We start from the raw sequence: 71,156 nt of genomic DNA on the forward strand, positions 1-71,156 counted from the left end.
CCTCTTGCTATGGATCTTCTCTTATGAGACCGCGTAGACTGAAGATGTAGCTCAGTTGGTAGAGAGTGTGCTGAGCATGTGCAAGGCCCTGGGTTCCATCCGCAGCAGCCCCCACCTCCCTGCAAAAAGATCCCAATTAATGACACCTTGCAATACTCCAGCACCATACTCAATGACTTCAGGCAATACAGCAGCTCAGGACTTCACCTGTCACAGTGTTGGGGATGAAACCCAGGGCCTCATGCTTGCTAGGCGAGCACTCTACTGCTAAGCTACACCCCCAGCCCTTTCTTAATCTTATTCTGTTTCGAAACAGCTCTTGCTAAGTTGCTGAGGCTGGCCTCGAGCTTGCCATCCTCCTGCCTCAGCCTCCTGAGTTGCTGAGATTCCAGGCATGCACCACCGTGCCTGACTCTGAGCTCACTTTACAATGACACTGCCTCTTGTCGGGCTGTAATCCTGGAGGTTCAAGGGTAGGGTGGATGCAGTTAGTAAAGAGGGAGGGACATTTGGGTGGGGACAAATTTCATGTGGTCAGTTCATTACTGAATACTTCTGTAATAGGACTACTAACCACGTAACTACAGCCACCCAGAGAGCAAATGTTTAAAGAATAATAAGAAAGCCCAGCACCTAGACAGCCCAGGGCATTCTAAAATACCCCAATGTGTACACCCCAGTTCCAGCTGCATCTCAGAGAAAGAGAAGACCAGAAGTTTCCCGAGCAGCAGCTACAGTTCCACGACCCTGAAGTCTTTCTAAATCGCAGGTGGCATTGTGTCCTTTGTTCTGCTATTTTTCTTTGCGGGCCTGACTCCAGAGGTGGAGCATTACCAGTGCTGAGTCCTACACCCACAAAGCCACGTTTATGTAATCATTCCAAAACTCACAACTCTTGAAAACTTTGAGCAATGTTATTAGGCCCTGTAGGCCAGAAGGGCCGTTTCCAGGGTAACAGCAATCCACACTAAGGAAGCCAGGCCTTCCCCTCCCCACCATTCCTCTAGGAGTCCCAAGCCTGGGGGACATTTCTTGTGGCCCTTCCCCAACAAGCCCAGTGCCAACGGTGTGGACACACCACTGGCCCCTGTCACTGGAGGGCCACACCTCCAGCCTCAAGTACCCCCTTGCTGATGGCCTGCCATAAATCCACCCAGGCCTACCCGTCAGCAAGTCCCAATCTGTGGTCTGGAAAAGTCGGCAGAGATGTGAGAGGCGTTTGTTTTTCCATGGGGTAGCCTGGGGCCTACTGGCTGGCTTTTGTTTTGAAAGAGGTGGAAATGGAAACTGTCTCTAAAGGACAGAATGCTCTTTCCAGGTGCTGGGGGAGCGGGTGACTGCAGGCCCAGAGAACCCCCCTGTGGCCCCTTCGCCTGGGCTCCCATGCTTCTCGCCCCGTTTGATAAGTAGACTTGGAACTGAGGCGGGAGGCCGGCAGGGGAACCGTCTGGAAGAGCTGTCCACTCGAGCCTTTCTCATGTAAGTGCTTTGACCTGTGTTGGTCCAGCCTGGCTTTGGCAAGACCACAGAAGGGGAGCCTGGGTGACGGTCCCTCTATGGCACTCAAGACATTTCATCGAAATCCAAGAATGGGGCTAAAAAGCTTCTGGGGTCAAAGCAGGTGGTGGCCATGAGGTCTTTCTACCTGTTCCCCCATCTCAGGGTGCCCCCTCACCCCTACTCCTATGGACACAAAAGCCTGACGTCTATTTGCAAGTTGTATAAGCCATGGCTGGGAAAAAAAGAGAAAGAAAAAGAAAAACGCTGCTTCTCCCAATGACATTGGCCTTCCCTGGTTTATACGGAGTCAGACCTTCGGATTCCCCTCGGGTATGGAAAAAGTGACTAACAGGAAGCCCTTGGGATTTGGGGATTTACCCTTGAGAATGGGAGAGTCCAGTGGAGAGAGAAAATGAACCATGTATCACTATTGAAGTTCATTCAGGATTTGGAGAGGTAAGCTCTCCTCTCAGGTGGGCTGACTTGGGGTGGAGGTGGGGGCTGGGCTAAATCTTTTGGGGGGTCCCAGAGATGGAGCCCAGGGGCACTCAACCACTGAGCCCCATCCCCAGCCCTATTTTGTATATTATTTAGAGACAGGGTCTCTCTGAGTTGCTTAGGGCCTCACTAAGTTCCTGAGGCTGGCTTTGAACTCATGATCCTCCTGCCTTGGCCTCCTGAGTCACTGGGATTAAGGTGTGCGCCACAGTGCGGTGCCGTCTATAGGGCTAGATCTTGAAGGAAGTCGATTTCCTGGCCTCAGAGCCAAAGCACAGAGGAGGAGACATTCGAGCAGAGAGAACAATCCACGGAAAACAGGTTTGCTCAGTTCATTTAGAAGATCTTCTAAGACAGATTTGAGTTGTTTACCATCTCCAGGTCACCGACCTTGGGGTCACTGCTATGGGCCAGGCACCATGTTGGAACCTACAGAGGATCCGAGGCTGGTTCAGCCGGACAAAGGACCAGAACAGAGTGACCTGTGGGTGTAAGTTTAGGCCCCACCAGAAGCAGACCCTGAGATAAGAGTCTGAGTGTCAATATTGATCTGGGAGGAGGCAGGACAGGAAACGCAGCTTGTGAGCAGGTGACTGCCATGGGTAACGGGGCTCAGTCCCACTGGGGACCTCTGAGAGTTGACACAGAACAATCACTCCAGAGTATTCCATCCACAGGGCGAGAGATCTGGGGTATTCTCCACCAGCTCCTCATCAATCCTTGCTTGAAGCTGCTCCCAGGGAGCACGAATCCTCGGCAGGGTCTGCCTGCTCATGAGGGCAGAGAGGGCTCAAGCCATCCAGGGGGAGCCCCCAGGCACAGAGACACAGGTGCTGGCAGCTGTGGGCCCAGAAATGCTAAACACACGGGGACCCAGATGAGGGAGGCATCCGTGGCATGTACTCCACCTGTGGCTATATGGGGGCAAAGAGGATGTGGATTTGTGGCCTCAGGGAAGACACCAGGACAAGTTGAGCTCCCAAACAGTCCTTGGGAAGGCCTACAGGCCTTAAAAGAGCTAGGGACGGGACGGGATGCAACACAGCGTTTCAAGTTGAACTGAGAACTTGAACCAAGAGCAAAGGTCTGGGGGAAGTGGAAAGGTGTGACAGAACTGGGGGACAGTGGCTAGGAAGGTCTGGGCCATATAGTGGAAACCTCAAATACCAGGCAACAGGCAATAGGGAGCCACTGCGGTTGTGTGAGCAGGGCGAGTAGTATTCTGGAAACGTCTGCTGGCCAAAAAGCAAGGGTGTCACTTGAAGGTCAAAGAGCCAGGTGAACATTTGTTAGCCGCGGTGGAGATTATTCTGCAGGCAGGAAGACCAAGGGAGCTCCCGTAGCTCTGGCCCCAAGAGAAAGGCCCCTGAAAGGAACAGCGTGGGAGCGGCTAAAAGGGGGACCAGCCCCTCAGCTGCCTGGCCCGATTGTTCCTTCCGGCAAAGATGTGGGCCCACTCATTTCTCTCCTATTTTCTTTCTTCCAAAACTGCTTTTGGCCTCTGGTTTCCGAAAGCTTTGCTCAGTGAGTTTAAACAGCATCTCACAGCATGGCCGGGCAATAACAAATGGCGCCTGGTGGCTCTCCTGCTGGTGGCTTAAAAAACAATTGATGACTTTTAATCAGCTGAATGAGCATGGGACAAATGACAGCATGGCCTGAATGCAGCTCAGACGTCATCGGCTGACATCAGCGGGGAGGAGGGAGGTGCCCTTCTGGAAAGCCTGGGAACAAACCGGAGCAGTTCCTGGCTGCTCTGGGCTCCAGGAGGCAGCTCTGGCCACACCCCAAAACCGCTGCCTTCTTCATACCGTCTGGGGAGGCTGGGAACACTGGCTGCAGAATCAGCAAGGCTAAATCCCCGGGAAGTTCAGAAACCGGCACATGTTGTTGTGAGATCTGCTAGAGCAAGGCTGGGGCACCACAAAACCAGGGTTCAGGGTCTCCAGTTGTCGCTTGGTAAATGTGGACAAGTCAGTTCCCCTTCTGACCTCAGTGTCTCCATCTGGGAAATGGACACTCTGAACAGTAAGCTGGCTTCTTCTGTTAGGCTGCTGCCTGTGAAATTAACTTTAGGACAGGGCTGAAGCTCTAGAGGACCCAGTCCACCTCTTTCTATGCACTAGCCCATCATCCCCCAGGGTTAAGGAATTCGCTCATCATTGTAGCCGTGGTGTCAGCCAAGGGAACCTGGCCTCCAAGTGCTTATTTTTTCTCACTTCCAGCTCAAAACAGACCACAGCAACAACGTGAGGAAATAAGAGGCCTGGGGGAAATGCAGGCCCATTTGCTGAGAAATAGCAATTAAATTAAGAAACGCCAGACCAGGCAGCTGAAAGTAATGCTTCCGGGCCACGTTCCTGTCCTAACTGTAGGAATGCAAGACCTTTGTGTGAGGAATCTTCCCTGAGCACAAAAAGAAGGGATGAAGGATCTGCTTCCCAGAATTCTCTTGGTTTGCATCCTGGGCCAGGCCTCCAAGAAGAGATGCTCCCTCCTGGCCTGCTTGTCTACCTTCCATGTCCATCTTCAGGCTGTTTGTCTCCCAGGAGAAGAACTGTCCCTCCCACCCCACCCCCGCTTCTGTCATGTTGCCTGGGAGATGGCTTCTGAGATGGAGACCAGTGCTTGATCCGGGCACTCTCAGGAATAACAACTGTGTGGGAGGCAGGCGACAGGATGGGACAGAGGGAGAAGCAGAACTACCGGGCAGTTGCAACAGAGGGCTCAGCTGACCCCACAGAAAGTTCCAGAATTGGATGGTCCTTCAGAGATGTCTGACTTGAGTGGGGGAGGGGAATGACTCCTTGTATGCCTCCCCACCCCCACCATAGAACAGTCACTGAGTATGAGTTGCCAGCCAGAAAGTGGAGGGGTAGGGCACTACTTTGGGCAAGGCGGCTCAGCCCCCATCAGCCAAGGGCAATTCCACCCTGAAGAAGGGATCCGAGGTGGTACACTGCCACATCCTCCTCCCTGCAAACGAAACTCCTCCTCCTCCTGTCATGGGCAACTCAAGCCTGACCTACCCTTTTGGGACTCCTAGCCACTCCCCTGGGCGCCTCAAGTTCACCGCTGTCTCCATCTGTAGTGACAGCCTTGCTTTGGAAATGTGCCGTAACTCTTTACCCCCATCTCTAGAGAGCAGTGGTCAGGCACCTTCACCGCCCGAGCCCAGAACCTGTTCCAGACCCACAGAAGTCTCTCCTGCAGTGCTGAGTAGATGGATGTTGCCCGAGAGGCACCGGCGGGCCCATGGGAACGTCCCAGCTTCCACGATTTCCTCCCTGTCAGTGCCTCCAAGTGTCTACGTGGCTCATGCCGACGACACGCAAGCACAGAGAAAACTTGCAGCTACAGCCAACCTGGCAACGTCTCCTGGGTTCAGGCCAAGAAAGTCCTGTCCTTGTTCCCTTCCCTGTCCAGCGTTGTGCTGCAAGTTCATTTCCTAGCTAAGAGGGCCAAGTGCATTTAGAGACCTCCGTGCCAGGGAAAGCCCAATGTCATTGCCAACCACACTACATCGCCGTTCTTCTGAAGGAAATTACTATTGATCCCACGGCTCTCCTCCCCATGCTGTTTGCTGGGGACAGCCAAGGATCCCCGTGCCAGCTGGGCTCCCACACGGCTCGACTGTTCCTGCACCAGATGGCCAGACCAACACCCTCTGGCTGCCTCACGCTCCCTGGGAGACAAGGCTCTGACGTCTATCAGCCTGGCTTTTTATGCACAAAGATGAGGACAGCAGGGTCAGGGATTCCAGGGCCATCACGGTACACTCAAAACCTCTGCAGAACGAAAAGATGTCCAAATCCCAGGGGCGAGCCGAGGAACAAACAAGGCCGGAAACTTGTCGTGTAGCCTTAACTTTCACTGCTCATTTGACAAGTATCCCTGCAGGCCTCCTTGGCCTAAGGGACGCCACAGTAAATAAGCGAGTGTCTTGCCCTCAAGCAGGTTACACTCTACCAGCAGGTAGACTGGGTGAGTCTATCACTTATTGATCACACCAGGACACTTTTGAGACATTAAAAAAAGATGCCCTTCAGAGTTAAGCCAGGACACTGAGCACAAACAAAGTCTCTTTCCAAGCAAACCTGGATGTTTGGTCACCCCGATAGTTACCCCTTGACCAAAGTGGGGGACTTAGGATGGCAGGGGGTGTGGTGCTGTTAGGTAGTGCCACAAGGTGGCGCAATTGAAAGCTTTTCTTTGTTTTTGTTTTCAATCTTTGACAAAAATTCATTTTTCTTTCTATCGCCACCCAGCCAACAGAACTCTAAGGCCGTGGCAGAACTCTAGAGCTGAAGAGCCCTGGTTTGTGAGAACTTCTCAGGAATTTTGTGTTAACTTTTCAGGAATTTTTCAAGCTGGTTGTTACACCCAACTGTTACCAAACAGTGAAATAAATTAGATTAAAATAATTGAAATTTAAAATGGGATAAACTATATTTAAAAACAAACGCAATGGATACTCCCAATCCATGCCTTCCCAATTAATTGGCACAGTCTGCCATTACCTCTGTCTCTGAGGTCATCCGGTCTCTCCTGTCTGTGAGGTGGAAATTCAAGGCCACCATGATGGGCATGTCTCTTCCCAGCTCCAAGTGTGGAGCCTGTGACTGGCTGTGGTGGGAATATTTCCATCATGGAAATCAGCAGAGGCTAAAAAGGAGGGCTGGGGGGGCGGAGCAGAGAGCCGGTTGATAAGCATTGACCAGCCCAGCACTGAAACCATCGTTTCAGTTTCGTAATTTATGAGACTAACTTCATGTACTTTGTTGGGTAGTTTCTATCACATTCCCCCAAATGTCAGAGTCCTCCCTCCCTCCCCATCAAAAATCAAAACAAAAACAAAAAAACAACAACAAACTGCAGGAGGCAGAGGTTACATTGCTCCCATTACCTCATGTGGACACTCCGAAAAGGGGAGTCCACACGGATAAGCCAGTTAGGGTTAATGGCTTGGCAGGGGTGAGTCAAGGAGTCCAACCAGGCTCTAGACTGGGGTGGGGAGCTTACCTCAAGTGATGGACACCTTGCATTTGCATATTCAAATTGGCCAATGGGGGAATTCAAGATATCTTGTCTGTGATTGGTGGGATGACTTTGGACCTAACCAAGGGCATCACTCCTATTGTCTGCATGAGTAGGGTCCTAGTGGGAATGGTGGCACACTCATCAGTTGAAGAGTATGGCGAAGGAACTGGAGGATGATGCTAGAAATCAAGAGAAATAGGGAAGTACCCCAAAACTAGCAAGATGAGAAGCTGCTACTACCCCTGGGGCCAGGTGGGGAAATAAATACTCCACCTGTGGGCCTCCTGCCACCTGCCTGATGGCCTGTCAATGCCTCCCTTGGCCAAGCCCACCTGGAAGCCAGAGGCCAAGGCAGCCCATGTGAACTGGTCCACAGGATCAAGGATCAGCGTCCTGGACACAGAAAACAGATGGGGTAAAAAATGATCTGCCCAACCAATATGGCGCTGCCCTGACTGGTCTGGAGGCTACAAGGGGACATGCCTGTGACCACTCACCTACTCACTCGCATCAGCCCTGGCTTGGCCTAGCAGAACAAACCACACTTTGACTGTGAACCCAGAGGCAAGCAGGCCATGGCCAGGAAGTGTTTTATACTGAAGAGTCCAAGGAGAGGAGTCCAAGACTCTGCACTTGACCCACACATGGATGTGTACAGCTGCACACGTGCCTATACTGAAGCCTCTGCACAGATAGAGATTTTACCTTGGTGTAATAAAGCTCAAAGTTCAAGGCTTGCATAGAATGCTTCTAAGGCCCCTGGTAGGGCACTAGAAGTAGTAATTTGTATCTCTGAACTACTTTTATTTTGGTACTGGGAATTGAACTCAGGAGCACTCCACCACTGAGCCCCATCACCAGCCCTATTTTGTATTTTATTTAGAGACAGGGTCTCCCTGGGTTGCTTAGCACCTCATCATTGCTGAGGCTGGCTTTGAACTCATAATCCTCCTGCCTCAGCCTCCCAAGCCACTGGGATTACAGGTATGCACCACCGCACTCAGCCTGAACTATTTTTCTTAAAAGCCCCAAACCCTGTGTGAGTTTTAGGCCCCCAAACTTGGATCTGACCCTGCAACTCTGACAAGACTGGGCTAGTTCTCTGGATTCTTCTCCCAGGAGAGAAGTCAGGCCACAGGACAGGGACTCTGTCTCCACTAAGAGGGGTTTCCATTCCCTTCTGCTTGCTTGGAGAAACATTCTCCAAGCCTCCACCTCTGTTGGGAGAAAGGGTTAATAGATAAAGATGTAGGCGGAGGGCTTTTGTGGCCAAACACTTCTGGAAAGATGGGCACACCCCCTGGAAGATACACTGTGTACATTAGCATAGTAAAGGCCCCAGATAAAGGAAACGTTGGGCTTTGTTTACCGTGGGGGTTGCCCATACTTCCTGGAGCTTAGGCTGAAAGGGAAAGGATGCGTAGGAGTTAGATAAGAGAATGCTTTAAGCTTGGGGCACAGTCCAAGCAAAGGTCCCCCCAAAGCCCTGAAACCTAGGAGAAGCTGCTTACAGCTGGCAGGAAGAGGTAGGGGAGGTGGAGCAGAGAGCAATAGCTAGAGGAGGCCCAAGGGCACCAGGTGACAACACACCAGAGCTCACCCACCTGCCCACCTGCCTGCCTGCCCAGAATCAGAGAGCCTGGCTCTCCTCCTCCTTCTCTGAGGGGCGGGGAGGACAGCCTGCCCATTGCAGGGTGAGCAGATCCTCCAAGAGCTTCTCCCCCATAGTCTCTGGCTCTCCTCACCCCCGAGATGGCAGAGCCGTGCTGTCCAGGAGCATCCTGAACAGCAGATAACCCAACTGGCCCTTCAGAGGAAGCCTCAAGCTGGTCCTAGGAGCTGAAAAGAGCTTGTAGATCCCCAAGATCCCCCAGGACCAAAGATGCCACCCCCCACACTCCTGTCCAGGGAGCCCGCAAGTGAAGTTTGACTCTGGGGGGAAAAAATAGCCTAAGGAAGGGCCACCGTGGGCTCTGGCCTCAGTCCCATGAGCCTTCAGAGCTGCCAGTGGGTAGTGAGACTTCACAGATGCCTCCGCTCTGGAAAAGGTAAGGGGATGGACTATGCATCAGACCTCCCTGCCACTCACTCACCCCCTAGCCAAGGGCCTGTCCTTTGTCCCCAGGGAATAGTATCTGTGATTCCATCTCCCAGGCCAAGGAGCAAGGCGACCAGGCTACCAGGCCTTGATTTCCAGCATCAAATAACTGCCCTCATGATGTCAAAGATGACACATTGCCTTAGCTAATGACCTTTGCCCCCACCTTAAAAAAAAAAAAAACAGCCCTCTGTTTCATCGTCCAGACGGGGGCTCTAGCTGGGCCTTTTGCATTTTCTCTTGTCGCCCCCTCACACACACCCCCTCACCCCCCGCTCCGCTTTCTATCCAATTTGGTGATTTGGCAGCGCTGTGAATGACATAGGGAGCTGGGTTCCCAGCCTCCTCGCCCACCCCACCTCCTGCGTCTTTGGAAGCCAGTCTGGGGAGGCTTGGATTCAACGTCCAGATGAGCAGGGCTGGCTCTGGGCTCTCAGATTCCTGCTCCGAGTGTCTGCATAGAAAGAGTCCCACAATGAGGTCTGGCCTCTGCGCTGATTGTCCAGAGCAACAGGGCAAGCTGGCGAGTGGCACCAGCCTTTTGGACAACAGGGTCCCAGGGCAGAGATAAGCCCTACTCTACCCAGAAGCAACTTGAAGAATAAAAACAAATCACATACAACATGCCACCCAGCCCCACAGGGCTTAGAGCATCTAGAGCCTGGAACCTTCTGGAATGGTGCAAAGGAGTGGCAGAAAGTAGCACCACTCTGCTCTCTGAGGGCTCCTGAGCACACAAAGGTTCTACTGCAAATGGAGGAAGCCATGCCAAGTATTGGTTCCTGTCAAAGTCTAGGTCCTCCAGTTAGAGGACAACACGATGGAATTGGAAGTATAAGAGATGTACTGGGGAAGGTGCCTGTAAAGAATAAAGAGGAGGAGTAGACGCAGTACAGACCTGTAATCCCGGCAACTCAGGAGACTGAGGCAGGAGGATCATGAGTTCGAGGCCAGCCTTAGCAACTTAGACAACCTGTCTCAAAAGAAACGATAAAAAAGGACTAGGGATGTAGCTCTGTGCTAAAGCCTCCTGGGTTCAATTGCCAGCACCCAAATAAAGAGGGAGGAAGCAGGAGATGGGGGGGGGAGGTGATACCAAGGAGCAGGTCTGACCCCTGTGGAAGGGGAGGGGGAAAGAAGGAGGGGTGGGAGACAAAAGTCCCCCATATGGCAGCACAGCTCTGAGAAAGGATGGGGCACCCAGAGGTCCCATCAGAGAGGTCCTGAGTCAGGCAAGAGGGGCCCAGTTCTAGTCGCCTACACTGTGCCCAACTCAGTGAGAACAATCTGGAGCGAAAGTGGCCTCAGCAGGAACGCTACAGAGGATCCCAGAATAGTCTCCTCTGAAGCAAGCTCTGGGTAGCTCCGTCCCATGGAGACCACAGTTCTTTAGCAATGACGTGAAGGGGTACACCAGGGAGGGGCACTGGCTCTAATCCTGGCCCCAAGACCTCAGCCAAGTTTTCCAGCTTCGTTTCTTAGTGTTCGGATGGAGAGAATGAGCTGTCACCTCTCCAGGGGACCTTACCACCCTGGATTCTGGTTATTTGGGGATAATAATAATCTTTGAGTTCCTGGAATATAGATGTCCATCAGAAAAGATGAGGACTAAGGCTGGGAAAGTTCTGGAATCCTTTTCTATCTTCAAGTAGAGAAGAGATAGGGAGCTAGATGGCCACTGCTCAGCCACCTAGTCATTGATTTGATGATTGGACAAAGATGTGCTACGCACCTACTCTGTGCAGATGACTACTACGTTCACAAGCAAGGCTGGAGAAGAGCCTGTTGCCCACTCCCTCGCCCACCCACCCACCCAAGCTTCTCACCTCTCAAAGAGAAGGGATAACATCCCAGATCAATCCCACTTGGTGCAGAGGTAGAGAAATGAGGAGGTTCAAGACAGAGGCACCCCAAGAAAGGAGAATATAATCCTAACGATCCTCGCACCTACTTCCCCTGCACCCCCCACTCACAAATACATGCTCGTTCACACACAGTCATTTTGGGCATCATTAATAATTCATCTCTGTAGACGCCCGTGTGGTTTGCAAATATTAAAGCATTATCTCATTGTTTTCATGAGAGCAACTGCTTTGGGATATTCTTATTCTTACCGATAATGAAGCTAGGCCCAGCAATCAGACCTGCACAAGGTCAAAGAGCTGGTAGGGGGTTCTTAGCCTTTGGGGCTGTCTCATATCCTTTTAAGAATCTCCACTTCAGAAAAAAAAATGCAGAGCTACTCAGAAATGTACCCACATTTTCTGGGGCTTTCCGTTCCGTCTCCAAGCCCTGGTAGGGCTCCTCCATCACCCTCTGCCCTTGGCCTGGGATAGTTGGCCAGACTAAAGTTTAGGCATCAGGGTGCTGAGGTGGACGGGGCAGCCCTAAGATGCAATCCAGAGAGGATTCTGGGGGATAGGACAGCACTCTTAAGAATAAATCTCGCAGAGCAGGATGGGCACAGAATGGGTTAAAGGGTGTTGGGTTTTCTTTTTCACCACTGAGGACTGTTATGGGTCATTAAGAATACACAAGGCCCAGGGAGCATTCCATTCGCTGGGCCTGCCTCCAGCTTCCCCTCTGCTTCCCCACAAGATAAGTCCTGCGCAGGAAGGCAATCTCGCTGCCCAGAGAGGCAGATGGGAAACCGCCCCAGATAAGGCAGTTGCCTGGAGGGTCCGTGTCACACAGGGCCTTCCTGCTGCAAGAACCGCACCACCAAGAGAGGCTGCGTTTCTTGCCTGCTAAGGAGGGAAAGCTTTTGGAGAAGTCCCATAACCCCTTGCTGTTGAGGCAGCTCTGGAAGGAGAGATACCTCCCCCCACCCACCGTGCAGGGCCAAGCCGGCTTCCTCCAGGTGGTGGAGAGACCTCTGTGTTCGCGTGGTTTGGGGACAGGCCCCAGGGATGCCTCGGCCACCTCCTGCTAGGCCCTCATAGAGTGCATTACAGACACACCTCATCGGGGCCATCGGGCACCCCCTGCTTTCATGCACCACCCAGGTGGTACCTGTGCCCGCGCAGGTGAGGAAAAAGGCCTCTGGAAAACACCATTACTGATAAGTAACAGCTCCTTTCAGGTTTAATGACACGTTGCATCCATCCTAAAGCTCTCAAAAAAAAAAAAAAAAAAAAAAAGATGAAGGGGAAAAAAAAAAAGCCCTCTCAAGGGACGGCGCCTCGCGCCTGTAAATAGGAACGACAGGCCGGGGCGCGCGGGGGAGGGCGCGCGGCGCAGCGCGGGTGTGTAAATTAACTGGGGGCAGCAGAGTAAATACATTACACACGGTATTTATTATGCGTCCGGACCTCGGAGGGCTTCTCCGGCTCCCAGACGTGGCAAATCTTGGTCCCGAGCGCCGCAGGCCGCGCTGCCCAGGCCGATCGCGAGGGGGGTCGGGGGCGGAGGGCTTCTGGTCCAGTGACAGGAGCCCCCACCCCACCCCAGGCAGCCTCCGTCCAGAGCTGGAGAGGGGCAGGGCGAGGGCGAGGGCGAGGGCGAGGGGAGCCGTGGCCCCCGGGCGCCGCTCGGGCGAGGGGCCGGCCCGGGAGGGTGGCAGGGTAGCGGGTGGGGACGGGCGGCGCGCCCGGCCCCTTAGCATTCCGCCGGCGCGCCCGCCATCGCCGCGTGCGCCCCCGCGCCCCGCTGTAATTACCCCGATTACCAAATGAATCTCGCGCTTTTGTGCTCGCCGGGCGGTGGGTGCGGGGAGGCAGTTCTAATAGTTGTCATTAGGGCCGGGGGAGGCGGGGCGCCGGGGGCTGGGGGTGGGGAGCGGGGGCGGGGAGCCCGCGTTCCCCGGCTGGCTCGCTCGCTCGCAGGCGGTCCCGGGCGGCGCGCAGGCCGCTGCTGGCTGCTGAGTAATGATTTTTTTTCTAATTGGAGGCGAACAGCGGCCCTAATGGATGGAGCTGCTCTCGGCGCGCTCACTGCGCCCGCCCCTCGATCAATACGGCTTGCTAAGCCCGCCGGGCCGCGCTCCCCGGCCTTTTGTGGTCAGAGATGCTTCAGGGACCCCAATCTCCGCCGCCCCCACCACCGCGCTCGGAGAGACCCCTTTCCCAGACACCCCCCTCCGGCCCTCCCTGCAAATTCCACCCCCGCACCCCTTCGGGGACCCCTAAATCCGCGCTCCCCTCTCTTGACACCATTCGGTCCCTCCCGCGTCCCCCACTTTCCTGGGCCCGGCATCCGCTCCTGTCTTCACACTACTCCCCGCAGCCTGGACCCCGCGGCTTTCCAGCCAGTGCGGGTTAGCAGGGAGGTGGAGGGAGAGGACGGCCCTGGATGGCCACCTCACCCTCCCTCCGTAACCGCTCTGCTGCCGAGTGCCCTAGACGCGGAGGAGAGCCTGGCACCCGCGGCCGCCTCCGCCTCCGAGGGTTGCGCAGGCTGGTCCTGGAAGGGTTGGCTGAGTCCAGTTATATCCCCCACGTACTTTCCTTCCCTGTCCCTTTGCAGCTTAGACCCGTTCCAACACGGACCCTTCAGCTTTCAGAAGGAACAGAACCCTGCGTGCGCACACCCGGGGGCACCTTCTCCTATAAGCCCCCCGCAGTGTTTTGCTAGGAGACTGGATAGGCTGGAGGAGTCCTTGGGCGTGAAGGCTACAACGTGGCCCCTTGTTTTGCAGGCCCTGTTTCTGCATTGCTGCTAACTAGCTGGTGACCTTGGGCAAGGACTCAGAGCCTGAGTCCCTCCCCCACACACCCTGCAGAAGTTTATCCAGCCGCAGGAGCTAGGCGTCTAGGACACACTCAAGGGAATGGCTAAACCTTCCCACTCCTTATGGTTCCTTCCCACCAAGAAACTCCTGGATCCTGGAAGGCACTGGCTGTTCCACTCTCTACCATCCTTCCTTCATCTGATCATTTTCTGTGCCGTCATTTATACATAGCATTTAGTGTTACCTGATATTTTATTATTTATTGTCAATCTTCTCTCACTGCCACATCATCTACATAAGAACTGGGGTTTTTGTCCATCTTTTATCCCCCCCTGCACCTAAAACAACCTGGAACATAGTAAGTGTTCAATAAATATTAGTTGCATCAACAAATTGAAGGAATTTGAACTTGGTCCAACTTCTTTCCTCTCCTGGAAGGGAAGACCTTGGCTTCTCACTCCTTGGGCTCTGTGGTACATTGTGTTGTCCAAAAATGGTCACACATCCTCTTCCAGAACCATGCCACTATCCTCCTTCTAGAAGAGGGATCTAGGGCTGGGGTTGTGGCTCAGTGGTAGAGCGCTTGCCTAGCATGTGTGAGACACTGGGTTCAATTCTCAGCAACTCATAATAAATAATTGAATAAAGGTCCATCAACATCTTTAAAAAATTAAAAGAAAAAGAAGAAGAAGAATCATCTATTTCCCTTCTACCTGAACTTGGGGTGGCCAGGGTTAGGGGTGAAAAACAAAGGACTAGTTCTGGGGATCCACTGGGTAGGGCATTCATATAGCAGGGGTTGTCAGCGGTCACCCCACAGTACTGGACTCTATTGTGTCAGAAGGGAATTCTATAAATATGTGTAAGTTTAGAAGGGACCATGACGGCCTTGGAGACACATTGCTCAGATAGCCCTTCCAGAGAGAACTTCCCATGAGAAGTGCAATTAGTTGTCAGGTGTGGTGGCACCCGCCTGTAATCCCAGCAGCTTGGGAGGCTGAGGCAGGAGGATCACAAGTTCAAAGCCAGCCTCAGCAATTTAACAAGGCTGTATGCAACTTAGTAGATCTTGTCTCTAAATAAAAACTAAAAAGGACTGAGGGTGTGGCTCAGTGGTTAAGCACCCCTGGGTTCAATCCCCAGTACGAAAAAAAAAATGCAATTAGTTGACACCCTTCAGTTGTGGGTGCCTTTGGGCTCTGCCTCAGCTCTCAGGTCAAGGTTGTGCACCTCCAGGGAGTGAGCATGGCTATTTCTGGCTGGCACAGGACTTTGCTCTGGGTCATCTTTCCACTGGCACTCCCATCTGCATGGCTGAGGTTTTCCACAGAGCTATAGGGCCATCTGGGACTCTCCCTACCCACCCTTCCTTCCTTTTGCTCCCCTGGTCTGCAGACTTCCCTATCTCCTCCTTCCCACCCACTTCAACTTCCGCAAGCATGGCTCCAATAAACCCCTTGCACCTCCAGTTCCATCTGGACATTTGCCTCCTGGAGGAGGCAGCTGACATGGGAGAAGAACTGGCACTAGTGCTTTCCTTTTCGTGAGCCCCATGGTCAGGTTCCCCGCCCCCCGGTCTCATTTGTCCTCCCAGCATCTCAGAAGGTGGGTACGATGATGGTATCTTTACTTGACAGATGAGGATAGGGGCTCAGAGAGCTCAAACGATGTGCACAAAGTCGCACAGCTAGGGCTTGATAGAATCCCAAATTAGGCCTGGGTGTGTCTGACTCTCGGTGACTATATACTGGTGACTCGTTATGAACTGATTAAGATGAAGGTGTCCTAGATAGTGGCCAAGTAGATGAAGGAAACTGGACCAGGCTGTGCCCAGGTCTCACTTTTCTCATCTTTGGGGAACCTGTACGCAGGAGAGAGCGTGCATGCACGCGCGCACACACACACACACACACACACACAGCCAAGATCTACCTGTTCCAGGGAACCTACCTGTCATACTGAGGTCACATATACATTAGGACATTAGACATTAGGGGCAAAGAGATTATGATGCCAGTTTGAGGGTTTTGGTCACCAGCTGAATGACCTTAGGCAAATGACTTGGTTTCCCCAGGAACCTTAAGTTTCCACAACTGTGACCACCTGATTCTTTTGATGATCTTTGTTGTGTCTCTCTGCTAAAGCCTGACTTCCTGTCCATGGAATGTCTATTCCAGGTGCCCAAGGCAGGTTTTGTCCCTCTGTCTTTCAAGGTGACCTGTGCTCTTGGTTCAAGAGTGCCGCAGTCTGGCTGGGCACAAATCACCGAGCCGCCACACAGCACTTGTATGTTCAAACAGGAAACTTTATTGCCCGAACTCCACCAGCACTCCACGCACACACCCCAGGAACTCTCTCAGCTCTCCCCCGGGCTCCACACCTACCCCACTCGGACCCCACGAGAACTCAACGGGAACTCCAAAGTAGCCGGCGCCCAAGGCAGCAGGAACCACCCTATTCCCGGAGCTGCCCTATTCCCTAGCCGCCCTATTGCGGGACAGCAGGGGTCCATATACAACAGCTTAACATAACCATCATCATCTCAATGGCTCGCTGGCATCACCTCTCAACCACTCCCTTCTGGCAGAATGCCATGGGTCATTCCTACTCGGCTGTGGCCCTCAACACAAGAGACTGAAAGATATGTTTGTAGCCAGAGGTTGGAATACCTGAGGACAGCTGAAGTAAACAGTCCTATCAGGCTGTTTCTGGATGACAAGCTAAGGGCAGTAAGGGGCCCATCCGAGTCCTACTAGAGTCTGTACTTAGCCCTGCAACACGTACACAACAAAGACACACCCGGACCCCTTGGGGAAAGGGTGTAGTTGCTGGCGATGCCCCTCTCAGCTGCCTGCCGTGGGTTTTAACCAATGGTGTGCTGGTACATGTTAAACAACCGTCTCTCTGGGGGGAAAATCCTAATTTCTAGCATTTGCCAATTTGCATAGGGCAAATCTTTTTTTTTTTTTTTTTTGGCAAATCTTCTTACAATAGCCAATTCCAAGTTACAGTCTTGTGGTGGCTGAACACAGAGGTGGGAGCAGATGTGCACAGCTGGTTCGGCTCTCGTGAGCAAGCAGAAGACAGTTCCAACACACCCTTCACTGGGACTAGCCCCGTGGCTGGATGAGGAGCAGCTTCCCATGGATGGCGGGACACTCTTGAGTACAGAGAACCGAGTTGGAGAGCAGAAGAATTCAAAGGAAGGGCCAGGGGTGAGGGTCTTGAACAGGCTGGGCTGAAGGTCTAGGAGGGTCATGTCACTGTGGATGCCAGATCACAGCCCAGGGTGTCACTGCACCGGCTGGCCCAGCATTTGCTCCTGTCGTTGCTGTGTCTCCTTCTGATGACACTCTAGAACTCAGGCCTTAGATCCGGCAGATGCTCACCATATTTCCAGAGGAGAAGCATGTGTGTGCTCAGATCCAGGCCTGAGACAATAGGGACACCCTGCCCGGGGAAGCTGTTTATAAAGACCTGGAGAAGGGCCAAGGCTGCAGGGTCAGACCAGGAGGAGGGGGGCTCAGAGAAAACAAGGGCCCTACTGGGTTGGGATGAGAGGTTCAGAAACCCAAGGTGGTCACAGGGGCTGTGTCTCTCTGGGCCCCGGAAGATGAAGGCCAATCCCCAGCTGCCTGCCCTCAGATGACCTTCCCACACCCACCCCTTTCCCTGACTGATCCACGATCCTTTTACTTTCTTTTTTTTTTTTTTTGTACAAAAGGGTGCCCCCCCCTCCTGCTCAAACCTGCTACTCTCCAGGAATTTGCTAAAAATGAGACTGAAGGACGCCAGGAACGCAGCCCAGGCAGGGCTGGCTCCCAAAGCTGCACATGGGCACCTCCAACCACCACCTCTGTGGCCTTTCCTCATGGCCACAGCTCATTGGGGTTTCTGGGGCCAGGCCCTTCCGACTGCACGAGAGAGAGCGAGCTAGCGAGGGGGCGAGTCACGCTGAGCTAGAGCCGTGCCTGACAAGTGACACTTTGACAGAGACGCGATGACGAGTCCCTGGGGAGGCTGTGGAGTCTGGTTCCTGCAGACAGTGTCTCCCCTGAGGCAGTCTCCATGCTTGAGTGCTGAATCTGTGCGTGCGTGTGCGTGTGTGTGTGTGTGTGTGTGTGTGCACGCACATCTTGCTGCTTCCATGGAAGATTCTCTGAGCTCCGCAGCAAGCTTGACAGAGGATCCCAGAACGCTCGCTCGCTCGTGGGACCCACAAACATCAAGAAGCCGCATGACAACCAGCCACTGGTTACAGAGTGGGAACTGCAGCTCCCGAGATGGCCAGGGAGGGAAGACTGGCCCCCGGGTGTGTCACTTGGCCTGATTCATCCAAACCCTTGCATCACGCCTGACCATCCGCCCTGTGCTAGGCCCTGGCCCAGACAGAAATCCACAAAGCAGGGTTCTTCTTTTCAGAGAGCTTATGATCCAGGCACTAGAGATTATGGTAAGCATCATATGTTCCAAAGAGGCCAAGGTCACGTGAAAAACTTTCTGAAGGGGAATGTGAAGGCCTGTGGATGTGGAAAATATCCACAAAAGTCCACTGAGGTGGAATAGGAAGGAAGAACGCTTCTGTCTTCCTGTAGAGGCTTGTGGTCGGTGTTGAGAACTGCCTTTGGAAGAACTGGGAGCGGTCGTGCCCACCTGTAATCCCAGCAGCTCAGGAGGCTGAGGCAGGAGGACTACAAGTTCAAGGCCAGCCTCAGCAATTTACTAAGGACCTAAGCAACTTAGCAAGATGCTGTCTCAAATTTAAAAAAAGGGGGGGGCTGGGGATGTGGCTCAGTGGTTAGGCACCCCTGGGTTTGATCCCGGGTACCAACAAACAAACAAACAAAAACCAAGAGTTGCCTTTGGGGGAAGTGCATGGAAGGAATGTAGACAGGAAGAAGGAATTAAAGCAGAGTGCGGGAGTGTGGTCAGCCATGTGGTCCCCCAGCTCCCCTTCTGGAAACCAACGAGTAGCCTCCATCTTTTCCTTCACACTCTGAAATGATGGCACCAAGGTTACATGTGGGACTCTTCTTCTCCTTCTCCTTCTCCATCTCCTTCTCCTTCTCCTTCTTCTTCATTTTTTTGGTACTAGGGGTTGAACTCAGGAGCACTGACTATGGTGCTGCTATTCTGGTCCACTCCGTCTCTCTTTCTCCATTGGTACAGCCTGGGCTTTCTGTATGGCAGTTCTATTCAAGAGAACAAAAGTCTAGTAGGCTGAGGGTGTTGCTCAGTGATAGAGCACTTGCTAAGCATGCATGAATCCCTGGGTTCCATTGCCAGCACAGTTAAAAAAATAAATAAAAAGAGAGACAGAGGGCCGCCGGGAGGCTGAAGCAGGAGGATCGTGAGTTGAAGTCCAGCCTCAGCAACTTAGTGAGGCCCTAAGCAACTCAGTGAGACCCTGTCTCTAAATAAAATACAAAATAGGGCTCAAGATGTGGCTCAGTGGTTGAATGCCCCTGGGTTCTAATCCCCTCCCCCCCAAAAAAAGTCTAACTAGGCTAGGGGTGCAGCTCAGTGGTACAGCACTTGCCTAGTAGGCATGAGGCCCTGGATTCCGTTCCCAGTACTGTAAAGAAAAGAGGCCAAAAGTCTCTTAAGACCTAGAAGTCACATGGTAACACTTCCACTGCATGCTGTTGACCAAACCAAGTCACAGGGCCAGCCAGATTCAAAGGCAGGGGAAAGAGACTGTGGTTTCCCTGTGATGGGTGGAAGCCTAGGCATGCATAGGTCTGCCACGAAGTCCTGGCAGCCAGTTTTACAGATGGTCTGCCGGAAACAGTGACAGTCACACTCCTCTATGGGAATTCTCCAGGCTTACAGAGTCCGCATCCCCCCAGAAGCTCCCAACAGGTCGGAGAACTTTCTCGAAAATCATCCCTTAGGGATCTCTTAGGGCTGCTGCAAAGCCTCTTCGGGTGCCCCATGGGAAATAGCACGACATGGAATATTGCGAGCTTTCAAGGAAAATTGGGAAGGTGGGCTGAGGCCAGAGCAGGCTGTGCGCTCTAAGGCTGCCGCCCAAATGTCTGGGACACAGGAGGGGCGAGGGAGAGGGGCCTCCTGATCCAGGCTACTCAGAGCCCCCCTTGTCCAAAAAGCCCTTAGGAGAGAGCTTCCTGATTGTGAAGACTAGAAACCCTGCCACAGCACGGAACCTGGTATTCTTTAAAAATCCCTAGGCTCTCCATGCCCCAGCCAGTCACTTGGGGCAAGCTCTGTGACGTCCCTCATATTGTCCCCAGTTGTTATTTATCTTTGGCTGTGTTTAGGCTGCCAGGCGCTGGATAGAGCCCTGAGGACTGGCCCAGATCTACCTTCTTGGTGGCTAGAGTCTCTCTCCTCACAGTCTCTCTCTCTTTCTCAACTTTAATTTGTTCTTTATATTCTCCTGTATTTTATTTTATTTTTGGTAAAGTGAGTATATTTTACTTTCACAACAAGAAAAAAAATGTTAGAAACAAATTAACAGAGCACCCTATAAAGATGTTCCTTGCAGTATTATTTACATTCACAAACACCTGAGAACAGCATCAATGTCCACAATAAGAATAAGTTATGATGAATCCAAGGGATCCCAAACTCTGAAGCCATTTTGAAGAAGGTTCTGTAAGAGTTTTTAATGATACAAGAAAATGCTCATGGGAAAATACTCACTGGGTAAGAAAAGAAACTGAATTCAAATTTTTTAAGGAGTCTGGTCTAAATGGGGATATATGGAAATACCTGAATAGCTAGTGTTCATTGAGCATTTACTATGTGCTGGCACTTACTTACAGAAATAATCTCTCATTCAATTCTTGTACTATCCCCATAAAGCACATGTCATTCATATCCCCATTCTACAGATGAGAAACTTGAGGCACAGAGAGGTTAAATAACTTTTCTAAAATGACACAGCTAGGAGTTGGGGAGCTAGCTCAGCAGTGCTTGCCTAGCATATGCAAGACCCTGGGTTGGATCTCTGGACTACAAAGGGAAAAAAACAACATAAAATGACATAACTAATGTTACAGGGCACAGATTTTAACCCAGAATGCCAGATCCTAGTCCTACGCTTTTAACTTCTATGCTATGTATGGTTTTATTACAGGATAGAAAGAAATGTGTCAAAATGTTCAGGGCAGTGTCTCTAATAAGGGATTATAGGCAGTTTCCAGTGTCTTTGTTACACTTTTCTGTCTAGTCCAACTTTTGCATAATAGGGCATGATCTGCTTTGATTACTGGGAAGAAATAATAGTTATTTTTCAAGAAGTATAAAAACAAATGGGACCCTGCCTGGCACAGTGGCACATGCCTGTTATACACAGTGGCTGGGGAGGCTGAGGCAGGAGGATTGGGAGTTCAAAGCCAGTCTCAGCAACAGCGAGGCGCTAAGCAACTCAGTGACAGCGTGTCTCTAAATAAAATACAAAATAGGGCTGGGGATGGGCTCAGTGATGAGTGCCCCTGAGTTCCATCCGTGATACCCCACCCACCCCCCACAAATGGGATCCCTGACCAGCAAACCTTCTTCCACTGAACTTAAGGTATGAAGAATTTGCTACTCAAACGGGCCTCAACCGGGCTGCCTCTGGACCTCTTGGCTCTTCTCAAGAAGCAGAGGGAGCACCCTTATTGGCAACTTGTCATCATATTTGACCAAACTAGGCTGTACTGCCTCCCCGTGCACAGCGCCCCGCCCTCGCTCCCAACCAGGAACCGCCCTGGCTTGGCTGCCCGGCATCTGGCATCCACGTGTGTCTTATCCCCAATGAAATCATGCACTGCTCTTGGCGCAAACTGTGACTTGCATACATCCTGCCAGCACCCACGTCACCCACAGAGCCCGTTGTCTCCACACAAACAACAGCGTCTGAGAGCACATCTACCGTGGGCTGCTCCACACGTGGGAGCCCAGACACAGCGCGACAGCTCCCGGCTCGGTGGGGGGAGTCCCATGCCAGACCCGGGTGTCCCACCGGGGGTGGGTGAGCGGAGGGAGGGGGTACAGCGAGTTTCAGACCAGAACCAGCAGAGCAGCCAGTTCAAAGCTCTTTAAAAAGAAGCAAAATGGGGCTGGGGTGGTGGCTCAGTGGTAGAGCCCTTGCCTAGCATGTGTGAGGCCCTGGGTTCGATTCTCGGCTCTGCATGTAAAATAAATAAAGGTCTCGTTGACAACTAAAAAACTGTTCAAAATTAAAGCTAACGGAGCACCAGGACTCAGTTCAAGTGGTAGAAAGTGGCTCGGTGACATTTAGCCTAAGACCCAAGGAATGTCCATATTTATCAGTCAATTAACATATTTACTGAGCCCAGGGCAGCAAATGACAAGGAACCTGGGTTAGGACAGGGGTTCGTGGTAGAGACTGGGGAGGGACAGTGAGCCCCTCGTCTGTCTTCCCTGAGCCCCTTGTCTTTCCCACTCACTCTGCGATCACATGCATAGGCGCATGCGCACACACATTTTAGAATTTACGGGCTTAAGAGATTTTTTTCTTTTGGGCGGGATACCAGGAATTGAACTCAGGGGCACCTAATCACTCAGTCACGTCCCCAGCCCTATTTTGTACGTAATTTAAAGACAGGGTTTCACTGAGTTGCTTGTAGCCTCACTAACTTGCTGACACTGGCTTTGAACTTGAGATCCTCTTGCTTCAGCCATCCCAGCTGCTGGGATTACAGGCGTGTGCCACTGTACTGGGCAGAAGATTTATTCTCATGGACTTAGTAGAGTGTATTGTTTTGTTTTGTTCTTTTGGAAGTGCTGGGGATTAAACCCAGGGCCTTGAGCACGCTAAGCAAGTGCTCTACCACTGAGCTACCCCAAGCCCTAGAATAGTCTTTTATTTTTTCTTCTAGTAGCTCTTAATGGCTTGCAAGCTATTGGACAGAGTGGGATATAGATCATGGGTCTCCAATTCCCCACCCCCACCTCCTTGGAATTATTCACCCATATCCCTTTATATGTGACCTTGCAGTTTCACTCACTAGAACTAGAGTACATCCCTCCACCCCTGGACTTTGGCCTTGATCCTGTGCCAGCAGGTGGGTAGCAAGCAGAGCATCACAAGGTGCTTGTGAGATTAGGCTAACCCTCATGGGAAGAATGGGGCCCACCATTCTTCAGCTCACCAGCAGGTACAAGTTCAAAGCTCTTTAAAAAGAAGCAAAACAGGGCTGGGATGGTGCCTCAGACATCTCTCCATGGACCGTCTCTTACCTCTATCTGGATTCCTGCTTGTAACATGGAAGGTACCAGACTGAGCACTCTAATGTCCACCATCTCACCCAACCCACTCAACAGCTCTGCAGGATCCATTCCACTTGACCAGGGTCACAGAGCCAGTGAACACCAAGTGACGATATGACCTCAGCTGTCTGGCTCCAGAATCTTCAATGTGATGAGCCACCTTGGCAATTTTTTTTGGGGGGGGTGGGGGGTGCTGAGGATTGAGCCCAGGGGAGCTTAACCACTGAGCCTCATCCCCACCCCTTTTTATATTTTAAATTGAGACAGGGTCTCGCTGAGCTGCTTAGGACCTCCCTAAATTGCTGAGGCTGGCTTTGAACTTGTGATCCTCCTGCCTCAATCTTCTGAGCTGCTGGGATTACAGGTATGCTCCGACACTCCCAGCTACAAATAGTTTTTTTTAGCACTCTCTCTTGACTCCTGAAAACCTCACCAACCAGTAGGGTCTGGGCTCCAGGCCAAGGGGAACGTTCCTCATTTGCGGCAACCCGATAACCGTGTCTCATCTCAACCCCTGGCTGGCAAAGATTCTAGACTGTTCCTGCCCACTATCACTATCAGCACCACACTCACCTGCCTCAGGAGCTGCCATGAAATCCCCAGGGAGGTACCTGGGGTCAACCTCCTCATTCTCCCATGCTAGAATTTGAAACATGGGGTAAAGAATAAGATGCAAATTTTCCCGGTCTCCTGCCAGGGCCGTGGGCCATTACAGAGCAGGCCCTGGGCCTCTAGCTACAAATCTCCAGGTTCATGGCAGGATTCTCAGAATAAGGTTCCCACAGCACAAAACCACCCCAAACCCTGAGCGTGAATAAGAGAGGTCCCTCTTTGATCTATTGCCCCTGACATGTCCCTACATTTTGGGGGCACATGGTGGCTTGTGCAAATATGTACACAGATGTCACGTTAATTTAGGCCTTAAGGTCTTCAGGGGCAGGGCAAGAATTGTCCATTACTATCATAAAAGAAGATTTTGTTTGTGTGCGTGCGATGTTGGGGATGAATCTCCATGGGCCTTATGCATGCTAAGTACGTGCTCTACCTCCCGCCCTTGGTTCATTTTTTATTTACAATAATTTCAGCTTCCAATGGGTTTATCAGGAGATAACCTCATCATAAGCCAAAGAGCATCTGTACTTAAAAAAGGTTAAAATGATAATTTTTATATTATTTGTATTTTACCACAATTTTAAAAAAACAAACAGTGGCTTCAAACAGCAACCATTTATCAACCCATGATTTTGGGGGTTTGCAATTTGGACTGCACTGTGGGGGCAGTTCTGTGCACCCAGTGGACTCGCTCATGTCACTATGGCCAGCTGGCAGGTCATCTGGGGACCGATGGGGCTAGGATAGCCTCACGCATGTCTGGTGGTTGGTGCTGGGTGGCAGCTGAGTGGCAGCAGTGACTGAGCCATTTGCCTCCACCTGCTTCTACTAGGCACATTTACTTGTTGGTAGGGTTCCAAGAACAGCATGTTCTATGGTTTGAATGTGTCCCCCAAGAGTTGGAAACTTAATCCCCAAAGTCATATGTCGATGGTATTCCCAGGTGAGGCCTTTGAGAGGTAATTAGGATTAGATGAGGTCATGAGGGTGGGGCCCCCATGATGGCATCAGTGGCTTCAGAAGAAGCCAGCACACTTGCTGTGTCTTGCCATGTGATGCCTCTGCCATGTCATGACGCATCAGGGAGACCCTTGCCAGAGGCTGAGCATATGCTTCTGGACTTCCCAGCCTCTACAACCATGAGCGACAGAAACTTCTATTCTTCATAAATTACCCAGTCTCAAGTATTTTGTTATAGCAACAGAAAATGGACCAAAGCAAAATGAGAAGGCAAGTCCCAATGCACAAGGACTATTTTCTTAAATTTTTTTTTAATTTATTTTCTTAATTTTTAAATTTTTTTAAGTTTGTTTATTCTAATTATGTAGATATGACAGCAGAATGCATGTTCATTCATTGCACACAATTGCAGTGAAACTTTTCTTTTCTCTGGTTGTATACGAAGTAGGGTTACACCATATGTGCAGTCATATGTGTACCCTGGGTAATGATGTCCATCTCATTCCACCATCTTTCCTGCCCCCATGCCCCTCCCCTCTCCTCCTTCTCCTTTGCCCAATTAAAGTTCCTCCATTTTTCTCATGCCCCCCCCCCCCATTATGGATCAGCATCCACTTATCAGAGAGAACATTCGGCTTTGGGTTTTGGGGACTGGCTAACCTCACTTAGCATGATATTCTCCAACTCCATCCATTTACCTGCAAATGCCATCATTTTCTTCTCTTTTAATGCTGAGTAATATTCCATGCACAAGGACTTTTTAAACCTGTACTAATCATGTTTGATAGTGTCCTATGGCCAAAACAAGTCGCCCAGCCAAACCCAGGGACAGTGTGGGAGGGAACTACCCCAGTGAGTGAATATCAGGAAGTGTGAACAAGTGGAGGGCAACTATTACCACACTGCTTGTCCACAAATTACTGTTGCAGCTACAAAGGACATGTGTAGCACGTGGCATTAATTTTCAAAACAGGAAAGCAAGCTGGTTGTTCAAACCAGCAGGTGCTGTTGCCACTGAAGGCACAGGATGCTCCAGGTAGGAGTGTGGTTTTCAAAAATGAAGACCAGGCCAGGCATTGTGGCACATGCCTGTAACCCAGCAGCTAGGGAGGCTGAAGCAGGAGGATCACGAGTTTGAGGCCAGCCTCAGCGACTTAGCAAGACCCTGTCTCAAAATAAAAAAAAACAAAACAAAAAGGGCTGGGGATGTGGCTCAGTGATAGAGCACCCCTGGGTTTAATCCCTGGTACAAAAACAACAACAGCAGCAACAAAATTGAAGACCAAAAGGACGGAACATTTCCGGCATGAAGTCCTCCTATGGAGACCCAGAACAGAGCCCATATTTCCAGCTCCTGGGGAGTTTTGCAAAGTCTAGTCACCCCTGTGTGACCTTGAGCAGGTTACTGAACATCACCCAGCCATTTCCACATAGAGATAGATGTGCCCTTCCTGGAAGGACTCCCGAGGCTCCTATGTCCTGACTGTTCAGAGCACACAGAAGATGCTAACAGTCATGGCTTGTCTTTCAAAGTGGCTGTCCTTCCCAAGCCACAAGGAAAGAAGACATCTATGATCTACACCAGAGTGACAGGGCACTGACACCACTTTCAGTCCTATGTCTTGGCAGCAAAACCTGCCCTGCCTTCATTTGGAGGGTCTGATCATGACAACATACCCCCAACCTCCTGGGCCTGCCTCTGCTCTCCCAGAAGCCACCCAAAGTCTCTGCCTATCATTGTGCTGACCCTACTTCACTGGCCAGACACGGAGGAGTTATCACCTCGGGTGGGAGCAAAAGGTCACACGTCTCTTTCAGGGTACCTCCCTGCAGGCTGCAGGAAGCAGGCCAAGCCTTGGCCCCAGCCACTACCTCCCAGCATGTGGGAGTCGTACTATTGAAAAATTTTTGATATTTTTCTTTCCTGGATCTCTATCTCACCTGACCCTTCAAATACTGGTCAGGGGGAAGGATTCCAGGAACAAGGATTCCCTCTTTTTTTTTTCCCCCTTTGGCACTGAGGATTGAACCCAGGGGCACTTCTGAGCCACATCCCGAGGCCTTTTTGATTTTGAGACAGGGTCTCCCTAAATTCCCTGGGCTGGCCTCCAACTTTCGATCCTCCTGCCTCAGTCTCCTGAGTGGCTGGGATTACAAGCGTGCTCCACCTTGCCTGGCTATGAAGGATTCTTAATGACTTCATGTGCTAGCCACAGTCCCCCAGGGGGATCCTTAGGAAAACAACTACACCTCTTTCAACCCTAGTCTATGACACAAACTCCCTAAAACATCACCACCTGATTTCACAGCCCCTTGGGTATGCCAGATTTTACCACTCAGCAAGCTCAGGTGTCCCCAGCTGACCTGCAGCACCCACCTGATTAGCAGGTGCCAGTGCCCAGATTCATTTTATGCTGACCCAGTGAGCGCTGTCCCTACCGGGTTCTGCTGCTTTAATGCAAGTTCATTGGTCTCCCCTCCCCCATTCCATCAATCCGTTCTTTCTTTCTATATGTCACCTCAGTTATGTTTTCCCCTGGGTTCATGATATAACAAAACATCCCTGACTCCTGAATCTTACTTACATGGGGCTGGAGAAACAGAGACCATAGTGAGAACCTAGAAGTCTGCATGTCACCTGGCACCTGGGGACACTTGGAGGCTCCCTTCCTTGGGTTCTGCCACAGAGGCTGCAAAGCACGCCAAGCTACCTCTTCTCTGTCCAGCTGGGAAGGCTGCCGGCCTCCTGCTGCTCCCCGTGGGCTCCCTGCCTCCCCAGGACCAGGAGAATATTGCCTTTGGTAAATTGGGGGAGGGGCACCCAGGCACAGGGCCAGGAGCTGGGAAAGGACATTGCAAAATTCATCGTGGCTTTGAAGCTCCAAATGGGAGCCTGCCCTCCTGACCTCCTTTCCTGACCTGGGCAAACAGCTGCCCCTCCCAGGGCCGGGCCAGGGCCCAGATCTGGCTGGAGGGAGGTAAGAGCTGGCTGCAGGGAGGGGCGCGGTGACGCCGCCACTTCTGCCGCAGCCCCCTGAGTATAAAACTCCCTTTGTATGCAGGTCGCCGGCTGCTCCCCAATGCCAGGTGCAGCTGCCAGGATTCTCAATGCGGTTTGAACACAATTTGCCAGTGTTGGTTCAGCCCCGCTGGCTTCCAGTTGGGGGGCCATATGCTGCTTTTAATCTGCCTCTGCGATTCTCACCCATGTCAATAGGCGCGGGTGGGCGGGTGGCTCAAATGGCCTGAGAGCCGAGGCTGGGCTGGTGCCCTCACCGCTGCCAGGCGGTCCGGCTCTCCGCGCCACCAAGGGCCACCTCGCGGGGGGGCTGCGGCCCCGGGCAGCAGGGGCAGGCAGGGCCCAGCGGCTGGCAGCGACCCTCTGTTTGGCGATGGCGCAGGAGAGCCTCGGGTTGGGCCCTGCCCCTGGCCATCGCTGGGCCTTCCCGTGGGCAGAGAGCCCTGCCAAGGAGTCGCCCGGGAGGTGCCAGCGCTCAGGCCAGAGTTTGCATTTCTCTCATTGTTTCTTTAATTGGATTTTTGGTCCTGCTGGGCCAAATAAGCTCTCCACTGGCAAAGCGCGCCTGCCTCCCCCGAGCACAGGGTGGTGCCCAGCGGCTCTGGGCAGAAGGTCGCCTCCCTCGCCCACCAAAGCATTCATTCCCTTTCTCCAGGGACGCCAGACACACGTGTGGACAAGCGCACACCACGCACATGCTTGATCTTGAGGACTCTGACAACAGTCCCTGTCACTTCCCACGGCAAGATCCCTCTTGGAATGGCCCCAGTGTGCACTGTGGTCTGAGCTGGGGCTGCAGGGACCAGGCTCTGGCCCGCTGTCAGCTGTACCCTCCTGGGCTAGGTCACTCCACCCTGTAGGGACAGCCTCCTTCCCTGAGGTCCAAAAGGCCTAGTTTGGTCACTTAGCCACCGACTAGAGGACCAGGAAGCCCTCTCTGGCCCTTCCTAGACAGCCGGGCAAGCAAGCTGAGGCCTGCCCGTGTGTGTGTGTGTGTGTTCTGGGGGTGGGGGATGTTGAGGGGGTGCTGGAGGAGAAAGCAGCAAGCAAGCTGGAGACTGACAGAGAATGTCATTCAGAGAAGTGGCATTTTACTAGCACCACTCAACATAAGATATTGGAACACTCTTAAATCCTGGACTGAGCATTAGGGAAGAAAGAGAAGGGGGAAGGGAGAGAAAGGGAAGAGGGGGAGGGAAGGGAGGGGGAGAAGAGGGAGGGAAGAAAATGGGAGGGGGAGGGAGGGGAGGAAGAGGAGGAGGAAAGGGGGAGGGGAGAGGAAGGTAGAGGGGAGGGGGAGGGGAGGAATCTGAAAGGAGCAGAGGAAAGAGAAGGAGAGGGGAGGGGGTGGCAGAGGAGGGTCACAGAAAGAGGGGAGAAGAGGGGAAGGAAAAAGGAAGAACAGAAAGAGGAGGATGTAGAGGCCTGGCCCCGCCCCCCGCCTGGAGGACTCTTCATTCCCCTGAGCCATCAGGCCCTGGCTGGGGGAGCCCAGCAGGCCCGTGTCCTCGGCTCAGGGCTCCTGAGGCCCTTCCCACGCAGGAGTGCCTGGGGTTCTGGACTCAGGACCACCAGGAGCAGCCCCAGCCCCGGGTTGTTAAGGTGCCTATTAAACTACACCCGCTCGGCCCCACCAGCAGGCCGGAAAGCTGCTGATGGTCACATACATCACAATATTTCCGAGTCCCTGTTAACAAGCACCCGTTAAAATGTGACAACCAGGTAGGAGCGCAGAAAGCGCTGGTTTTGAAAAAACTCAAGGGCTTCCTGCTGCTTCAGCAAGACAAGGCTGTGTCCCCTGTCCCTTGCATGTTGAGCCGGGAGCACGAGGCCTTCACATCTGGGTGCTGCCTGGTTAAATGGAATGCTGGGTGTTTATTTGCCAGGCCACATCTGAACCCGGCTTGTTAATGTCACTCAGCCTTTTTTTAATCAAAAGATAAAACGGTCGGTTATCAAGGATTAATGACTCTTCCCGCATCCATATGAGGCTCATATTTATCTTTTAAAAGAAAATGGAAGGAAGAAAAATGATCAGATTTTGTTTCGGTAAGCAGTTTAAATCTGCCCTGGTAAGTTGAATTCATTCATTCATTAATTCAGTCCTGTGTGGGAGAAGCCAGCAGGAGCCCCTTCCATCATAAGAACTTCTGACTGTGAAATAAACCCCTAGTAACCAGATTAACTATGAAGTATGTCTCCGGCGGGTTTTAGGCATCCGTTCAAGGGTAGTTTCTGTGCGTTCCGCCTTATTGTAGCAAGTCGCCAATTTCTGGGTTCCCAGGCAAGACCATCTCTGTGTCCCCTCTCCGGCTTCCAAACAGAGCTCTGTGTGTGCAATGTCATTATTGCAGAGTGTTGATTTAACTGAGAATATCAATATTTTAAATAGATTCCCATATGATTCATATAGTTTTGCATAGCACAGAGTGTGTAAATATCTCTCCACCTCTGAACACACAGAGGCCTGTGGGCACGCAGGGGCAGGCACACACACGGAGGTGGACACACACAGAGAAGTCCCCCATCATGTACGCACACAGAGCGGGCAGCAATCCTCATAGTCATTTGTAATTGTTTGGGGGTTCTATTTACAGCAGATAGCATTACACAAGGATCTGTTATTCAACAATGCCACATAGAGTCGGGCCATTAACACGCACGCATGCACACAATTGGCCTCACTCTCACCCAAATTGGGCCCTGCCTGTTTTTTTTTTTTCCCCCTGAGTGTCTATATGCTCGGGGAATGAGAGCCAGTACTATTACATGAGGACACTTGAAATCACAACCAGAAATGTCAAGGTGCTCCTTTCCACATCAGCAACAATGGCACACACTCAGGTGACAATGCCAGCCATCTTGGAAATGAAGTGATGTTTACAACACTGCAGGAGCGCAGCCTTCTATGGCTTCAAAGAAAGGGAGATACTGATTCTGGAGGGGGATGGGAAGACCACAAACAAATGCAGAATGCCTCCGTGTGGCTTAATATCTTCCTCCTCAACTATAACATGGTGACATTAACACCTGATGGGGGGGACAAGGAAGAGGGGACAACAGGAGTTACAGGAAAAACCCCACAGGGGCGGGACAGGGGTGGGGGGGCACGTTTCCAGTTCAGCTCCCATAGGGAGGGTGTCACCTGGGGCATCAGAACGCCTACTGTGGTGCCAATATTGATGTCCTGACCTTTGATTAGGAAGAGAGGCTTTGGGAGTGGGAGTATGGAGGAGTCCTGGCAAAACATTCCAGAAGCCCCTTTCCTAGAAGAGCTTCAGGTGAATTTCATAGAGAGGGAGTTGGAAATGCACGCAAGGTTCCTTCTGCCTGCTCGTGCCAGCCATTTCTTGTAGAAACCGAAGCCCTCAAAACACTGAAGAGCTTTGCCCACGTCAGAACTCTGAATCACAAAACAAAGAGCCGCCCCGTTACATTGAAGAAAGCTAGCATACATCACCTTTACCCCCTGATGAAGTCAACAAAATGCTGTCACTTACTGCCTAAGATGCACTAAGGGGTCAGAGCATCACTTTTACAGTATTCTTTCCAAGCACGCCCAACTTGACCCAAAACACGAGGAAAGGTGGAGCAAATGAGAGCTGAGAGACATTTTGCAAAATAAAAAACTTGTGTGCTTTAAAAATATCAAAGTAAACCTGGTGCGGTGGCGCACACCTGTAGTCCCAGCAACTTGGGAGGCTGAGACAGGAGGATTGCAAATTTGAGGCCAGCCTCAGCAACTTAGCAAGGCACTAAGCAACTTAGTGAGACCCTGCCTCAAAATAAAAAATAAAGCTGGGTGCAGTGGTGCAGGCCTGTAATCCCAGCGATTGGGGAGGCTGAGGCACGAGGATCACAAGTTCAAAGCCAGCCTCAGAAATGGCGAAACACTTAGCAACTCAGTGAGACACTGTCTCTAAACAAAATACAAAATAGGGCTGGGGAAGTGACTCAGTGGTCAAGTGCCCTTGAGTTCAATCCCTGGTACCAAAACAAACAAACAAGACATCAAAGTAGCCAGGACAGGTGGGACACACCTACACTCCCACCACTCCAGGAGGCTTGCTTGAGCCCAGGAATTCAAGGTCAGCCTGGGCGACACAAGGAGACCCTGTGTCATAAAAAAGGAAGGGAGGGAGGGAGGGAGGGAGGAAGGAAGGAAGGAAGGAAGGAAGGAAGGAAGGAAGGAAGGAAGGAAGGAAGGAAGGATCAACAACACAAAAACCCACAAAGACCAATTTGTTAACAACCACATTTCAGGGGCTGAAAGTGTAGCTCGGTGGTAGAACATTTGCTTAGCATGAGCAAGGCCCTGAGTTCCATCCCCAGCAACACACACACACACACACACACACACACACACATAATCATGAAACTCCACTCAAAACTAAGAAACTGTTTCAGATTAAAGGTAACTAAAGAGACACAAATATAAAATACAATATCTGATCCTGTTTGGATCTTGGGCCGGAAAATCTTTTTCTTTCTTCTTCTGCTATATAAGGATAATAGTGGGGGCAGTTGAAGAAATGTGGATGTCTGTGGATTAGGTAATGGCATTATAGTACTGTTAATTTCCTGACCTGGACCTTTGACTGTAGCTGTGTTAAGAGAATGGCCTTGTTCCTTAAGAGACCCATGTCAGATGTTAAGGGTTAGCATCTCTGCAACTTACTCCTAAGGAATTCATATATAAATATATATATATATACACACACACACACACACACACACACACATACACACACATACACATGCAGACATGTGGGTGTGCGGCCCACATGCATGCAGCCACACAGGGAGAAGAAAGGAAATTGGCAAAAATAGTAACATTTGGAGAATCTGGGTGGAGAGTGTATCAGAATTAGTCACACTGTTTTTGCAACTTTCCTGTGAGTCTTAAATTTGTTTGAGGGGGGGGTGCTGATTACTGGGGATTGAACGCGGGGGTGATTTATCACTGAGCCACATCCCCAGCCCTTTTTATTTTTTGAGACAGGGTCTCGCTAAATTGCTTAAAGCCTCGCTAAGTTGCTGGGGCTGGCCTCAAACTTGTGATCCTCCTGTGTCAGCCTCCTGCAACGCTGGGATTATAGGCATCAAGTTCTTTTTTTAAGCTGGAGATGAACGAGTATACAAAGAACTTTGAATTTCTTTTTGGAGTGGCAAGGAACGACGGCACACTGCAGTTGACATGGAAAGAATGAGAATTCCCAGGGGTCATTAGATGGGGGGGGTGGCCATGACCCAGTGGAGAGGAGACAGGACAGGGCCCAGCAGCAGTGCTGTTTTCAGCCATCGGTAGGTGGTCAGCACATCTTCTGGCTGAGGGAGGGAGGAGGGAGGGAGGGAGGGAAAGAACACACGCCCCTCCCCCACCACCCAGGTCTGAGCCGGGCTCCCCGGGAGGTTCGCGCCTTCTTGCCGGCCCCAGCTGGGGAGAAGCCTGGAGCGGCTCCCTGCCTTCATCTGAATGCTTATGCGAGATTCATTATTTCAGCCGCCGCCGCAGCCCCCAAATAAACACGTGCCTGCAGCCTGCAGCAGGAGCGCGATTAAACACACAGCAGCCCAGGGCTCGGCCGCGCCGCTGCGTGCAATTTCCAGGCAGCTCACTATTCTTTTGTTACCGCCTTTTTTATTGGTTTTCTCAAAGTGGTTACAATGCTGTTATTGTAAAACCCTCACACCAGAAGAGCGAGAGAGGCCCCGCGACGGGATGAAGCAATTTCTGCCAAGAGAGCCTGCAGACCCGGTGGGGGGACTACCTGGCACGAGTGGGGGGGAGACTTTTCTTTGGCCCAGGTCATCTGGACCAGGTAGCTCATGCCCGGGCAGCCAGGGCGGCTTTGAATTCCCTGGAGGGCAAGTGGCATTGGGGACTTTTGCCCCTTTGAAGTCCCCTTCGAAGATTCTAGAAGCCCCCCCCCCCACCCCTGCCTGCCAGCTTCTTCTCAGTCTCTCAGGGGCTTTGGAGGCAGAGCCGAGGCCTGGCCTGCCTTGGAGGACAGAAACCATGCCCTTGGGGGACAGAAGCCACTTCTCAACCTGTAGAAAGGACTCTTTTTCTCATTCCACCGGGTTATATGTATTGAGGTCTGTAATTTATGTGCAGCGAAAGATGCAAATTTCAGGTGTAGCCTCAATGACCTTTTTATAAGGCCCAGCCCAAGAAATAGAGCCCCCCTTGTCCCATACAACTCTGCAAAGCTGGAAATGGAACCGCTCTCTATGTGTCATATGTGGCTATTGAGCACTTGAAATGTGGCTAGTGCGGCTAAGAAGCTAAATTTTTAATTATGTTTCATTTTAATTTAAATAGCCATGTGTGGCTAACGGCAGCTATATTAGGCATTGCAAATATAGAACATTTCCATCATTCCAGAAAGTTCCCTTGTGCCCCTTCCAGTCAGCACTCCTTAAGAGATAACCTCTTTTCTGACTCCTGTCCCCACAGACCAGGGTTCTCTGCCTTGCTGCTATTCAGCTTTGGGGTGGGACCTTTTTTTTTGTTGTGGGGGACCGTCCTGTGCACTGTAGGATATTTCATAGCCTTAACCCAGTAGATGCCAGCAGCACCCGCTCACCCGGCTTTGGTAACTAAAAATGGCTCCACACATTGCCAAAGCTGCCCTAATGGAAGGGGGGTTGAACCCAGATTGAGATCCCATGCCCCTAAATGAGTGGCCTTCTTGTAAGTTTCATATGACTGGAATCACACAGGGCGTTCTTTAGCTTCTTTTGCTCAACAGAATGTGGTTCATCCATGTTGTTATGAGTATCTGTAACTAATTCCTTTTTACTGCTGTGTACTATTCCATAGCCTGAGGTACCTCTGTTTGTTTATTCATTTGTTTCTCATCATAAGCACCTGAGATGCCCAACAGCAGCATTGCTGGGTCACAGGTGGCCATGTCTTCACCAGAAACTCTTTCCCAGACGGGACATACCATTTTCCACTCCACCGACAAAAGGTAGTTCCCCCTACCTTTGCCTGGGTCTTTAATTTTAGCCATTCTAGTGGTTGGAAGGAGAGACAAAGACCCCAAGGCCTGCCACAGGAGCCAGACAAAAAGTGGAGCCATAATAAAGAAAGAGTAATAACTGGAAGAGACCTGGAGACCACGCCTTTGTGAGCCCTGAGTTCAGGGAACTGCGCATTCCTTAGGGTCCTTACTGCTTGCTTCCTGCCAATACACTATCTGCTCTAGAGCTTGCAGGAGGGGGAGGTCATGGGGTGAGCCACCAGGAAAGGGGAGCCATGGGCAGAGAGAGACAAGGTTTGCATCACAAACAAGAATAGCAGGAAAAGCCAGGTGTGGTGGCACACGCTTGTAATCCCAGCAGCTTGGGAGACTGAGGCAGGAGGATCGCAAGTTCAAAGCCAGCCTCAGCAAGGGTGAGGGGGATGGAATCCAGGGGTGCTTCTCTACTGAGCTGTATCTCTAGTCCTTTTTTTAATGTTTTTATTTTGAAACATGGTCTAAGTTGCCCAGGCTGGCCTCAAACTTGCAATCCTCCTGCCTCAGCATCTGGAGTCTTTGGAATTGCAGGTGAAAGATGTGCTCATAGGAGACCCTCAACCCCTTCTCCTCCTGTGCGCCTACCCTGCTTCCAACACACAGACACACACACACACACACACACACACACACAAACTCCTCCATGAGAAACACAGGACAAGGATTCTTTTGCAAGGGGCGGGGTGATATTGATTAAGAAGGGGACAGGGACAAGAAGGGTTACTCTGCTGCCACTTGGGGAATTCAAAATGCTTTGGATACGGACTTGCCAACTTTTGGAAGGCTCGTCCTGCACGAGTTGTAAATGACATTCCAGAAGATGGGAAATCGGGCAAAGAAATAAATCCCAACCCCCACCTCCATGGAGCTTCTGGTCTAATTTTCAATGGCAAATAAATAATGCAATTCTGAAGTTAGAGATCATATAATACCACCAGGACCTGGACACTGAGAGCTGTCTGCATCGAGACTGACAGAGTGTGACAGGCTAATCCACAGGGGCTTACCGGAGGAAGACGGGAATCCGAAGGCAGGAAGCACCCGGAATTAAGCCCGAGCAGACGAAGCGCCCCACCATTCTAATGAGAATAAGTGACTTAACATGTTCTTTTGTTTAGTCCCTATCAACTGCATGTTCTCCAAACTTTTGATCTTAGGAAAATGTTACCCCCAACCCATACAAAAATCCGTCTATTTTTAGATTCAGAAGAAACTCCTGGTCTGGAAGCAATCTACCTTTGCTACCACAAGTGAAGGTGTCTTGTGGTCACCCCAGGAAGGAAGGTGTCCAACACTACCATGTACAGGTGGGGGGAGTGGGCAGAGGTAGGGGATAGGGTGTCCCCTGAAGTCAACATTATCTGTTCTGTTAATCACTTTGAAAAGAAATGGCTGATACTGAGAAGTGGCCCCTCTAACGTTCAAAAGGTGAGCCTTAGTCCACCTAGAGAGGAAATCCGAACCTAGTTCTCCTGGGCATAGATTTCTTGGGACTGGAACATTCCTTTGGTTTCTATTGTTGTTGTAGTTGGTATGTGTGGCTGGGGATGGCGGCCAGGGCCTCATGCGTGCTAGGCAAGTGCTCTACCACTGAGCTGCACCCCCAGCCCTTGAGACATTTTTGTGTTTGTGTGTTTGGTACCAGGGATTGAACCCAGGGGTGCTTAACCACTGAGCCACATCCCCAGCCCTTTTTATTTTTTTTATTTTGGGACAGAGTCTCGCTAAGTTGCTTAGGGCCTTGCTAAGTTGCTGAGTCTGGCCTCCAACTTATAATCCTCCTGCCTTAGCCTCCTGAGCCTCTGGGATTACAGGCATGCGCCACCACGCCTGGCCCTGGGAACATTCTTAAGAACACCACCAGTAGTAGTAGGCCTCAGAGGAGGCACCTGCTCGAGGAGAAGCGATGTCAGGCAGCCAGGAGCTCATAGCAGAAGGGACATCAAGCTGAAGATGAGTCAACTCTGAATTGTAAGCCAAATGCTCCAGGTTCCTGCTTCGTGTGTCTTGCTCACAGCTGTATCCACAGCTAGCAATGTGCCTGCCACATGACTTACTAAATATTTGTGGAACGGATGGATAGCAAAGACCTAATTGAATACTCAGGCTTGACTTAGCTGAGCTACTGAATTTCTGTAGAGGACTACAGAGCAGAGAGGGCCTGGCCAGGGTGTGGCAGACTAACACAAAGCACCCTCCAGGCCAGTGTGACTCTCACAGGGTGACCAAAGGGAGAGGGGACTTCTCTTAAGTTTCAAGTGTCAGCTGTGTCTCAGCCCCTCTGTGCTGGGCCTATCTCCACTGCCACTCTCTACTAGACGGAAGCCCAGTTTTAAAAAGTGTCCTAACATGGCCTTGACTCCTCATCTGAAAGTTCGAACCTTCTAGGAGGCAACAAAACCAGGTTTCTAGGCCACTTCCCAGTACCAGCCATTTATTTTCAAAGTGATTAACAGAACAGATGATGGTGACTTCAGGGGACAACCTGTCCCCTACGTCCTTACCGCCTCGACCTGTACAGGGTAGTGTCAGACACCTTCCCTGGGCAAGCACAAAAGACCTTCACTTGTAGTAGCAAAGGTAGACTGCTTCCAGAGAAGCTTCCAGAACAGCTCAACACCCTGCCACACACACACACACACACACACACACACACACACACACACACACACACACCAACTTCCCTTCTGGAGCCTGCCGGAGTCATTTTCTTGTTCTTCTGTCTCAGAGATGGTACCTCCAAGCTCCCCCAGTCTCTCTCCCAGAGTGTGAGGGTGCAGCCAGTCTGTGGATGATGCAGGGGACGTGGTTGACAGCCAGCAAATAATAGAGCTCTCTGGGTCCATGTTATCTAATCTACCTACCTCTGGAGCCTCCCCTGGTAACTCATCAGGAAGCGCCCCTCCCCCCACGCCATCTGGAAGTGGTTTTGAAAAACCTACTCATTATTGTTAAAAAGCAACACACAGGTTTTCACAAGATACAGTTACCACGGCAGCCCCTAGACTGCAAGTTCCCAGGAGGTAGGGATCTTGATGCCACTGGCCACGCTGCATAACCGTCACCAGGTACATAGTAGGGACCTGCTAAATGACTACCGAATGAACACAGAATGAATAAATTCACAGTAAGAGTGTTCCCATTATTTCTGCATTTAAAAAATTACTCTGAAATTTAGCAGCTTAACAATCGTTTCATTAAGCTCACAGTTTGTGCGGGTCAGGAATTTGGAGAGGAACAACAGTGACACCATGTCTCTCTCTCTGCTCCATAACTCAGTCTCCACTGAGAAGACCAGAAAGCGTCAGGGGATGGAACTTTCTGAAGGCTCCTTCATTTACATGCCTGCATTTGGGCTGCCATGACTCACTTGGGCTCAGCTGGGATTGATCTGAGCACCTCTGTGTGGCCTCTTCATGTGGATTGGGCTTCCTCCATGCATGGCCGACTCAGGGTAGTCAGAGTTCTTATATGACAGCTGCCCAAGGCTCAAAGGGAGAAGCTGCATAACCTTTTATGACCCAGCTCAGGCCTGTTCTTGATTGAAGCAGAAACCAGCACATTCAGATACAAGAGAAGGAGAAACAGACCCCACTTCTCATTGGAAGGTGTGTCACAAAACTTTCGAATTGTGTTTTTTTTAATTTAGTTTTGGTCCTGGGGGTGGAACCTAGGACCTTGTATATGCACTACCACTGAGCTATGTCCCCAGCCCAGAGGGTCATGTTTTAAAATCACCCAGAAGGGCAAAAGATTAGAAAGCCCTAAAGATTGTGCATTCATTCATTCCTTCAACTGAATTTCTATTGGGCATGCAGCACTGGTTAAGGTCTAGGCTGAGTAATGTATAGGGATTTACCAGTGGACAAAATGGGCATTGTCTCTGCCCTCATGCAGCCTAAATTCTACTAGAGAAGACAAACATTAAACCAAGAACCATACATGCAATCGCACAACTGCAGATCCTGGCTACCTGGTGGGGAATGTCCTGAGAAAGAACAGAGACTTAATTTTTTTTGATACCAGGGATTGAACCCAGTAGCACTTAACCACTGAGCCATATCCCCAGCCCTTTTTTATATTTTATTAGAGACCAGGTCTTGCTGAGTTGCTGAGGCTGGGTTTTGAATTCACGATCCTCCTGCCTCAGCCTCCTGAGCTACTGGAATTCCAGCTGTGTGCCTGGCTGTTTTGTTTTTTTGAGACTTAGATTGAAAGTATTCTTCTACCCTACAGGCAAAGTCTGATGCAAAGGTTTTTTGGTTTTTTGTTTGGTTTTTTTGTTTGTTTTGTTTTCCATACTGGGGAATTGAACCTAGGAACACTTTACCACTGAGCTATATCCCCAGTTCCTTTTATTTTTTTTATTTTGAGACACGGTCTTGCTAAGTTGCCCAGGCTGACCTTGAACTTGTGATCCTCCTCCTTTAGGCTTCCAAATACTGAGATAACAGGTGTATAGCACCTTGCTCAGCTTGATGCAAGGTTTTGATTTATTTTTCCCCTGACACCCAGGATTGAACCCAGAGCCTCTATCAGCGAACCACACCCTCCAGCCCTTTTTATTTTATTTGGAGATAGGGTCTCACTAAGTTGCTGAGGTTGGCCTCAAACTCGTGATCCACCTGCCTCCGCCTCCCCAAGTAGTGCCACCATGCATGGCTTGATGTAAAGTTTTTAGTGTAGGTTGTTTCTTGGGGAGGTGAGTTCTGAAATCATGGGTAGGGCAAGGGGGACCTGAGAGAGAGCACAGAATAAGAGATGATAGGCAGGCTACTGGTGTAGGCAAATGGACCTCAGACCCACAGGATATCTGTGGTTCACAGTGTGGAACATATTTCAGATTGTCCCACCTGGAGGATGAGGAGACGGGGGCATTTGCCACCAAATCCTAATCTAGCCAACTTGGGGGCATTAAGGAGGGCTGTCCTTCCTGGGGGGCCCAACCCCCTCACGTAGCCAAAAATAGCCTGAGCAAAAGATCCAAAAGGGTGCCAGGTACAGAGGCACATGCCTGTGATCCCAGCAACTCAGAGGCTAGGGCGGGAGGACTGCAAGTTGAAGGTCAGACTGGGCAACTTAGCCAGACCCTGTCTCAAAAAGGGCTGGGATGTAGCTCAGTGATAGAATGATCCTAGGTTCCATCCCCAGTACCAAAAAAAAAGTAGATGTAGAGGGGCACAAGACACTCACCCAGGGGTCAGGGAAGCCCTCACAAATAAGTGACCCTCTCAAAGTTCAAGGATGAAGAACAGTGGATTTGTAGATGCTGTGCCTGTTTTTCTGTGTTGTGTGGATTTTCACCAAACATCACTCCATGCCGGCTCTTGACACACTGCCTCAGACAGTGGTAAGGTTTTGGTTTTCTTACCCCTGTGGGTTTGCAATGGCTGTCCCCAGGGACCACCCTTCCCCACCTGCCCCTTCTCCTTTGTGACTCATGGAAAACTTTGGTGAATTGGCCCACAGAGAAGCCGGCGAGGTGGGGCTGTTTGTGCCCAAGAGAGAATTTTTCCGGTGTGTGAAGTGAACTGCCTGGATTTGTGGGCTCCAAAGTCACTCTGTGACTCAAACCTCAGCCAAGCGGAGAGTGACAGTGGCTCCCCAACTTGTCACTGAACAACTAGGGAATCTTTCAGGCAGCGTCAGCTTCTCTCAGGAGTTCCCCTGGCCAGACAGTTGGTGAGCAGCATCCTTGGGAAGGGATCACATAAGGCAAGATGGGCCTCTCCACATGGGTTGAATCCAGGGTCAAGGCCGGCTGACGATTCTCGGGTCCTGGCAACCTGAGATTTCAAGACTTCCTGGCTTTTCCATCCCAGTGGATTTCAAATGCTCATTTGCAGTTCCTTCGCCAAAGTCCCACAATGCTAGACGGCAGAGGATGGCAGGTCACAGACTCACTGGCAAATGGGGTGATTCTACAAAGACACCAATAAGTCAGGGCAACGGGAAGAAAAAGTATTGTTACCAAGGCAATGTGACTTTTTTTTTTCAAATAACTAAATGGAATTACTGTAAAATTTTCAATGTTGGTCTTAATGAGCCTCTTAAAGCATCTTTCTTCAATTCCACTGTTATGTTTCGTTTCTGTTCTTGGTGTTTTTGGTATGGGGGATTGAACCCAGAGGCACTTAACCACTGAGCCACTTCCCCAGCCCTTTTTAATTTTTTATTTTGAGACAGAGTCTTGCTAAGTTGCCAAGAGCCTTGCTAAGTGGCTGAGGTTAGCCTTGAACTTCTGATCCTCCTGTTTCAGCCTCCTGGGTTATTGGGGTTACATGTGTGTGCCACCATTTCTGGGTACAATCTTTTAAGTGATAAATAGTAATAATGAAGCCAGTACAGGTGGAACACGCCTGTAATCCCAGCAGCTCATATCAGTCAGACTGAAGCTACTCTGTTGTTATAGACAGAATGTTTGTGCTCTCCCCAAACTCACCTATTGACACCCTGGGCTGGGGCTGCAGCGCAGTGGTAGAGGGCCCGCCTCGCACGTGTGAGGCCCTGGGACCCATCCCCAATACTGCAAAAACAAGTACCAAAGTTATACACGGATATCCCAATCCTCAAGGAGCCTTTGGCAGGTGATGAGGTCACAGGGTAGAGGCTTCACAAATGGGATCACTGCCCTTTCCAAAGAGACCACAAAGAGCCCATGCCATTTTTCCACCATCTTTCCACCATATGAAGTCCACAACCTAGAAAAAGGCCCTCCCCAGAGTATAACCATGCTCACACCCTGGTCTCAGACTCCCGGCTTCCACAAATGTGATGAATAAAAAATTCCTGTGGTTTATAAGCCACCCAATCCAGGCTACTCTGTTACAGCAGGTCAAGCTAAGACACTCTACAGAGGAAGTTAGTGTGCAGTTGGCTTCCTGTCCCTCCTGGTCCCACTTTCCCCAGGCCGTTCATAATAACTCACCTCCCCACAAATCCTTATCTTAGGGTTGGCTTCAGGGAAGCGGAAGTGACATGGCCCATGGGCCGGGCAAGAGTAACAGTTATTACAGACGGCACCTCATCTAACCCGCTCAGCTAACCAGCTGCACAGGGATTGAACACACCGCACCGAGGAGGAAACGGAAGCTCAGAAACCAGAAGGGACTTGCCCAGGACGGCGTAGCTGGTGAGTAGAAGTGCCTGGGCTAAAGCAGCTCTTGTCAGGCTCAAAGCCAGCTTTTAGTCCCCTAGGGCCCACTGTGTCTGAAAGGAGCTCACATCTCCTGGGCCCTACTGCCAGGGGAGACCTCAGTCCCCAAAGCCCTGCTGGATTGACCAAGTCCCCACAGGCAGCTAAGGGCTCACTGATGGATGACTCAAACCTCTAATGGCCACTTTTTCCCTCCAGTACTGGGGATGGGACCCGGGGTGCTTCACCACTGAGCCGCATCCCCAGCCCTTTTGATTTTTTATTTTGCGACAGAGTCTTGCTACATTGCCAAGGCTAATCTCGAACTTGGGATCCTTGGGCCTCGGCCTCCTAAGTCACCTGGCATTACAAGCTTGTGCCACTGCACCCTGCTTCCATGAGGTTCGTCGAGACAACCCCCTCAAGGCCAGAGTTACTAGGAGGAGTTCAGAAACGGCCCGAGTACCCTATGAATAAATGTTCAGGGTTCCATCCGGAGACACCCGTGGTGACTGATGAGTCATCTGATGGCCAGCTGTCACCACAGAGCACTATATATAGAAAGGAAAGGCCAGAGGAGTGCCTGGGACCTAATGCAGAGAGGAGGAGGTTGTACCGAGGAGGTGAGGCCCCAGCTGGGGGACAGGCCTACAGGACCTGGAAACTGCACCCACAGGTCTGCCCCAAATGGACTCCGGGTGAGCCACTCCCCAGCACAGAACACTCCATGGACTAGAAGCCACAAGGCTACAGCCAGGCTCTGCCAGCCCATTAATGAGGATTACCACTAATGATGGTGGGGGAGGGGGAATAATGGCTCGGCCAATTCTCCACGTGTCACTGCGTAGGTTTTCCCTCATACATGCACTTGAAGGCCACGTTCATATTGCTGTCATTTAGGTGGCCAAAACGGAGGCTCGGGACCCCAGGCTGGGTTAGGCTAGGCCTACACTCTTGGTAGCCACTGGCCACATGTGGCTATTAAGCATTTCCCATGTGGCCAGTCCCAACTGAGATCTACCCTACGTGTGAAGTACCCACTGGCTTTCTAAGACTTAGCTCCAAGAAAACAAAATCAAATATCTCATTCGTCATTTTTTTTTCCCTCAGTCACAGATTGAAATGGTCATATTTTGGAGAAAGGGGTGAGATAAAATATATTATTCACAGGAATTTCACCTGCTCCTTCTTAATGTGGCCCCTGAAGCATTTAAAATTATGGATGTGGCTCACATCTGCGGCCTGCATTCTATTTCTACTGGACAGTGCCGGGTTACAGGCTAGAGGCCAGGACCTTCAGGAAATCCTGGCCATGCCTTCTCCTGACGAATAAAGCCTGCTTCCTACTTCAAGGCTGAGAGAGGCCAAAGCTGCTTTCCAGACAATGCCAGTGGCCAGCTGCAGTTCCACGTGGATCAGTCACAGAAGACTCAGGTGACACAGAAACCCCTGAGTGTCCAAACCCCAAACTTGCTCCTTATGTCTTTGGAAAATGAATAGCCTTGCAGGAGAAGAATGGTGAATCCTCCTTGGATCCCTTTTCTCCCTTCCCCTTAACTCCCAAGACCACTGAGTAAGGTGGTGCATGTCTGTATTCCCAGAGCCTGAGGAGGCTGAGGCAGGAGGATCGCAAGTTGGAAGCCAACCTCAGCAACTTAGCGAGGCCTTAAGCAACTCAGTGAGACCCTGTCTCAAAACAAACAAAGTTAAAAAGGGCTGAGGATGTGGCTCAGTAGTTAAGCACCTCTGGTTCAATCTGTAATACCAAAAAAAAAAAAAAAAAGAATTTTCAAGAGAATTGTCTGCAATGTGATAACAACAAAGAGATGGGAAAATAAGGCTCCTTCCCAGCCCCTTCTGTCACATAAGCAGTGACTGCAGAGAATTGAGGGAAAGAAAGGAAATGAGAAACAGAATGGGAAATGCAGACGAGACAGACGATTCACACTAAGAAGGAGAAACCCTATCTCAGAGACAGGCACGCAAATGTCACTCGCTCTGCCCACTGAGACCTGGGGAGGGGGAGGGCGCTGGAGAGTGTGTGCGAGCGTGCCTGTGCGGACGTGTCACTTTAAATTATTCACATCAGGACAATGGAAAGAATATAACAAAATAAAAAATGTGGTGGCAACGGGGCAGGGAGAAAGGACTGCAGCTTGGGTGCCCGGAGTGGCCCAGGCTCTGGGCTGCCGGTGGCTACGTTGGGATGTGCTTCTCCACCAGCTCAGACCCTGCACCACCTCCCGAATCGTGGCAGAGCCGGGGCCCAAGTGAGCACCTTCAGGGTTCAGGCCTGCGCATTGAGGGGGCTGCTCCAATCAGAACACCCACAGGCCACAAGCCCTCTGGAGCCAGGCTGGTGAAGAGGGGGTGCCCCTTGCTGCCTCCTACCTCCACCTGTCCCCAGGCTGAACGATCCAGTCCAAGATCAAGGGTGGGTTCCTTCTGAGGGCTCTCTCTCTCCTGGGCTTGTAGAGGGCCACCTCTCTCCTGTGTCCTCACGTCATCTGGCCTCTGTGCAAGTGTCTCTGGTGTTTCTCTGTGACCAAGTTACCTCCTCTTTCAAGGACACCGGTCATGTTAAACTAAGCCCACCCTCATGGCTTCATGTTAACTTAATTGCTTCTTTAAAGGCCTCATCCCTAAATGCAGTTCCACTCTGAGGACAGAGCACTTCAACATGTGAATGAGGGGGACGGGAATCAGAATTCAGGTCCAAGCCAAGGATAAACAATGAAAGCCCAGGCCCGGCCCACGTAAGAATAGAGGAGGGCAGTTCTGGAGTATGGCTCCCCTGGAGACAGTATAAAACTAAGCAAGACTTGCCTCTGCTTAGAGCTTTTTCCATCTATATTTATAAAAACCAAAGGCAGCAGGGCACGGTGGTACACGCCTATAATCCCAGCAGCTTGGGAGGCTGAGGCAGAAAGATCTCAAGTTGGAGGCCAGCCTCAGCAACTTAGCAAGGCCCTAATGAGACCCTAAGCAATTCAGCCATACCCTGTCTCTAATAAAATATGAAAAATGGGCTGGGGCTGGGGCTTAGTGGTTAAGCCCCCCTGGGTTCAATTGCTGGTACAAAAAAAAAAAATCACAAAGACAACACCTTCTCAGGGCAGAGAGTTTGGCTAATAGCTGGTGTCCTCCCTGGAAGCAGGGATTTTGTGTCCCCAGCTCCCAGCTCAGTGCCTGGCCTCGCAGGGAAACTGATGTGGATAGAACAGAGGCTACTAACCAAGGCTCTGGGTCCTTACTCATTTAGCATCTTGGCACCAAGGAAACGGACTCCAGATGAATTTGAGCTTAATTCACAGACAGTTGAGACCCTTTCAAGATGAAAAACTCTAAGGAAGAATGCCGTAGCAGATTCCATTTTCCAAGATGGCTGCAAGACCTGTACCACATGCCTTTCTTACAATCTGATATTACTCTTCCCAAGAGCTGGGGAACATAGTCCCTCCCCTTGAATGGGGACAGACTTGTAACAAGAATAGAAGTGTCTCTGTGTGACTCCCTTACTCTTAGAAATCAGTCACCATGTGGCGGGGAAGCCCAGCCTACCCGGAAAAGCCACATGGAGATGCTCCCACTGAGGTTCCAGCCAACAGCCAGCCTCAGTGGCCAGTGGCTTGAAGGAAGAAGAGAAGATTTTAGAACAATCCAGCCCCAGACGTTGTCTGGGATAGAAGGCGAGAGACAGGGAGAGACAGGAGAGAGAACCTTCTACCTCAGGGCAGTTGACCCTCCAGAACAGCAAGAGATACTAATAACACGGTAGTTGTTTTCCTAGGTATGCAGCTGTGGGTCATCAGAGCCCAGGCCAAAAAAACGACGCTGTGGACATGCAGCCTCCTCCCCTAGCACATGAAAGCCTCTCTTCCCCGGACCTGTTTGAAGACTCCTAACAGCAGGCTTGGGGGCTGGGGGCTGGCTCCATAGGGGCTGGGGGCCAGGTTGCCAGGACTCACAGCCCTGTTCATCACCTAAGTGTCCGACCTCGGGTGAGTAAATGATCCCTCTGTCTCAGTTTCCTCATCTGTCAACTGGGAAGCGTAAGTAAAGCCCTTTGCATGAGGCCGCGGGTCGATTCGCCGCGCTGGCCTAGATGGAGGGCTCAGAAGCGCGGGCCCACGGTCAATGTTTGGCAACTGTTCACAAGGGTGACATTACTCAATATCTCCCTTTCCTCTTCCTAACAGGTGGGCCGAGAGACAGGCCATTTCTGGCAGCCACACCGTTGACAGGCTTTTTCCATCACACTGAGGTCACCGGCTCAGCCCTACATTTGCTTTGTAAAAATGTCAGCAGCTGGGCCCCGTCCCTCCCCCCAGTGCTTGTGGGAAGCCAGCTCCCCCACCCCCTGCAGAGCTTGAGTTCTGTCCCTGCGCTGTCATCTCACACGCCTTTGCCTTGCAAACCACAGATTAGCACAAGACAAAGGGCCTCTGGGCTAGGAGCTGACCTCAATACCTGCTTTTGAAAGTCCCTTGGTTTGGTCCGGAGCTGGGGGACACAGGATGAGTGGGCAGTCCACAAGGACAGTTGGCTGGGCTTGCAGGACCCTCCCGTCTGCGTGTGGTGGGGTGCCTGATGGGAGCAGCCCTGGGAGCACCCCGGTTTATGCTACATGATCTGAGAGCAGGAGGGACTCAGTTCCCAGAGGGGACTCCATGCCAGAGCCGGTGTCTGGCATGTGGACCAGAGGCCAGGATCCCTCTGAAATGAAGAAATAGAGGGCGGGACACAACAGAACTGGCCACAGCGGCCCTTTTTGTCTGTCCCAGATCTGCCTGGAAAGGGTCCCCTCCGCCTTTTTCTCAGGGACATCTCAAGTCCCTGTCTTGGGCCCTCCGTCTTCCTTCCAGCTGCCCCACTCTGGGGGACTCAGCACCATAGTGATGAGCCCATTTTCCCCTCAGGCCCTTGTCACTTTCCATTTGCAGCAACCAGTTCCCCTACCCAGTAGCACCCCTCCCCCACAGGGCCTTGGCTCCTCCTGACCTCCAGGGGGTCCATGGGCCTCGGCTCCCCCAGCCTCTTGGGGCTGCCAGCTGCCCAGGCTGTCCACGAATTCTGTCCCTACTCCAATCCCCTGGGTCACCTTGAAAAATGATCCTTAGTCTTTAATGAACCAATCGGTTCTTTAGAAAGGACACCTGGAACTTTCTTTGCAGCTAGTAGCCCTGTCAACAGGAGCACTATTGGAATTGGGGCCTGGACAAATCCCCATTGTATGGGACAGTCCCTTCCCCATTGTAGGATGTTGAGTGTCCCTGGACCCCTGGCCACTGAGTCTGGTAGCACCCCCTTAGTCATTGTGGCAACCAAACAACAGAACACATCCCCCCACTTCCCAATGTCCCCAGGGAGGGCCATGGTTCTTGACTAAGGAAGCGCCATTCATCTCAGGATCAAATTCTTTTTACTCCACAAACAATCACCAAGCAGCATCTCCCCGCAGTACCAGTTATGTGTGCCTGATCAGGGCCACCTCCCGCGTGTCATTCAATCTAGAGTGAACAGCACGGCAGCCGCCTCCTCAGGTCCCTACCCTCCACCTGGGGACCACACAGAAGAGCGCAGCGCCTGAGTGGGCGCCTTTCCATGAAGGAGTAGGGGTGGGTCGTCCCTGGAAGATAATTCTCAGCAAAGCATTTCCTGGGAAATCATTGGCATCATTCCCCACCCCCTCCCTCCTCTTGCTGGTGTCCCCTTTAAAAAAAAATTTGATCAATCAAAATAAAAGAACAAGCATGGTTGGGAGACTCGCACTGGAGATGCTCCCTGGTCCCACGCCCAGGTTAACCCTGGATGCGGCTCCCCTGCCTCAAATGCTAGTGTGGTATTTGTTCATGAAAAAGGAAGGGGAAGTTTAGCCTTTGGGGACATGACGACAGCTCTCCCCCTGGGTGCTGCTGCCTTCTGCCTTGAGCTGTTTGGACCAAACCCCGCGGCCAGCCTGGCAGGAGGCGCGTACACCTGGATCCGCAGGAGGGGACAGCAGCCATCCCCACAGAGTCACAGAACCGAGCCGCCAGCCCTGCATGTCTGTGGGTCTAGCTGTGACAGATCCCGACACCTTGGGCTGTTTTCCTTTTTTTGGATAATAGATCTCAACATCAGTAGCTTGTTTCTGATGCTACAGAAAAATCTCACCTCACAGGAATGAGCGAGGCTTGGGAGATCTTCATCTCCTGGGGTCCATTCGTGTGGATCTGAAGAAACTGTGACCTCTCTTCCCAGAACAAGATGCGCCTATACACGCACAGGATGTGCCCTCGTGGGGGCACCCGTTCTCCCAGGATTATGCAGATGATCATAAAGTAGCCCCCCAACCCCGCAAGCTAGGTCACAGGTTGTGGATTTGGAACTCACCCCCTTGGTTTACTCCAAGAAGAAATCTAATGTCAAAGCAGCTTTGATGAGTGGGCTGTGGCAGGTGGCTCAGTGGTAGAGCGCTTGCCCAGCATGTGCGAGGCCCTGGGTTCCAACCCCAGCACCGCCAAAAAAAAGCTTTGGTGGCACATACAGATACAGGTACAGATACGATTCAGTTGCAGAGTAAGGAGTCCAACTCTCTCACAGGTCTTCCTGAAATGAGCCAAGGGCCTCATCAAGGTGAAGGTCCCCACTGATTCAAAAATATAAAAGGAGATGGCGAGAGAAAGCTTTTGGAGACCACTGTTGTTCTTGAACACACCAAATTTAGGTAGACCTGATAAAGAGAGAGGCCATCAAGCAACATGACCTTGAAAAACGCAAAACTCATTGCCCCAAAGTGAAACAACTCGGACCAATGGCAGTTTCTGGAAATAACTGTCCCACATTGCATTATGGGTACCCAGCGCTGCTCTATGCCATGGATGTCCTAAGCACTCTGTGAAGGCCAGGCCAGCATGATTGTTCCCACATAGAGGTTGCAACTATACAGGAAGGTCCAAAGAGACAAAGTAATGCCCAAAGGGATGCGATGGCTAGGAGGAGAAGTTGGGGGTCAGCTGCTTGCCAGCCCAATGTTCATAGGAACTGCAGGGGGCTCAGACACCATCATGGGGTAATCAACTAGCAAGTCATGGAAAAGCTGCGCTCGAGTTTCGTAACCCGGATGGATGTCTAAAGGTCTACCCACAATGCTTTGGCAGCCCTGGTGTTGAATTCTCTCTTCCAAAATAAGTGCTTGACACCCTCGCCTTGAAAGATATGCTACTGTCCCCAAGATCCTCTCCTCCTCCCCCCACCGACTAGTCAGTGGTTGCTAGAGTTAGAAGGGACACCAGAAAAAGACGACAAAGAAAGCCAGAAAAGACGAGGGAATGTTGTATAAAAGAGAAGATCCATCCTAATGCAGGTAAGAAAGTCACTGGACTCCCGGAGCAGAAGACTGGGGGGCAGGACCCCCTAACGCCACCAAGGCCCAGTCCTTCCAGCTGCCTGGCCATCTAGCACCCAACCCTAAGCCAACATCACACATTTCAGGGTCGTGGTTACAGCCGAATCCCACTTCTGGTACCCATGTTTGGGTAGGCCAGGTTATCCTGAGGTAGCAAGCAACTTCCCAAATCCAACTCTCCAATCGCCAAAATCTGGATCATTCTGTGGGGTCTTGTCATGTGAAGGAGAGCTAGACCAGACTTTGTCCCATGTGGGGGCAGTAAGCAGCTGAGTCTGCTTCTGTTACTATTACAAACTGCCTTAGACTTTGTAATTTATAAACGACAGAAAGTTATAGCTCATCGTTCTGGAGGCTGGGAAGTCCAAGGTCAAGGTACTAGCAGACTTGGTGTCTGGTGAGGACCACTCTCTGCTTCATAGATGCCCTGTTGCTGTGTCTCTGCATCACAGAAGGGGCAAACAGCCTCTTTTGGGCCCCTCTGGTAAGGACGCCAACCCCATCCATGAGGGTAGAGCCCATGTGACTTCTTAAGGCCCAATCTCTTAACACTGTCGCCTTGGAGAGTAGGTTCTACCCTGTGGATTTTGGAGGGGCACAAACATTCAGACTATAGCTTATCAAATAGTGCTTGTTGATGTCCCATTGGTCAAAGGAAGTCACATGACTAAACTTATAGTCAGGGCTAGAGGGCCCTGCCCAAGCACGTGGCTATTGGCAACCATGTACCTTACACATAAACAAAAGTATCTCCCCACCCATGTAAGGCCTGAAACTGCCATCATTTCTCTTTGAGGCCTCTGAACTAAGAATTGCCTTCTGTTGGCTTGCTCCTGGAAAAATCAGGCATGACTTCATTGCATATCCTATGACTCATGATTTTATTTCAAGGGATATAGCCAAGAGAAAAGAGTGCTTATGTCTACGAAAAGTCACACACAAATGCACATGGCAACTCAAACGCCTATCAAGAACAGATAAACGAATCATGATATATTCACACCAAGGAATAATATACAGCATTGAAAAAAAAAAACAAAAGACTGCTACATGCAACAACAGGATAAAGAAGCCACATATATGCAAGAACACATATCATACCATCTATTTTCAAACACAGACAAATTGCCAGGCATGGTGGCACACCTCTATAATCCCAGTGACTCTGGAGGCTGAGGCAGGAGGATCACAAGTTGGAGGCCAGCCTCAGTGATTTAGTGAGACCCTGTCTCAAACAATAAAAAAATGGGGGGTTGGGGATGTGGCTCAGTGGTAAAGCACCCCTGAGCTCAATTCCTGGTACCAAATAAGTGAATAAATACATACCAGACAAATTAAGTCTATGCCATTAGAAGTCAGTTTAATGAAGCCAGACATGGGGGGCACCTTAGTCCCAGCTATTCAGAAAGTTGAGTCGGGAGAACTGCTTGAGCCCAGGAGCTTGGAGCAGCCTTGGAAACACAGCAAGGCTCCTCACAGAAGAAGAGGAAGAGGAGGGGAGGGGGGAAATCAGAATAGCAGTTGCCTTTGGAGGCAGAGCAGCTGGGAGAGGGCTCAAAGGGGCTTCTGGGACAGGTGCTGGGAATGGCGTGTGTCTTGCCCTAGGTGACTGTGGGTCTGTCTATGTAGAGGCATAAGATCAGGGTATCATTTCTTGTTTTCCTCTATGCAGGTTCAATCTTCAGTGTTTTTCAAGTAGAGTATTAAAAAGAAGACTGGGGTTCTGTGCAGCTGTGGGGGGGCTCCACCTTCTGCATCCGGGAGGGCAGCAGGGGTATCCTGAAGGGCACCCCTCTACAGCCCTGGGGGGTGGGGGTTCTTGGACTGGGTCTCCACCAGGAGAAATGCTTTGAAAGCCTCTGTTCCCCAGAGTTGATCAAGGCAATGAGCTGCTAATGAACAGCAGAAATAACAATAATTAATAATGGGCAGAATAAAAAATGGATTTCAAATCCTGCCTAATTTGCCAGGAGACTTACTCCTGAGGCTGCCTCGGCTCACCCCTCTCTCCCCTTGTCAGACTGCAGGCTTCAACAAGGAAGTGGCGACACCACCCAGAGAGCTCAGGGGGGAGGGGGAGGGGAGGAGAGGAGAAGGAAGGGGGGTGGTGAGCGGGGGTGAGCAGGCTGGGGGGGAGGGGGCAGCAGGCAGGAGGGTGGTCCCCACAGGGCCTGAAGGGGCTCTTTGGAGGTGTTCACAGCAGCAGAGGTACAAGTGACCCTGGGGAGAGGGGAGTAGGCAGAGCTCAGTCATGGTCTCTGTCCCTGCTAGGAAGAGGAGGAGACCCCAGATCTCAAGGATGCCCCTCAGAGGCCCTGCAGCTCCCCGCAGCCGGATGTTGGCTCCAAAGCCCAGGGGTCCTCCCGCAGGTTGCCCGGCTCCTGTCTTGAAGCCTTGGTGCACACCCCCAATGGCCCCTCCCCTCCGGGAGCCTGGTTGGAGGGGGAGGGGAGACCACAACAATGGAAGGAAACCCCTTGTCAGGAAAGGAAGATTCTAATTGGAGCCCTGAATGTTCCTGAAAGATTATCTCTCTAGTTCCCATGCAAAGAGAGCAACAGACAATGGCAGGGCCCCTGAGCCCCCGCCACCCTTTCCTCCCGCCCCACCCTACGCAGGCTGCTCCCTACAGCTGGCGTCTTGTGGTTAAGGCAGGACACCCAGAGATCCTTCCAGCTCCTTCTAGGATAGGGTGAGAGGCAGTCAGGGCCTCCTGCACTGGTTTTTCATGTGGGAGATGTCAGTATGCAGCCAGGTCTGAGATCTTCTGAGGTGAGACTCAGGGCTTGTAATATGAAGGTCAAGTTCATGAACACCCGCCCACAGCAAGGGTCTAGACTGTGGCTAGGGAGAAACGTGCTTCTCTTCCCACCGTGTCTTTCCTGATGTCCCTCGCCTTTTAGGGTTCCTCCTTTGGCCCTCTCATAGGGTCCAAGCCCTAAACTCAGTCACCAACACCATCTCCCCTCCCCAGCCCCATACCCCACTGTTACAGTTTGGATGGGAGGTGTCCCTCAAAAGCTCATGAGTAAGACCATGCAAGAAGATTCAGAGGAGAAGTGATTGGGTTGTGAGAGCCTTAACCCAGTCAGTGAATTGATCCCTGATGGGATGAACTGAGTGGTCACTGGAGGCAGGTGGGTGTGGCTGGAGGAGGGGGGACATTGGGGACATGCCTTTGGGGTCTATATTTTGTACCTGGAGAGTGGAGTCTCTGCTTCCTGATCACCATGTGAGCCGCTTCCCTCTGCCACACTCTTCCTCCATGATGTCCTGCCTCACCTCCAGCCCTGAGGAATGGAGCCAGCCTTCTATGGACTGAGACCTCTGAAACTGTGAGCCCCAAATAAACTTTTCCTCCTCTACAGCTGTGCTGCTCCGGTCTTTTAGTCTCAGCAGCGAAAAAGCTGACTCAAACACCCACTTTGTTCTTCTCCATCGTCGCCAGGTGTGGAGGACGTCAAAGCACATGCACATCCTTGTCTTTGACCATGAATCTGTCAGAGGCTCCATGCCTTGGACAAGCCTGGGGACCTCTTCAAGTCCCAATACTTGAGTGGCTGCTCACATGGACCGAATGGCTCTCTCTTTTCCACTTCAGCAGAGCGGCTTCTTCTTGCCAAGGGCCAAGTTCTCTCTGAGTTGCAAGTTTGAGAAAATGAGGCCATTGTGCGGCTATTTCTGAAGGAATGGAGGCCTGCGGTGCCAGCCCCGGCCCTGTCCACCTCCCACAAGAACCAGGCACCATTATTTTTACACTGGGGAAAATTCCATCTCCTGTTTCAACAAAAACAGCTGAATTTGGCTGTGTCTTCCACCTTCTCCCCTACACTGTGGGGACAAGGTGTGGGCGTCATTGTTAGAAACGGTGCAGAGCAAGTGACCAGGGGAACTTTGAGATTAAGATGATTTTGCTGCTGAGGGCAAGGAAATTGCAAAACCAGTCCCCGCCCACCCCCACCAGAAAGGGACAAGGAAAGTTGGGGTTCCTAGACATTTTGTTTCCCCAGTATCAGGAGTTAAAACCAGGGGAGCTTAACCACTGAGCCATATCTCTATTTCTTTTTTATTTTTTTATTTTGAAACAGAGTCTCAATAGGTGACCTAGGGCCTTGCTAAGTTGCTGAGGCTGGCCTCCAACTTGTGATCCTCCTGCCTCAGCCTCCTGAGCCACTGGGATTACAGGCATGTGCCATGATGCTCAACCCTGGCAGCTTTGGAAATCAGTTATATTTGTTTGCTTGGGTTGCAAAAACAAAGGAGCACAGACTGAGGGACTTAACAGAATTTTTTTTTCTCATGGTTCTGGAGGCTGAAAGTCTAGGATCAGTTATCAGCAGGGCTGGTTCCTTCTGAGACCACTCTCCGTGGCTTGTAGATGGCCACCTTCTCCTTAGGTCCTGACAGTCTTCCCTGTGTGGGAGTCTGTGTGCTAACCTTGTCATCTTAGGAGGACACCTGTCATGGTGGATTAGGGCCCACCACCGTGACCCCATTTTCACTTATCTCCAAATACTGTTCCATTCTGGGATCCCAAGGGCTAGCACGTGAACTTGGGAAGGGACACAGTTCATGTGGCTTCTCTTGCTTCTGCAATGACAACCTATTCACGCTGCAGTCTATGGGGTTCCAAGGCCAAGAGAAGCTGCAGGGTTGTCGATCACACATGAAGGTGTCCAAGGGCGCCCTGCCTCGGGACTCCCTTCCAAGTAAATTCTCAAGTTCAAGTCCCTCCTTTGGCCAGTTCCACAGGGAGGGTCATTAGAGCAAGCCCTCTGCATCCTGAGCATAAATTTGCATCATGAGTAAGATCTTTGTTCTTTTAGTTGCTGCTCTTGTTGTTTGGAGTTCTTTGTTTTCTGGGATGCTTAGCCACTGAGCCACATCCCCAGCTTTTTAAAAACATTTTATTTAGAGACAGGGTCTCACTGAGTGGCTTAGGGCCTTGCTAAGCTGCTGAGGCTGGCTTTCAACTCACAGTCCTCCTGCCTCAGCCTCCCAAGCTGCTGGGATTTCAGGCGTGCACTGCGGCACCTGCCCTGAGTAAGATCTTTGAAGACAGACAACCACCCGCCACCCACACAGTGCCTATATCCGTTTGCAACTCTCCCAGCCTGGTGGTTTAGAGAGCGAGACTCCCCCCCCCCCACACACACACCCTGCTCCAGGGATCCACCTGGTTGTCCTCATCCCTGGTCCCATTGGTCTGATTGGACCAGTTGACTGAACTGGTCCAATCAGAGTGAATTTCAGGACTCTCTATGGAAATGCTGGGACTGTCTCCTCGGTTGGGTTTGGTCGTAGGAGCCAGCGAGGCTTAGAGAGCAACAGCTGCAACTGAGTGACAGGGCTGGGTGCCCAGGGCACTGGAAGTTCCGGGGATTTGGTGGCTTTGGAGCCGTGGGGCAGGGAATCATCGCCATGTGCAACCATCAAGTCCTCCCAAGGAAACAGACCAGATGATGGATGTTGGTGGCACCACCTGAATCCTTGATCAAGCCATACCTGAAGTAGGTTACCTCTGAACCATTCAGTAAACAGATAAATGTCCCCTTTGGCTAACATTGGTTTGGGCTGGGTTCCTAGTGGAACAATCAATACTGATAGAATCTTTCAGGTCCTCCAAGAAGCCTGGCCCCAGGGTAACACGAGGAATAAATTCTACAGAACCACAAAGTATCAACCTGTGAGGATTTTGTAGAGCAGAGAACTGTGACCAGAGTAAAGGGATTTGCCCAGTGTCATGGCTAGTTCGCATCAGAGCCTGGTCCCTGGTACAGTGCATTCTCACGGCACCCCAAGAGAGGACCCCACTGTTCCTCTGCCCCTGCCCCCCCATCTTGTCCCAGGGCAAGAGGGAGGGGCCAGAGAAAGCCGGTGTGAAGCCACAGCACCCTCAGCCCCCCAAATAGGAAGAGTCGGTTGCGAGCCAGGGGGGCGGAGGAGAGAGGAGGCAGGAGATCTAGTGGATCCTTGTCAATCGCATGTTCCGAGTCACCTGGGGCTATGAGCAAGCAGCTCGTGCAGAGAAGGAGAGCAGCTGGCAGCCCAGACAGCGAGCATGTCAGTGTCCCAGGGACTTACAGGGCCCAGTTGCAAGGAGCGCTCTGCCCTCAGAAAGTCTGTCCCCAAGTGGGGCAGTGCGCTTGGCAGGTTCCGAAAGCAGCAGAAATACTATGTGCGGACTTGCATGACTCCTGCCTGGGCTGGGGACACTCAAATATGGGATGGGGGACAGTCTGCAAATTAGCTGGGATACCTTGAGCATCTCTCTGTCTCTAGCACAGAGCCTTCAGGGGCCACATTTCTTAAATGGCAGCTCAGAGCTTCAAAGACCTGGGATGGAGGAAGCAGAGAGAGAGAAGGAAAAAGAAAGTGAGGAAGCCATATCACCTTTTAAAACCCAGCTTTGAGCCAGGTGTGGTGGTGCACGCCTGTAATCCCAGGTACTCAGGAGGCTGAGACAGGAGGATCGAAAGTTGGAGGCCAGCCTCAGCAATTTAGCAAGGCCCTAAGCAATGCAGTGAAACCCTGTCTCAAAATAAAAACTAAAAAGGGCTGGGGGTGTGGCTCAGTGGTAAAGTATCCCTGGGTTCAGTCTCCAGAACAACAACAACAAAAAAATCCCATAACATAAGCTCTGACTCATTCAATTTGTTGGAAAATAGCCTGGCCCCATATTTAAGGAGAAGGAATTTGACCAGTGGGTTGGGAAGACCCTCAAAGAACATTCAGACGTGATTTCAAACTATCATAGAGGGCTGGGGCCGGGGAGCACAGTGGTAGAGCCCTTGCCTAGCATGTATGAGGCCCCAGGTTCCTTTTCCAGCACCCAAACCAGGTCAGTGCAGAGGGGCCACATGTAGATGGCTGCCCAATAGCCCCAGCTGGGGGTTTCAAGGACACCCAGAACCAACTGCCACCCAGTGAGCGTGAGAGGCCTCCCTTCCGGCTGCGTGGCTTGCACAAACCCCCTCCTCTGCAGCAGCACCAGCCCAGAAATCCCCACAGAGACGAAGGCACAGATGTGTCCTGAGTGCAGGTGGGATGCTGTCAGAATGAGCCGAGCCAAAGCCCCATGGAACCGCCTGCCGCTGGCTGCCACAGCTGGAAGCAAAGGAACGAGTGACCCACCCAGCAAGACTTCCACAAATCTATCATGGACCGACCGCTCTTGAGAGCCACGACTTCCAGAGATGAGCACCAGGTAGGCTGGAAACAAACAGGGTGTCTTGGAATTCTGAACTGGACTTTTCTGATTTCTTGGACCAGAAACATGGATTTTATATTGTAATACAGAGCATGGGGGGGGGGGCGCGAGAGCAGTTCTCCTGCCACAGGGAGAGGGAATAAAGGTCCCGTCAGGTTGAGGGCTTGGCTGACTAGTCAAAGGATCATGTGCTGACTGGGTTCCTAGAACAGGCTTGAGGCTCTTATGGTGCTGGGATAGGAGAGCTGTGGTATCTTAGTCCATTTTCTGATGCTATAATAGAGCACCTGAGGCTGGATAACGTATAAAGAAGAGAGGTTTGGGACTGGGGATGAGGCACAATGGTAGAGTACTTGCCTAGCATAAGGCCCTGGATTGCATTGCAAGCATCATAAAAGAGGAGGAGGAGGAGGAGGAGAATAAAAAGGGAACTACTATTCATTCCTTTGGGGACCAAGCTTCAGGCTCCACGAATGTTGTAGGGACACAAACATATTCAAAGCATAGCACATAGAGATCCCAGACAGAGTTCCAGGAATGCAGAAGAGCAGGGTCCAAGGGTCACTCCACAGCAATGAGCAGAAGCCTCGTGCCCTCCAGGCAGGGCCCACCATTAGCATGGAGCTACAGACTAAGGAGGCGGGGGCTACACAAAAGGCCTTGACAGCAGACACAAGGGTGGCCCAGGGCCTGCACACCCAAGCTCAGTGACAAGGACAGCCAGGAGCATCAAGCTCCCATGGCACAGGGAAGGGCTGACCTGAGGCGCCCACTGGGCTCATGCATAGAAGCAGCATGGGAGGCCTCTAGACTGGAGGCCGTGGCCACATGGGACATCAGGATCCATGTTCAAGTTCAAGCCATCAAGCCCAGAAGATGAGGCCAGGAAACAGAAGACAGCATGTAGACACATGTCCCCTGCTCAATCCCGGGACAGTGTAGGAACAGCAGTCCTCCACCCCGGATCCCTGTCCCAGGGCCGCAGCTCACACGTGCCCATAAAGAATGAACAAGACAGACTCTAAGGCAGCATTTGCCTCCAAGGGACCATGACTTAAACCAGGAGTGACTGTTACCTTAGAAGCTGGAGTGTCCACCATCAACAGAGCCCGGCAAAGGGCACATGTCAGCACACTTGGGGGCGAGGAGAGTCGCATCCAAACCGCACTGCACTAGAGTCTGTTGCAGACTGGGAATCAGAGGCTGGAATGAGGACAGAGTGGAGTTTATGCATAAATCATCCCGTTGACCAGCTGAGCCGCGCCTCAGGGCCCGCATCCCTACAGGAAGCGCACACAGGGAGAGGCAGGCGGCCAGGGAGGAGGGAGGTCAGGAGTGTGTCCAAAGGAAGACTGAACTGTGTGACTCTCGGTTTTGGATCCTGCTGCCTCTCTCCACAACTCTTAATTACCAGCAATCAGCTCTTAATTACCTACAACAAGAGAGACCCGGGAAAACACAGATAAATGAAATCCACAGATAATCCCCAAACCCCAATTTGGTCGATAACATCATCCAGCAGCTTCCCCAAGTAACCTCTTGCCAGGACTCCTGCGCTCCTGACCAGCTCCAGAGCAGAATGGTCCCCCATTTCTGGTCACTCTTTGCCCCTGCCCTTGCCTGTTAGCCAGTGGTGTGGGGGGAGAAGCAGGGAGGCCCTCAATGATTCCCAATGGAAGACTCCCTCCTCCCGTCCCTGGCATGTGACTGCCAGGGCCCCTGGCCAGGTGCCAGGCTCCAAGCCTCCTGCCATTGCATTATTTTCTCTGTTTGCCCAACAAACAGGAGCTCTGGCTGGGAATTGAAGCCACCTTGGAAAACAGAAATGAAGACAACAGGTTCCAGCGCAAGGGTGTCTGGGATCATGACCGCCCAGGACTGCTCTGGGTTCCAAGTATCCTGCAGGCCTGGGGCCTCTTTGTCCACACCTCAGTCAAGATGGCTGCCCAGAGCTGGGGACAGAACCAAAGCAAGTTCAAACCCAGAGTGAGAGGAAAAGGAGGGGAAAGACGCACAGGGATCCCTTAGCGCTCCTTCCTCTTGAGTGGGCAGGCCTAGCAGAACTGGGACAGCGGCCTGCTTTGCTTTAAAACGAATATCATGGGCTCATCAGTTGGGAGAAATGCCCAAGAGTGACCCAGGGGCATAGTAAATGGCTCAGTTTTAATTCATTACAAAGAACAAAATAGCTGGGCGCACTGTTGCACACCTGTCATCCCAGCGGCTCAGGAGGCTGAGGCAGGAGGATTGCAAGTTTCAAATCAGCCTCAGCAACTTAGCAAGGCCTTAAGCAACTCAGTGAGACCCTGTCTCCAAATAAAACAAAGGGCTGGGGCTCCGTGGTTGAGGCCCCTGGGTTCCATCCCTGGCACCAGGCAGTACATACAAGCAACGCTCCCCCCACCCCGCCCAGGACAGCTGTGGGCGGGGGTCCTGCGGAGTTCAGAGGAGCAGCGACAGGAACACTGCTCTCCCTTTCCTGATGTCCCTTCCTCCTCCCATCCAGCTAACATGTCGTCCTTAATGAAGCCGCAGGAGCCCAGGTGCCCCCTGATTGCTGGAAGCCTGCAAGCAGCACGCGCCCCACCAATGAGCCCCCTCCCCCCATGTCCCCACACCCCCTACCCCGGGGCTGGCTAAGGGACACAGATGCCTGCCCCCTCCCCCCATGCACCTTACCCACCCTCCTCCCAGGAAAGAGGGGTTGCCTCCTGCAAATGGGGACCAGAGGGGATCGGGGCAGCACACCAGGGAGGGAGCACGGCCCGGATGAAGGAGGAAGCAGAGGAAGGCCAAGGGCGGTGGGCCCTGCAGCCATGGCCTTGCACCTCGCACACCCTCCCCAACGGCCCCCAGCCTTGGCCTGGTCACAGCCCTTCCACGGCCTAAATGGGCATTAATGCAGCCAGCAGCGGCTCAATTTCATCACAGGAGACAGGAATAATTGGTCTCCAGTCCTTTGCTTGTCCTCCGACGGGCCGTGGGTTCTGCCTGTTGAGGTTAGATTTGGGGCCTGTGGGGCTTTTCTTCCCCGTTAGATAACTACTTGAGCAAAGGACAGGAGGGAGGGAGGAAGCACCGCAGCTCCAGGGACAAAGCACTTTCTAGAATCCAAAGCCACCGTGTTTCAGGGGCAGGAGGGTTATTGTACATCTCTCCTGTCACCTGGTAACCCCAGGATGCCAGAGGGCCCCATAGCACAGTGGGCAAGATGTGCCCAAAGCCCTAGTCATCAAATTGACGTGATTGATTTCTCCCAAGCCAAACCCCAGGCACCCTAGAACTGTTGGCTTTAGCGGTGCTGCGGATCCAACCCAGGCCCTCGCGGGTGCTCGGTAGGTGCTCTACCAGGGCCCTCACCCATTACCCCTGTTTTCAGATTATTTTGGAGGGGGGTACCAGGGATTGAACTCAGGGGCACTCGACCACTGAGCCCCATCCCAGCCCTTTTTGTATTTTATTTAGAGACAGGGTCTCACTGAGTTGCTTAGCGCCTTGCTAAGTTGCTGAGGCTGGCCTTGAACTCGCCATCCTCCTGTCTCAGCCTCCAGGGCTGAGACAGGTGTGCACCACTGTGCCTGGCTCTGATGATTTCAATCAGCCTAATAACGTGGCAGGTGGAGGTGGCTGCCTTGCAGCTCAGAGACTGGCTTTTCTTCTTCCTCCTGCAGAATCATACATTTTGCTCACTGAAGTTCACGTACAGCTAAGGGAGAAAGGGTGGCAATCGATCTTCTAAGCCCAAAATATAACCCTCCCAGAGGTGGTTGTGGGGCCGGCAGTCTCTCTGCAGTGACTGGCTGCAGGAGGCCCCGTCGCTGTGTTGAGCTCAGCGTTCCACCGTCTCAGTCTCAGTCACTTGGCTCGCTTTCCTCACCGATAATAGGAACTGGGGAAACTGGGCTTCCGTTCCTTCCCTTCTGCCATCTGCAGGCCTCTGAGCCCCACGGGGTGTGCGGTCTGGCTGCCTGGAGCCTGGCTAGGAGCACTCCCCTGGAGTCTTGTTTCTTCACGCCAGAGTGATGCAGAGGGGTCACAATGCCACAAACCCCTCAGGAGCACAGAGAGAACAGGTCCAAGGCTGTCATTGTGTGCCACAGCCCATTCTCAAAGGATCGTGCTCAACTCAAGATGGCTGTCAAAGTAGCCAAGGCCAGAAACAAGGCTTGTATCTGGCACATGCAAAATAGCCAAAAGTCACCAGAGAAGGTTAATCAACATATTAAATAGGAGTCACGTTTATTTGAATACTAATGATGGCATTCTGCCGCTTGCTAGGACTAGAAGCTAGGTGCCTCTGTGTGTGTCACTCTGTTTGATGCTCACAAGCAAGGCAGATGTTACCACGCCATCTGACATTCCAGAAATCTGGACAACTTGCCTGTGAGTTCATCTTTTCTGTGAATGCAAATGTTCCCTTCTCTGGACCTATGTGTGCAGAGAGTGGGGAGTTTGGGCAAAGAGCAGACTTCTAAGGTCTCCTTACAGCTCACTCAACCCTCCTGTCCATTGTTTAGAGGAGCCCTCTCTTTTTTTTCTTTCTCTGTATCTCTCTCTCTCTTTTTGGCCAATCTGTCCCAGATTGGAAATTTATTTCTTTCTGATACTAGTATGCACATACATACCTTGGTTAATATCTTATGCGTCAATCAGTTTGGGATCACTATAACAAAATGCCTGAGATAATCAACTTACAAAGAAGAAAGGTTTACTCTGGCTCACAGTTTTGGAGGTTTCAGTCTCTGATCACATAGACCCGTTGTTTTTAGGCTTTGGGTGGGGAGACAGGAGGGGATGGCAGACTTCCCAGATAGGAGGCTATTTCCTGGTGGCCAGGAAGTGCAGAGAGAGAGAAAGGAGACTGGGATCCCACAATCCTCTTTCAAAACCATACCCTGGATGACCCAAAGACCTCCCCAAGAGGCCCCACCCCTTAAAGGGCCCATCACCTCCCATTAGCACCAAGCTGAGACCATATTTTCAACACATGGTCTTCGGGAGGACTGTCTAGATCCAAACTATAGCATCTCCCTTCTTGATTGTAAAAGACAATCACCAGGCTAACTGTCCCAAAAATTTCCTGATGCTCATCATCCTCCAGGTTTTCTGAAATTGGGGAGGAGTTTGATCCTGATGCTTGAGGAGCCTGCCCACTGTAGGGGACAGGACATCAGTCAAACTGTTCATCGAACATTTTTATACTGTGCTACCCAAGGCCTCAAAACCCACTGTTATGGTTTGCATGTGAGGTGTCCCCAAAAACTCATGTGGGAGGCAATGCAAGAATACTCAAAAGAGAGATGGTTGGGTTATGAAAGCCTTAACCCAATCAGTGACTTAATCCTCTAATAGAGATGAACTGAGTGGTCACTGGAGGCAGGTGGGTGTGGCTGGAGGAGGGGGGTATTGGGGGCGTGGCTGTGGGGTCTGTATTTTGTACCTGGAGAGTGGAGTCTCTCTCTGCTGTCTGATCACCATGTGAGCTGCTTCCCTCTGCCACACTCTTCTTCCATGATGTCCTGCCTCACCTCCAGCCCTGAGGAATGGAGTCTACTGTCTGTGGACTGAGACCTCTGAAACCCTGAGTCTCCAAATAAACGTTTCTTTCCTCTCTGCAATTGTTCTTGTGAGGTCTTTTAGTCACAGCAGTGAAAAAGCTGACTCAAACACCCGCCACTAAGCCAGGTGACAGGGCAAGGTTAAAGAGTAGGGAGATGACCAGTCCTCTCAGCAATACCATACAAAACGTACACCCGAGGAGGTCCTCCTCACCACGGACAGCTTACAAAGTCACACATTTATTTTGGTGATGTAAGCATGACTCAAAACTCCATGAAACTCCACCCAGAAAGGTGACTGAGAGACAGCATGGAAAAAGGGGTTTCACTGAATTAAGCTTTGTCTCATGTTTGTCTCCTTCTCTAAAGTATTATTCCCTGAGTACCAGTAATCTGTTTGGAGACGATCTCAGGAAATACAATTGAGAGTTGAGAAAGTTAGATCAGAAAAGGGGAAAAACGTAAAAAAAAAAAATAGTATGTTAATGAACGGATTATTGCTGTGGGCAAACTGTTGTATTAACCTAGGCTGCTGGTGATGAGCGCATGGTCCATGATTACCAGAGACAGGAGGAGGGAATTGTGGGGCAGTTTAAGGAAAACAAAAAGCATGCCATAGCCAGGCACGGTGGTGCACGCCCTGTAATCCCAGCAGTTTCAGAGGCTGACGCAGGAGGATAGCAAGTTCAAAGCCAGCCTCAGCAACTCAGTGAGGCCCTAAGCAACTCAGTGAGACCCTGTCTCTAAATAAAACACAAAATAGGGCTGGGGATGGGGCTCAGTGGTTGAGTGCCCCTGAGTTCAATCTCTGATACTCCCCAAAAAAGAAGCATGCTGTATTGGGAACCTGGGCTTTGACAGACAGGAATGCAAATCCCCCCTGTCCCAGCAACTTGGGAGACTAAGGCAGGAGGATTGAAAGTTTGAGGTCAGCCTCAGCAACATAACAAGACCCAGCCTCAAAATAAAATCTTATAGAAAGGGTTGAGGGTGTAGGTCAGAGGTAGAGCACCTGCTTAGCATGTACAAGGACCTGGGTTCCATCCCCAATATTGCAAAAACAACACACACACACACACACACCTTACTTTTGATACCTACTAGCTTTCTGCTCACAGGTGAAATGCATAATCTCTCCAAGCCTCATTATTCTTTCCTGGAAAATGAGGATAACATTAGTTACCTTAAACAGCTCTTGTGAAGGTGGGGAGAGTAAAGATTCTGTTTGCAAGCACACAGTGGAAGTGGTGATGATGGTGGTGATAGTGGTGATGGTGGTGATGGTGACAGTAGTGGTGGCAGGGGACATAGTGGCGAGGATGCTGTGGATGCCATAGGGCAGCGTGAAAGTACTGAGGTTAAGATTTTGGGGAATAAAATACCAAGAATTACGAGGCAAGATGAAGAAGAAGCTCCCAATATATCAAATAGAAGATACCCGGGTGTGGTGGTGCATACCTGTAATCCCAGCTGCTTAGGAGGCTGAAGCAGGAGGATGGAAAGTTTGAGGCCAGCCTCAGCAATTCTAGTGAGGTGCTAAGCAACTCAGTGAGACCCTGTCTCTAAATAAAATATAAAAAGGGCTGGGGATGAGGCTCAGTGGGTGAGTGCCCCTGGGTACAATTCCTTGGAAGAAGAAGAAAAAGGAGGAGAGGAAGAAGGAGAAAGAGAGAGAGAAAGAAAGAAAGAAAACTATGAAATCCAGGATTCTAGAATCCAAAGGAAGAAAGAGTTTCAGCTAGGTAGCTGGAGCTCAAAGCAGACAAGGAACAGATGAACAGCAGCCATTACATTTTATAAAAATAAAGTGACTATGACCTGGTGAAGGGGCAAGTTGGTGGCAGATGATTATGAGACTTCCCTAGGTAGAAATCTGGCAACAAAAGGACAGAAGATCAAAGAACCCGTATCTGTCAGAAATGCCTTTGGCTGCAAGTAACAGGATGTTTTTATTTTTGTTTTCTTGAAAGATGTAGGAAACAGAGTGGAGAAATACTTGTTAAAATGCCTTGCATTCAGAGTTAAAACGATCATCCATAAAGAGGTAAAATATCCATAGCAAAACATTTAAAATAACACTGTATTTAATTTAGAGCTTTTTTCTTTACCTAAAGGATTTTTTTTTCTTTTGGTGCCAGGAATTGAACCCAGGAGTGCTTAACAAATGAGCTACATCCCCAGCCCTTTTTATTTTTTGAGACAGGGTCTCACTGAGTTGCAGAGGCTGGCCTTGAACATGGAATCTTCCTGCCTCAGCCTCCTGAGTCCCTGGGATTACAGGCATGCAACCTCTCACTAGGAACCCTAAAAACCTCTCATTAGGAACTACCTAAGACATGTTTTCAGAGCATTTACCTTAAAGAACCCCAATATTTGGGGGCAAGATTGAACCTATTTTTCCTAGTCTTAGCTAGCTACGCATGCACGTAGCAGAGGAGAAAGGCTAATTTCCCAGCTAGGTATGGTCCACTGGACAAAAGTAGAAGTCCGTGTGTAAGTTTCCAAAAACCTTCCTTAAAAAACATGCAGTCTTGGATGGTGTAGCTCAGTGGGCTGTAGCTCAGTGGTAGAGCACTTGCCTAGCATGTACAAGGCCCTGGATTCCATCCCCAGCACCTCTAGAATAAAATATAAAATAAAACAAAAAAAAACTTGTTTAAAAGACTCTCTTTAGAAGTTCCTTAGAATAGTAAAAAATAAAAAATGAAAAAAAAAATTGGGTGGGGGGACAGCTGGTCTGTGCCTCACCATTCCTTTCTTCCTGTATTCTGGTGCCGTAAACCAGGGTATCATGGGGTGCCATCTTGCACCACGGGGCTCAAGTCTTCATTCTTTGAAAGGAAGAGCCTTCAGCTTAGAGGATCCCGACCCTCCAGCTCCAGAATGTAATCAAAGCTCATCCTCCCAGGTAATGGTCCCCAGGGAGGGAACCTCTGGCCTGGATGCCCACTAGGGTAGGGTCTGAGAGAGTTCCCCAGAGACACCCGTCCTCTGTGTCTGTGTGACAAAGAGCCATCCCCCATCCTCCTAGGCACCACTTTGTGAAAGGGGAGAGCGACCTCCACATGGGCCTTGGCCTCCTCTGGCTGGAATAATCCTAAAAGGAAGGTTCTAGAACAGCCCTTCAGAGCAGCCTGTGAGATGCCCAGCCTTAGCGCTGGCTCGCTGGCAGGAGGACAGGCTCTGATGTCAGTCGTGCATAGTTAACAAGCAGTGACTTCACACTGGCGAGGCGAGATAATTTGAGTGCTTTCAAGGACAAAGTGTGGCCTGATATCTGGAGGTGAAAATCAGAAGCAAGTAGAGCTGCCTTGTTATTTCTAGAAGCAAGGGAACCGCTTTCAGGCTGGTTCCCTCCCTGCTCTGAGGAGGGCCGGTCTCCAGCCACAGCAGTCCCCCACTGCCACCCCCTGAGAGCTTCCACATAACTTCCCTTAGGGACTCATTCAGCAAGTGCCACCTACTGCCTGGTTATTTAGTGATTTTAGGGATGGGAGTCTTATCCCCCAAACCCCTCCTGTGTCCCTGTTGTGAACACCAGGGAAACAGGGACCCTGACTTCTTGACCTTTCTTTTTTTGGGGGGTGGTTACCAGGGATTGAACTCAGGGGCACTTAATCACTGAGCCCTCCCCAGCCCTATTTTGCATTTTATTTAGAGACAGGGTCTCACTGAGTTGCGTAGGGCCTCGCTTTTGCGGAGGCTGAACTCATGATCCTCCTGCCTCGGCCTCCCGGAGCCACAGGGATTACAGGTGTGCGCCACCACGCCCGGCTTCTTGTCCTTTCTGATGAATCACTGCTGTGTATAACTTGCTTGTGAATAAGAGGAAGTCACTATGTCGATCCCCAATGGCAGGCCAGCCAGGCAAAGCTGTCTCGTCCACTGCGAGAACCTCTCACTAGGAACCCCAAGTCGTACCCACCCTCCTCAGGAGAAGGTAGTGATATAAGTCTCCAGTGACGAGCTTAAAGTTCTCCTGTCGCAGTTTATAACCACTCCATCTGCTCTTAACGTCAGTGTGACAGGCCAGCTGCTCCCTGCCACCTACAACCTGGGCTGACATTCAGCCGAAATGCACCACTACGACAGCTGTACTGGTTGTTAAAATACTGAAATGCTTCTGTCACCTCACAGTAAATAGCCAGTGCCCCGGGTCCCCTGAGTGTCCCCACCTGCCACCCTAGCCACTCTTGGCCACTTCCCTGAGACCCTCAGGCTCCCTTCCAATTCAGGACATAGGGGCCCCTCCAGACCCCAGATCATCTTAGAGGCTGCTCTAAGTGGTTGGTCCCACATGTGCATCTCGCCCTCGCCTGTCCCTTCCCCATCATGCAGCCTGTGACTCCAGCCACTTGTCCCCTACCCTCAGGCATCCATGGCCTCTGGCAAATGTGTAGCTCCTGTGCCAGACCCATATCTGGGGTGGGTGTGACAAGCTGTTTACACTGAGAGGGGAGGTAAAGCCACTCACCAGGGTGAGTTGGGGATCCGTTGCCCAGAGAGGTGACAGGAGCCTAAAGCCTTGTCTGTGAAGCCACCAAGAGCCAAGATGGGGGCTGGGCTGAATTCAGCTGGAGCCAGACCTGAGCAGATGCCCAGGAGAGACAGAGTCCCAGGACAGGTGTGAGTTCAAAGCCAGGCAACAGGCAGGCTCTCCCAGACTACCAGGCCTCTGTCCTGACCCTGGAAATGCCAAGAAGTGAGGGGACAACCCCTATTCCAGAAGCCAGCCAAAGACCCACAGGAAGCCCCAGGAGAGACGGAAGGCTGTCTTGAAGTGGCATCTAGAGGGAGGGTGGGTGGCTGAGACCAGAATTGCATCTCCCTGTGCGCCTGGGGCTCAAGACCGTCATTCCCTGCCTCTTGGTGGCAGAAATCAGTGGCAAGAGCCCTCGTTGCTAGTGCCAGGCACCATCGGGCAACAGAAAGTCTCTGGGCATAGCAGCATCTCCCAGGCACCCCCCTCCCCACCAGGCCCCAGGGCTGAGGGGCCAGGACCTGGCAAGACCGTCTCTGCAGCAGAGTGTTGAAAGGAAACACCCCAGCCATCCAAGCTGCCTGGCCCAGTGGCAGCAAACTGGAGTGACAGACGCTTGTGATCCCAGGGACTCTCCTTATACTCCCTAGGCCTGGCTTAGGCCCCTCCCCTCCCAGGGCGCAGGATGAGGCAGCTGACCCCTCTCAATCTCCAGACTAGGCCTACTTCTACAACTCTGGGACAAATACTTCCGGTGTCATCAGCCCCTTTCTCTCTAAGCAACCCCTCAGGGGCAACACCATTTCCTGATTTGTGACCTTGCCCCTTTACTGAAGTTGATTGGTCCAGAACAGGATACCTGAGGAAACAGAGTCAATGAGACCCTTCCCTATCATTTGGGGGCCAGACATGGAGGAAGGTGAGTGAATCTTTGACCGGATGGCTGAAGCTGTGAGCTCTAATGCCCTGGAGCACCAGCCATGATATTGTCAGTCACATGAAAAAAGTCGTCTGCAGGAGAGAGATAGCAAGAAGAAACAGGAGATGTGGAGAGAAGAGGTTCCTGGGTTCCTAGTGTCCCCGAGCCAGCTACATTGCTGCCTTGAGTTCTATGAGATGCCCATTTATCTAGAAACAATGGGGAAATCTTAATGCCATTTTCCTTTAAGCAAGTTTGAGTGTGGTTCTTTCCAACGCATGAGCATTGCTAATAAACAAACGTCAGATTTTCTTGGAAAAGCCAGGCATGATGCTTGGTGCATGGTGAGTGCTCAGCTTGCCTGTGGGAAATATCATTCTGGAAGTTTCCAGAATCTTCTGTACATTCAAGAACCAACAGCTCCCCTGTCCCATCTGGAGCCTTGGGTGGAGACTCTGGGATTCATTTCAGTTGGTCACTTCAGGAGCCCAAAGGGGGCCTCAGATTGCTTTAATGCCACTCCTGAGAATCTTTGAGCCTGATGCAGGGACACTGCTGAGTTATTGCCCTGCCAGGGACCTGGCTAACCCCTACCCCAGGTCCAGGAGTGGATCTTGCTGTTATTCAGGGGCTCTTTCATTTCCAGAGCTTGATATGGGGACTTATGTCACAGAAACCCATTCCCACGTGGCCCCAGACACTTCCAGAGAAATGGGATCCTACTTCAGCACACCAGCCCAGTGACATTTGAAGAGCCCAGGATTACATCCCAGCTCGAAGCAACTCACAAATGTGTCTGGAAAATGTATGTGACATCCTTTAGAAACGGCAGCCCCTGGTCAAGAGCTCAACACACAGCAGGTTAGGTGCCAAAGTTCAAATTAGGCATAATTACTGGACCTCACAGTTTGGGGGCTCTCCCACCCCCATTTTTGTTGCAGTGCTGGCAATCTAACCCACATTTCCAGTCCCCCCTTTTTCACATCTACAGAAATTTCTAGAAGCCATACAAATCTGTTGGTTGTTTATTTTCCTCTCCGTTTTTATTTTATTGTTGCCCATGTGAGAATATTTTGTCTTAATTTTCTGAATATGTATTATTATATCTTCGTGGAACTTATTTCTATTTATACAATGAAAAATGCAGCCCCTTTGTCTCGGCTTCCTATCTCCCCAGTCCCCCCACCCCCACGCATCTACTCCCAACAGTTTCTTTTTTCTGTTTCTAAGGTTAATTTATGCAAATATAAGTAAATACAAATGCACATATTCTTATTTCTTTCCCCTTTTTACATAAAAGGTAGCATATTACATGCACACTGTCCCACACCTGTTTTTTTTTTTTAACTTAACAATATACCTTCGGGATTTTTCCAATGGAACATAGGATTCTTCTTCCTTTTTTCAGCTACAGATTATTCCAGAGCGTAGGTAGCATAGTTGATGTGCCCATCCCCTCCGGCCAGCCCTTTCAATTGTTTCCATTGCTGGCGACGCTGCAGTAAGTAACCATGTACAAACACCGTGTCGCCCATGTGGCCCCAAGTCCCATGGATGGCCCCAAGTCTTTCTCTCTCCCTTGACCTTTGACCCTTGACTGTGAGAGAATGCATTTCCTTCCCCCCTTCACCATATGATTTGCTTAGCAGATGGAGCATGTGGGGAGCAGAGCCACGCTGCCTAGCAGAGTCTGTCCCGGGCGAACGGACCTCTACCCAATCCGCCTGCTGATCACTGATACACAAGTGAACTTCGACAGTATGAACCTTGACTTGCTCGAATCAGCAGAACCACTCAACCAACCAACTCATGAGAAGGGATAATAGTTGTGGTTTTAAGGCACCAAAATTTGGGATGGCTGGTTATGTAGTACTAGCTAAGTGAAACAGGATATAATACATATGCATGTAAGAGAAATTCCCAAAAGAGAATTTGCTGGAGCAAAGAGTAAGTGCATTTGAAATTTTAATGGATACTGCTAATTTTTCTGCATAAAGGTGGGACTAATTTATATTCTTGCAAACAATGTGTGAGAGCACCTGTCGGTAGGTAGCCTCACCGTGATGTTATCAGTTTTTCAGATTTTTTTTGCCAATCTGCTAGGTGAAAAATATCTCAGTAGAATTTTAATTTGCATTTTCTTATCTCAAGTGAAAATTAGCAATATTTCATATGATTATAAGCCATTTGCCACTCCTTTTGACTGAATGATGTGTCCATATATGTTACGTAGTTTTCCTACTGGATCACTGGTACTTTTCTCATTGATTCCTAGGAACTCTTTGTATATTGATGAGATTAGCCTTTCGCCTGTGGTAACCCTTCCTTGAAATCATCCACTCCCAGATGAGAAGCCTAATAGCAAGCAGTGCAGAATAAATACAGAAAGTAGAGTTTGGGTAGAAACAATCAACAAAATCACACACTGCATAAGAAAATTTCAGTCAACAATGGATAATGGTCCCATAAGATTATAATGGAACTGAAACATTCCTATGGCCTAGTGACATTGCAGCCATCATAACATCAGAGCACAGTAGGTTTGTTTATACCAGCCTCACAAATGCGCTGTGTGCCATGCTAAATATACAACAGCTTCTCTGGATCGCATTGAGGGACCACAAGGAGTGCTTGATGTTTGCACAGTGACGTAATCACCCAACGGCACGTTTCTTAGAATATGTCCCCATCATGAAGCATTTTCAGAAAGAAAAAAAATGACCCAGTACTCAAAGAATGTTCTAGAGATGATTGTTGTTAAATTCTCACATATTATCTACCCAGGGTACCTGCTAACCTGGATGAAACCAATTACGTTGTCTTCTGAGATTTTGAACCCAGAAACACAAATTCAGAGACTGATAGGCCCTAGAGCTATCAAACCATTTTGCAGAGTTGGTGCCACCATTTTGGGGCAACCAAATGGAGCTATGAACGGTCAGACAAATGAGCTGAGGAAGAGCCCCAGCGACTGAAGATAAAACACGGCAGTCACCCAGAGAATTGCAGGGGGCAGCCACCATGGGCCCCAGACCAAGGGAGGGACACAGAGACCTCAGCCACGCTTCTAGCTGTCCAGGCCTCCCTCCTACCCCCATGGTCCCCACAGGTTATCCTGCTGTTGGGTTTTATAAGGGACCTTCCTGCCTGGCCCCTCAGCCTCCTGTTTCCTTGAGCTAATTTCAGTAGTGTTCTGTGCCTTGGAATCAAGAGTGTCCTTAGACAAAGTATTTTCAGATCAACCGAAAAAGATAATACAGCATTTTCATCCTATGTGATGTATTTCTGCTTTCAAGAATTTTGTGGTCGGGCTGGGGATGTGGCTGAGTGGCAGAGCCGTTGCCCAGCATGCGCCAGGCCCTGGGTTCCATCCCCAGGACTAAAAAGAAAGAAAGAAAAGAAACGAAATTGTGGTTGCCATCACCCCTGGTTTTATAGCTAAAGAAAGTAAGACGGAAGAGTTTGTGGGGGTTGGCCAAGGTCACCCTTACCATAGAGGGCAGAGTTTGGCTGCCATGTGGGCTCCCCCCACCCCACCTCTCTCTCTCTGCAGGCCAAGGTGTTATGTAAGAAGGTGCTAAATCACCAGCCAGAGATCCAAGTGCTGACCAGCTCCCCGGAGACGGTGATCAATACCTGCTAGTGTAGCCAGGGATGTTGGCCAGCGGGCACGCGTAGCCCCGAATGACCTCTCTGGCTGCCACCAGTGCCCCCCCTCCCCACATTCAGAGATGCCCCCCGGCCACTCGTGCCTATTTCTGTGTTATGGAGGCCTTCCTTGAAAGAAGGCTTGGTGCCCA

At 51.1% G+C, this 71,156-nt stretch overlaps 2 long non-coding RNA genes across 3 annotated transcripts; both read left to right on the forward strand.

The window, feature by feature from the left end:
* Positions 1-11,852: 11,852 nt before the first annotated feature.
* On the forward strand, positions 11,853-14,198 carry LOC114086178 (uncharacterized). The gene is made up of 2 exons (XR_003581598.2): positions 11,853-12,162; positions 13,773-14,198. It is a non-coding gene; the product is annotated as an uncharacterized lncRNA (long non-coding RNA).
* Positions 14,199-41,710: 27,512 nt separating this feature from the next.
* On the forward strand, positions 41,711-50,527 carry LOC114086093 (uncharacterized). Of its 2 annotated transcripts, XR_003581590.2 has the most exons (4): positions 41,717-41,796; positions 42,970-43,233; positions 45,590-45,800; positions 45,999-50,527. It is a non-coding gene; the product is annotated as an uncharacterized lncRNA (long non-coding RNA). The 2 variants fall into 2 exon arrangements; XR_003581589.2 differs by lacking the exon at positions 42,970-43,233 and having other exon boundaries at positions 41,711-41,796.
* Positions 50,528-71,156: the final 20,629 nt, after the last annotated feature.

This window comes from Marmota flaviventris, chromosome X, assembly GCF_047511675.1.
Source record: "Marmota flaviventris isolate mMarFla1 chromosome X, mMarFla1.hap1, whole genome shotgun sequence".
NCBI classification, from domain to species: Eukaryota; Metazoa; Chordata; class Mammalia; order Rodentia; family Sciuridae; genus Marmota; species Marmota flaviventris.